General features: G+C 34.6%; 4 protein-coding genes and 1 non-coding gene across 6 annotated transcripts; 3 read left to right on the top strand and 2 right to left on the bottom strand.

Annotated features, from left to right (window-relative positions):
• Positions 1-8,183: 8,183 nt before the first annotated feature.
• On the top strand, positions 8,184-9,419 carry LOC112422660 (uncharacterized protein DDB_G0284459-like). Its single transcript, XM_024785984.1, has one exon. It carries the CDS (start codon positions 8,184-8,186, stop codon positions 9,417-9,419), a length of 1,236 nt encoding a protein of 411 aa, XP_024641752.1.
• An 18,411-nt stretch (positions 9,420-27,830) lies between these two features.
• Positions 27,831-28,614, top strand: LOC11420526 (uncharacterized). Its single transcript, XR_005645654.1, has 3 exons — positions 27,831-27,863; positions 28,059-28,211; positions 28,506-28,614. It is a non-coding gene; the product is annotated as an uncharacterized protein (transcript).
• Positions 28,615-31,572: 2,958 nt separating this feature from the next.
• Positions 31,573-33,315, bottom strand: LOC11430255 (ATP-dependent DNA helicase Q-like 3). Its single transcript, XM_024785806.2, has 4 exons — positions 33,157-33,315; positions 32,540-32,628; positions 32,194-32,346; positions 31,573-31,899 (listed from the first exon to the last, which is right to left on the bottom strand). The coding sequence occupies exons 1-4, from the start codon at positions 33,279-33,281 to the stop codon at positions 31,793-31,795; spliced, it is 474 nt and encodes a 157-aa protein (XP_024641574.1). The 5' UTR covers positions 33,282-33,315; the 3' UTR covers positions 31,573-31,792.
• Positions 33,316-38,256: 4,941 nt separating this feature from the next.
• LOC11430946 (lanC-like protein GCL2) lies at positions 38,257-46,492 on the top strand. 2 transcript variants are annotated; one of them, XR_005645843.1, is made up of 11 exons: positions 38,257-38,531; positions 38,618-38,796; positions 39,301-39,412; positions 40,678-40,794; positions 40,906-41,223; positions 41,721-42,121; positions 44,252-44,403; positions 44,672-44,761; positions 44,858-45,285; positions 45,379-45,537; positions 45,923-46,492. XR_005645843.1 is itself a non-coding variant. In XM_003618262.4 (6 exons), exons 1-6 carry the CDS (start codon positions 38,271-38,273, stop codon positions 42,057-42,059), a joined length of 1,326 nt encoding a protein of 441 aa, XP_003618310.2. In that variant the 5' UTR covers positions 38,257-38,270; the 3' UTR covers positions 42,060-42,245. The 2 variants fall into 2 exon arrangements, 1 of the variants encoding a protein (XP_003618310.2); XM_003618262.4 differs by lacking the exons at positions 44,252-44,403; positions 44,672-44,761; positions 44,858-45,285; positions 45,379-45,537; positions 45,923-46,492 and having other exon boundaries at positions 41,721-42,245.
• Positions 46,493-47,473: 981 nt separating this feature from the next.
• On the bottom strand, positions 47,474-49,213 carry LOC11421802 (two-component response regulator ORR10). The gene is made up of 5 exons (XM_039833441.1): positions 49,005-49,213; positions 48,741-48,817; positions 48,567-48,644; positions 47,777-47,846; positions 47,474-47,602 (listed from the first exon to the last, which is right to left on the bottom strand). Exons 1-4 carry the CDS (start codon positions 49,111-49,113, stop codon positions 47,814-47,816), a joined length of 297 nt encoding a protein of 98 aa, XP_039689375.1. The 5' UTR covers positions 49,114-49,213; the 3' UTR covers positions 47,474-47,602; positions 47,777-47,813.
• Between the last annotated feature and the right edge of the window lie 22,876 nt (positions 49,214-72,089).

Genomic DNA, 72,089 nt, shown 5'->3' on the forward strand with positions numbered 1-72,089 from the left:
CCACCACAAAACGGTCCAGATAAGGATGAAATATTCTATTCATGTATTCCATAAAGACACCTGGCGCATTAGATACTCCAAATGGCATCACAGAATACTCATAGTGTCCATACCTCGTTCGGAACGCGGTTTTGGATATATCTTCCGCCTTTACTCTAATCTGATGATATCCTGATCTCAAATCAATCTTACTAAACACCTCTGCACCAACTAGCTGATCCATCTAATCATCAATCCTTGGAAGTGGATACCGATTCTTAATCGTCAACTTGTTCAACTGCCGATAATCCACACACAACCTCATGCTTCCATCTTTCTTCTTAACTAACAACACTGGAGCACCCCGTGGCGAAACACTCGGTCTAATAAACTGCTTCTCAAGCAACTCTTCCAACTGTTTCTTCAATTCACCCAACTCTGATGCAGACATCCTATACGGCGCAATCGAAATAGGACTCGTGCCTGGTACCAAATCAATTGCAAACTCAACTTCCCTCTCCGACGGTAACTCGGTAATATCCTCTGGAAAAACTTCAGGAAACTCTTGCACTACCGGCAAAACACTAGCTCCTTTCTCACCACTAACCTTCAATGATGCAAACATCATAAACACACAAGCTTCACCATCTAATGATTTCTTCACTTGCTCTGCGGTTAAGAACTCCCTACCTAACTCTTCTACCGGCTTAGAAAAAGTCACACTCTTAGTCAAACAATTAATGCTAACCCCAAAAGCTAACAACCAATCCATACCAAAAATCACATCCATATTCTTCAACGGAAGACAAACAAGATCCAACTTAAAATCAACATCACCAAAATTAACAGGACACTTAGCACACATAAAAGAAGTAGTCCCCGAACCGCTAGCCGGGGTGTCAATAACCATTCCCCGCAACAAAGGAGTTACAACCAAACCCAAACGTTCAACACAACTAGCCGAGATAAAAGAATGAGTAGCACCAGTATCAATAATTGCAATCAAAGGAGTACTATTGATAAAACACATACCTCGGATAAGATTATCCGGCTGCTCCACCTCCTTCGCGTTCAAAGCAAACACCTTTCCCGCCGCCTTCTTCGGCTTGGTACTAATATGACCCTTCTCTCCACAATTGTAGCAAGTAATCTCTCTTGCAACAACTCTGCAATCGACCGCCTTGTGACCCGCTTTCCCACACTTGTGACAATTCAAATCATTCATGCACTCATTAGCATAGTGACCTAAGGTTCCACACCTATAGCACTTGACATCCGCCAAACTTGGCCTAGAACCCCCACCAGATTCTCTCTTCTTTCCTTTGTCCTTGCTGTAAGGTTTCCCAACTCCATGGCCTTTTCCTTTCTTTTCATTCTGAACCTTGTAGTAATTAGACTTAGCCTTTCCAGCATCATCAAACATACGACACTTATGCACCAAAGTATCAAAGTCTCGGATCTCCTGAACACACATGTACTGATAGATGACCGGCCTAAGCCCACTCTCAAACTTCACACACTTCGAAACCATAGCATCCTCAGCATTGATGTAGGGACAAAACCTCGAAAGTTCCTCAAACTTCGCCGCATACTCGGCTACCGACATGATCCCTTGTTTCAGATTCAGAAACTCAACCTCCTTCTTGGTCCTCAAGTCTTCCGGGAAATACTTCCTCAAGAATTCAACCTTGAACTTGGCCCAGGTCACCACATCACCGCCCAACTCAAGCCTGCCCTTGGCATTGATCCACCAGTACTCTGCTTCCTCAGCAAACATATGAGTCGCTAGTCTGACCTTCTGGTCATCTCCCGTAACCATAGCTCGGAAAATCCGCTCCATTCCCTGCACCCAAGTCTGTGCTCCCTCTGGATCGAACCTCCCTTTGAAAGTCGGTGGATTGTTCCTCAAGAACCTATCGAGCCTCCTCTCTTCGGCCTCACCTTCATTCCTACGGTTAGCCGCCGTATTCTCATTCCCTTGAGCCAAAACCTGCGCCATAGTCGCTAAAGCTTGCGCAATTGCCGCATCATCACGACCTCCTGCCATCTCAACACTACACAACCAACTCACTGATAAGGAAACAACACAACAAAGAAAATGTCGAAGGTACTAAGCTACCATTCGCACACAACAGGGAAAAACAACAAACATTAGTCTAGACACGACTGACCATGATTCTGATAACAACTTGTAACACTCCTATTTCTATTTAAGCAATTAAACATGCGAATAATACATTTATTCAAGAAATAGAGGTTATGCCACATTCAAAATTCAAAACGGATAGACATGTATATAAACCTCAACAGTTACAGCGGAATATAAATTAGAGTGATCAAAATATGTACATGCCATGAACAAATAAATCATATCCCAAAGATGAATCTCCAAAAACCCAAACGTACGGGCAGTCACCAAAAACAATAATCCAAAGGAAAAATAAAATAACCTAATCTAGACCGACACAACAAGCCTAGATCAGAGCCGACTCGACACCGATATCGGAGAAAGCTCCCGATATCCCAAGCAAAGACTCACCGAGCACTACTCCTGCACAACGTCTACTCACCCGTACAGGCAAGTAGGCGGTTAAAACCACTGGGGGTAAGTATTACATTATCATAATTCAGATAACAATTAAATCAGATAATATCATGTACTTGAATAATATTAGTCATACATAAATACTTACATCACAACTCATATCAACATACATCAATCATATGAACATTATCCGTTCATAAATATTCATTCACAATCATCAATCACAAACATCATCAATAAGCATTCATCTCAATTCATCACCAATCACATATTTCATATAAGACTCATGTCATGATATGCACTTATTGACACATAAATGCATGTGGTACCAAATCTCCAAAAGGTCGTCACCTCCGATGATAAAACACATCGTATGTAAGGGGTCACTCCTTACATAATCTCCGAAGTAAAAGAGCCGAACTCTTTTACAACAACATCGACTATGATGCATGGACATGTATAAGGACTCGATAATGTGACAACAATTCACAATCTCAACCTCAATATATAGGACAACACCCAATTATATTGATTATCTCCACAACATTGCATTATCAAGAAAACATGCCCATACACAATTAAATCATAGCATTCATCATCATCACATCAACATGGTCATCAATAATCAACAATGTTATTCAACATCAACTATCACATATAGTTTCACCATTCAAGCATTCCTTGCATTCTAAGTAAGATACCATACACATCTCATGATAAACATCATATTCAACACTCACCTAACAATCAAATACTTCCATATAGTCATACAAAACGAAATATGAAAGATTTATAAGGTGATTGGCTTAAAAGGATATTTTCGTCAATGTTCGTCTCTCTTTAACAATTTACAAGAATCTTCAATTCTCAAAACCAAAACCAAATAAAACTCAAGGAAACCAATCACTACCATTTTCAGTAATCATATAATCTCTATTCTATCTTAATCCCATTTCATTTCCTTGAAGATCCCATTTTCCGGAAAAATCAACGTTCTTGAACAATTTTCAAAGTTAAGTTTTGATTTCACAAACCAAGTCCAAATTTCATTCAAGGAGATGTTCCAGTAGGATTAAGTATGAGACTAATGATTATACAAGTTAAAAGAAGTGTTTTAAGAAGTTCAGATTGGTCCTAGGAAGCTTGAAATAAAAATCAGTAGGTGCTGAACTGGCACGTTCACTTCTTGAGAAGCTTCTGGCATGCTTCTTAAGTATGCTTCTGAAGTTTCTGATGGGTGCTTCTGAAGGATCCTTCTGAAGTATGCTTCTGAAGTCTGCTTCTGAAGTTTCAGAAGTATGCTTCTGAAGTTTCTGAAGGGTGCTTCTGAAGTATGTTTCTGAAGGATGCTTCTGAAGGACGCTTCTGAAGTATGCTTCTGGCCTGTTCGCTTACAGCTTCACTTAAGCGAACAATCAGAATTCTGCAGAAACATTACTGTTTTCAACTTTGTTTCACCTAAAATTCCCAATTTTTATCTCCCAATGCCCAAACATGTTTCCAAAGATTGTTTATAGGTCATATAACTCACAAGGATACTCAAAAACACATTGAACATGAAAATCAATCTCACTTTTAGCCAATTCACCAAATTATCCATTCACACCAAAACACCAACAACAATTCAAATTTTCATCACCTATTCATGAATATGCATACCCAAGCAGTGATTCATCAACAACAACATCAATTAACAACAATAACATCAACTGAACAAGAATCATAACTCAATTCACAATAACTTAGCAAAATCCATCAATTGAGCACAATTTTCATAACTTCACATTTTTACATAATTGAACATGTGATTTCACCAACAATCATACAATTATCATCAATTCATGCATCCAAACATAACATCACAGTTAGAGCACGAATTTAGCAACAATTATCCATTTATTCAATTCAACCCATATTCATACAACAAATGAGAAATTGCAATAAATGAACATGATTATGATGAAGACTAACCCCCTTACCTTAGAAGAAGATTAACCCAAACTCTTGTTTCAATTCAGCTCCTAAGCTTACCCCAATTGATTCCTCAAGCTATTCTCTTCAAAACCCTTGTTCTTCTCTTCACCTCTTTCTCTCTCTACCTCTCTCTCTAGGAAAATTTTATGAAGTGAATGAAAGATATTTTTCTATGACAACCCTAATGTTATCTCCCTTAATGGGCTCAATCTTAGACCCTAATGGGCTTAACCCATTCTAACACAATTCTAAAAAGTTTCTATACACTCAACGGTAATTACTAACAACGGTAAAATATAACCAACGATTACTAAAGGGTAAAAACTAATCACTATACTAGTAACTTAGTAAAATAAGGGTTCTCACTAAATATTAAAATAATTCTCACCAAAATTACCATTTTACCCTTACCCGCCAAATGACCAAAATGCCCTTCTAATACGGTAATCTATGTAAATGCACCCAATGACAATTAAATACACACAAGCTCAAATAATCACACACAAACACATAATAAAAGTAATTAAAATAAATCTAGCGAAAAATCGGGCTGTTACACACATGATTCTGAAGATGCATCAGAATCTGATCAACCTTCTGATAATGAAAAGAGTCCAGAAGCTAAATCAAGTCCAGAAGCTGAATCATGTTCAGAAGTTGAACCAACCCTAGAAGCACAAGATGAAAATGCTTCTGAAGATATTCAAGATAACTTTCAGCAAGTAGTTCAATCCAAATTCAAGCACAAATCTTCACATCCTGAGGAGCTAATCATTGGAAACAAAGACAGTCCTAGAAGAACAAGATCTTATTTCAGACAAGAAGAATCTATGATAGGATTGCTGTCAATAATTGAACCTAAGACAGTTGATGAAGCTCTCTCAGATGATGGATGGATACTAGCTATGCAAGAAGAGCTAAATCAGTTTCAAAGAAGGCATTGATTACACTGAAACATTTGCTCCAGTTGCAAGATTGGAAGCAATCAGGTTACTTCTATCCTATGCAGTTAATCATGGCATAATATTATATCAAATGGATGTCAAGAGTGCATTTCTTAATGGTGTCATTGAAGAAGAAGTGTATGTCAAGCAACCTTCTGGTTTTGAGGATCTTAAGCATCCTGACCATGTTTACAAACTTAAGAAATCACTATATGGCTGGAAGCAAGCTCCTAGAGCTTGGTATGATCGGCTAAGTAATTTCTTAATCAAAAATGATTTTAAGAGAGACCAAGTTGATACAACACTCTTCAGAAGAACCCTTAAGAAAGACATTCTTGTGGTGCAAATTTATTTTGATGATATCATATTTGGTTCTACTAATGCATCTCTTTGCAAAGAATTTTCTAAGCTAATGCAGGATGAGTTTGAAATGAGTACGATGGGTGAATTGAAGTTCTTTCTTGGAATTCAAATCAACCAAAATAAAGATGGTGTATGTTCATCAGACAAAGTATGCCAAGGAGCTTCTGAAGAAGTTCAAGCTTGAAGAATTTAAAGAGATGAACACACCAATGCATCCAACCTGCACCTTAAGCAAAGAAGATACTGGAACAAAAGTAGACCAGAAGTTGTACAGAGGTATGATTGGTTCTTTGTTATACCTCACTGCATCTAGACCAGATATTTTATTCAGTGTATGCTTGTGTGCAAGATTTCAGTCAGATCCTAGAGAATCTCATTTAACTGCTGTTAAGAGAATCTTCAGGTATCTAAAGGGGACAACTAATCTTGGACTCCTTTATAGAAAATCCTTAAATTATCAGTTGGTTGGATTTTGTGATGCTGACTATGCTGGTGACAGGATTGAAAGAAAATCAACCAGTGGAAACTGTCAGTTCCTAGGAGAGAATCTGATATCCTGGGCAAGTAAAAGACAAGCAACAATTGCTATGTCTATAGCAGAAGCAGAATACATTTCAGTTGCAAGTTGTTGTACACAACTACTTTGGATGAAACATCAGTTGGAGGACTATCAGATAAATGCTAACAGTATTCCCATTTATTGTGATAATACTGCTGCTATTTGTTTATCAAAGAATCCAATTTACATTCAATTGCCAAGCATATTGAAATTAAACACCATTTTATCAGAGATTATGTTCAAAAAGGAGTTTTAGATATACAATTCATTGATATAGAGCATCAATGGGCTGATATATTTACAAAGCCTTTAACTGTTGAAAGATTTGATTTTATTAAGAAAAATTTGAACATGCACTTTGTATCTGATTAAAATTTGCTTGCCTCTGAATAGGAAGTTTGGGACTGAAGTCTGTTCAGAAGCTATGGTCCATCTGAAGCTCTTAACTGAAATTCTGAGGAAAATATGCTTCTGAAGATGACATCAGCACTAAAACTTCAGAAGCTGTATTCTTTGATTCTTAAACAGTAGTGTTAGTGGAAACGTTGGTAGTTACTATTCAGTAACACCTGTCCCACTAACCAAGCAGTTTTGTCTGAAAAGCCTCTGACGTGGTCTGTTTGTATTGGTGTATAACTTAAAAGGGCAATGATGACTTTATAAGCTTTTAAACGTACTATCACGCGCCCCCAACTGTCATTAATGCCGTGTTTGTTTGTCTCCTCTGAATCGCAAACGTTTTTCATCAAAACACTATAAATAGCAAACACACACAACTCACTCACTTTTCCTACACTTTCAAGTTTTTAAGACCCTTCGCTGAAAAATTTATTTTATCAAAACCTAGAATCCCAATATTCCATCAAATCTAATGGCATCTTCAAGTTCTGTTCCAACCATCAAGATCAACACCAACAAATCATACGTTCTTAAAGAAAGAACTGTGTTCATACCTTTGAACAGATTGGATGTTCAAATAGAGTCTCCAATAGACTTTGATTCCTTGGAAAGGAATGTAATTGATATTAAGGGTTACTTTGCTGCTCAACAAATGGTTGATTACTTTGAAATGTTGAACAAACCATCTTATATGAATCTGGTAAAGGACTTCTGGATTAGGGCAGAAGTGTTCGACAGAAAAGATGCTGAAGAGGAAGAAGCTAAGCTGGTAAAGGAAAATCCAAGACTGAAAGGAAAATCAAGGATAGAAATGGGTCTCAAACCGTTCATAGGAACAAAAATTAGGTCTGCTGTGATGGGTATGGAGATTACCATCACTGTAGAAACAATTGCTAAAGCATGCAGATGCTCCAATTCTGGCTTGTTTCAGGTGGATGCTGTTAAAAGCCAGTGGGAGGACAAGATTACTGGAGTCTTGTTCAATGGAAATGCTAAAATAAAAACATCAAAAATGTCTTCGATTCACAGGATGCTTCTGAAGGTTTTATCAGAATGCATTTTTCAGAAGGGAGGAGGTACTGATCATCCTTCTCTGGATCACAAGGTAATATTGTACTGCCTTGCTTCCTTTGAGAGGATAAATCTACCAAAGTACATATTGCATCATATGTGCTAGGCTATAAGGGAAAGCCAAAGGAGTGGGAGAAGGCAGATTCCTTTTGGAAGATTCCTTTCTAAAAATTTTGTTCATGGAAGGTTGCTGAAGCATCTGAAGAACTGTGGAGTCTCCTCAGATGAAGAGCTTGGAACTGTCACTGGCAAAATTATCAATGGCAAAACTCTTCAATCTATGAACATAATTGAGAAATTCAATCCTCACAAAAAGGATATGAAGGAAGAAACAATTCAATGAGACCTGATGACGGATTTTCCCCCTATCTCAAAGGAGGATAATCATGAGGTTCTATATCATTTTATTTCAGCTCACTTCAAGAATACTAGTGAGATAATCATCTATGCATCAATTCCTGACAAAATGGGAGGAGCACCTCTCAAGGTCAAGGGAAAAAGGACCAAGATAAGTGAAAAGGAAGATGCTCCAGCCCCCAAACCCAAAAGAACAAAAGTTTCCAAGACTGAAGCTTCCACAGCTTCTGACACTGGTTCTGCTCTTCGTGAAGAAGTCATTCAGAAGAAAAGAACAAAAGGGGATAGAGATCTTCAGAAAACTGTCAAAGAAGGTGCTGAAGAATGGATGAATGAAGAAGAAGAAGAAGAGCCTAAGAAGAAAAAGACTAAACAGCCTCTGGAAATAGTGTCACCAATGATGGTAGCCACTCGTGCTTTAGCGCGAATGGCCAAGGATTATGCTGATAATGCCATAGCTGAGAAGAAACAGCTAGCTGAGCAGTACAAGCTGGAAAGAGATGAAAGGCTCAAAGCTGCAGGGATTGTTGAGACTAATCCTCTAAGTGATGAGAAAGCTGCTGAGATCCTGGCTCTCTCTACTGAGGTTAAAGAACAGACAGTTAAGGAAGCAACTGGTCTGCTACAAGAGGCTTTGACAAGAGGAAAGGGAACATCAGAAGCGGCTGCTTCAGAGTCTGCATCAGAAGCTGTGAGATCAGAAGCTCTCCTCTCAGGTAATTCATCTGATCCAAAAGCTCATATCAATATTCAGATTCCATGTTCTTCCCCATCATCTTCATCATCATCTTCCACTGACTCAGATGATATTACTCTGAGTCAGCGCTATAAAAAGCCTCTCCCCAAATCCAAAACAACTAAAACTTCCAACCAACCACAAAAATCTTCTTTTGGACCTTCTAACATTGATGAAAGGACAATCAGCCTCTCTGAAAGGAGAATTGAAGTTTGTAAGAAACTGCCAGCTGATCATCCCCTTCAACCACCTGTTATTCAAGCTCTCAATGTTATATATCCAGAACAATCATCATCTCAAACCCCTTCTTCTGACATACCAGAACCATCTTCTCCATCAACCCTGTTTTCCTTAGAAAAACACTTAGGTGGTGAGATGAGTGTAACCCCACAGAAAGCCTCTAAGACAGTCCCTGAAAAGACTGTTGTAGAAAATCAACAACCACCAAGCCCTGTTATAGAAGAAGAACCTGAAGTTCATATTGAACTTTAGAACCAACCCCCAACTAATCCTGAAACCCAACAAACTGCTTCTGACCAACCCCAAAATTCAGAACATTCAACTATCCAAAACCAACAAATAGCTTCTGACCAACCATCTTCTTCTCAAACCATAACCATCCAATAACCATTACAAAATATTCTAGAATCTGAATTTATCGATAATGAGCTGCTAAGGATCAGGGTTGAAGTAAAAGAACTAATTATGCTTAGAAAAGTTCCTATACTTTCCATCCACTATGAGGATCAATGGATGAGCCTGAAGAAGAATGCTGTTGAGTTGCTGGACAAGATAATTCAAAAATGCCTAAGAACACAAGCTATAGTTCTTAAGAGGCATCTGGCAGCAATTCACAAAGCTGAGAAAGCTAAAGGTCCGAATGTTTGCCGTTGATTGAGTTTACTTACAACAACAGTTTTCATTCTAGTATCGGAATGGCTCCGTTTGAGGCTTTGTATGGTCGGAGGTGTAGGATGTAACACTCCTATTTCTATTAAAGCAATTAAACATGCGAATAATACATTTATTCAAGAAATAGAGATTACGTCTTATTCAAAATTCAAAAACCGATAGACATGTATGTAAACCTCAACAGTTACAGTGGAATATAAATCAGAGTGATCAATTATATACATGCCATGAGCAAATAAATCATATCCCAAAGATAAATCTCAAAACCCAAACATACGGGTAGTCAACAACAAAATAATAATCCAAATGAAAATATAAACAACCTAATCTAGACCGACACGACACCGATATCGGAGGAAGCTCCCGATATCCCAAGCAAAGACTCACCGAGACTACTCCTGCACAACGTCTACTCACCCATACAGGCAAGTAGGCGGTTAAAACCACTGGGGGTAAGCATTACATTATCATAATCCAGATAATAATCAAATTCAATAATATCATGTATTTGAATAATATTATTCATGCATAGATACTTACATTGCAACTTGATAACTCATATCAACATATATCAATCACATGAAAAATTATCCAATCATAAATATTCATTCACAAACATCAATTATTGAACAATTATCCACTCATAGTCATTCATTCACAAGCATCGATCACAACATCATCAATAATCATTCATCTCATTCCATCACCAATCACGAATTTCACATAAGACTCATGTTATGATATGCACTTATTGACACATAAATGCATGTGGTACCAAATCTCCAAAAGGTCGTCACCTCCGATGGACAAGTCAACATCGCATGTAAGGGGTCACTCCTTACATAATCTCCGAAGTAAAAGAGCCGGACTCTTTTACAACAACTCGACTATGATGCATGGACATGTGTAAGGACTCGATAATGCGACAACAAATCACAATCTCAACTCAATATATAGGACGACACCCAATTATATTGATCATCTCCACAACATTGCATTACCAAGGAAACATGTCCACACACAATTATATCATAGTATTCATCATCACATATCAACATGATTATCAATAATCATCAATGTCATTCAACATCAACTACCACATTTAGTTTCACCACTTCAAACATTCCTTACATTCTAGTAAGATAGCATACACATCTCATGATGAACATCATATTCAATACTCAACTAACAATCAAATACTTCCATATAGTCATACAACACTAAATATGAAAGATTTATAAGGTGATTGACTTAAAAGGATATTTTCATCAATGTTCGTCTCTCTTTAACATTTTACAAGAATCTTCCATTTTCAAAACCAAAACAAATAAAACTCAAGGAAACCAATCACTACCATTTTCAGTAATCATATAATCTCTATTCTATCTTAATCCCATTTCATTTCCTTGAAGATTCCATTTTCCAGAAAAATCAACGTTCTTGAACAATTTTCAAAGTTAAGTTTTGATTTTACAAACCAAGTCCAAATTTCATTCAAGGAGATGTTCCAGTAGGATTAAGTATGAGACTAATGATTATACAAGTTAAAAGAAGTGTTTTAAGAAGTTTGGATTGGCCCTAGGAAGCTCAGAACAAAATTTCAAAAGTGCTGGAAAAAGAACTGCACGCTTAAGCGTCCAAGTTCCAGTAGCTACTGTGACTGCACACTTACCAGCTCGCTTACAGCACGCTTAAGCGTGCATTCATCAGACAGCAACTAGCGTCGCTTGCAGCGTCGCTTAAGCGACCATTCAAAATTATGCAGAACAAAAGTTACGGGTTTCACCCATTTTTCACCCAAAACTCCCAATTTTGATCTCCCAATACCCAAACATGTTTCCAAAGAATGTTTATAGGTCATATAACTCACAAGGATACTCGAAAACACATTGAACATGAAAATCAATCTCACTTTTAGCCAATTCACCAAATCAACCCATTTACATAAAACACCAACAACAATTCAAATTCTCATAATCAATTCATGAATATGCATACCCAAGCAGTGATTCATCAACAACAACATCAAATAACAACAATAACATCAATTGAGCAAGAATCAAATCTCAAATTAACCATAACTTAGCAAAATTCACCAATTGAGCACAATTTTCACAACTTATCATTCTTACATATTTGAACATGTAATTTCACCAACAATCATACAATTATCATCAATTCATGCATACAAACGTAACATCACAGTAAGAGCACGAATCTAGCATGAATTGTTCATCAACCCATTTTCATACAACATGAGAAAATGCAAAATTACATGATTATGATAAAGACTAACCCCCTTACCTTAAATGAAGATTAGACCAAACCTAGGCTTCAATTTAGCTCCTAAGCTTTCCCAATTGGATTCTTCAAGTTCTTCTCTCCAAACCCTTATCTTCTCTTCCCACTTTCTCTCTCTAGAAATGTTTAGTGAAATGAAAATGATTTGGTTCTTCTAACACTACCCTAGTGTTATCTCTACTAATGGGCTTAACTTAGTTTCTAGTGGGCTTAACCCATTTCTATTCAAACCAAAAATATTACTACACTCCAAACGATATTTTAATTAATAACGGTAAAATGTCACTAACGGTAAAATCTCGACTTTATCTAATACTTAATGAAATAACCATTCTCACTAATTACTAAAAGTAATTCCCACTAAAAATTATAATTTTACCCATCCTCACAAAATTACCAAAATACCCTTCTAATACGGTAATCCACGTAAATGCATCCGATGACAATTAAATACACACAAGCACAAATAATCACACACAAACACATAATAAAAGTAATTAAAATAAATCTAGCTAAAAATCGGGCTGTTACAACTCTCCCCCCCTAAAAGAATTTTCGCCCTCGAAAATTTACCTGAAGGAAACAATTCCGGATACGAAACCCTCATCCTACTCTCCGACTCCCAAGTGGCACTCTCACCAATTGGTCCAACCCAAATCACTTTGACCAAAACAATCTCTTTGCCACGCAAACGCTTCAACTCACGATCCTCAATCCTAACCGGCAAAGTCTCAACCGTCAAATTATCCCTTACTTCCAATTCATCCACTTGAACCACATGAGACGCATCATGCACATACTTCCTCAACTGAGACACATGAAACACATTATGAAGATTCGACAAAGACGGTGGCAACGCAATCCGGTACGCTACAACCCCAACCTTCTCAATCACATCAAACGGCCCAACAAAACGAGGAGTCAACTTCCCACACTTCAAAGCACGACCAACTCCGGTCACAGGATTCACCCTCAAAAACACATGATCACCAACTTGAAACTCAATATCCTTTCTCCTCTTATCATGATAGCTCTTCTGTCTACTCTGAGACGCCTTCATCTTTTCCTGAATCATCTTAACCTTTTCCGTAGTTTCTTGCACAACTTCCGGTCCTAATAAAGCATTCTCTCCGGACTCAAACCAACACAACGGTGTCCTACACCTCCGACCATACAAAGCCTCAAACGGTGCCATTCCGATACTAGCATGAAAACTGTTGTTGTAAGTAAACTCAATCAACGATAAACATTCGTCCCAACTGACAACTTGCTCCAAAACTCAAGCTCTCAACAAATCCTCCAAACTCTGAGGATGGTAAGCAGAACTCAATCTCAACTTAGTTCCCAAAGCAGCTTGCAAACTCTCCCAAAACTTAGAAGTAAACCTCGGATCCCGATCCGACACAATACTAGAAGGAATACCATGCAATCTAACAATCCGCTCAATGTAGATCTCAGCCAACTTCGCTACCGACATACCAGTCTTGATAGGAACAAAATGCGCTGACTTCGTCAACCGATCAACAATCACCCAAATCGAATCGAAACCCTTATTAGTCTTAGGCAACGCTCCAACAAAATCCATAGAAATGCTATCCCATTTCCACTCTGGCACAAACAACGGTTGCATCAAACCCAACGGTCTCTGATGTTCAATCTTCGATTTCTGACAAACCAAACAAGCATAAACAAACTCAGCAATCTCCTTCTTCATTCCAGGCCACCAAAACAACCTTTTCAAATCCTGATACATCTTAGTTGCTCTTGGATGAATACTCAAACTACTTCTATGACCTTCATCCAAAATTTGCCTCTTAAGCTCAAACACATCCGGCACACAAACTCGATCACGAAACATCAAAACACCATTCTTACCCAATCTAAAGTCTCCACCTTTACCTTGATTAACCAACGTCACTCGGTCCACGAGTTCCAAATCTTCCTTCTGACCCTTCTTGATCTCTTCCAAAATATTGCTTGTCAACTTCAACATACCCAACCTCACACCATCAGGTGTCAACCCGCTAACCAAACTCAAGTCTCGAAACTGCTCAATCAATTCCAACTCTTTAACCATCAAAGCAGACACATGCAAAGTCTTTCTACTCAAAGCATCCGCAACAACATTAGCCTTTCCTGGATGATAACTCAATTGAAAATCAAAGTCCTTAAGATATTTCAACCACCTCCTCTGCCTCATATTCAACTCTTTCTGATCAAACAGATACTTCAAACTCTTGTGGTCACTGAACACCTCAAACTTAGAACCATACAGATAATGCCTCCAAATCTTCAATGTATACACAACGGCTGCCAATTCCAAATCATGAGTCGGATAATTCTTCTCATGCACTTTCAACTGCCTCGAAGCATAAGCTACAACCTGACGATTCTGCATAAGCACACCACCAAGACCCATCTTAGAAGCATCACAATACACAACAAATGATTCCTTCGGATTCGGCAAAATCAACACTGGAGCTAAAGTCAACCTCTTCTTCAACTCTTGGAAACTCTTCTCACACTTGGCATCCCAAACATAAGCTTGTCCTTTCCGAGTCAACTGCGTCAATGGCAACGCCAACTTAGAGAATCCCTCAATGAACCTCCGATAATAACTGGCCAAACCAAGAAAGCTTCTAATCTCAAAAACAGACTTAGGAGACTCCCACTGCAACACTGCATCAACCTTGGAAGGATCCACAGAAATACCACCCTTAGAAATCACATGACCAAGGAAACTCACTTCCTTCAACCAAAACTCACACTTAGACAACTTGGCACACAACCGGTTATCTTTCAAGACTTGCAACACAATCCTCAAATGCTCAGCATGCTCTTCCTCAAACTTCGAATACACCAAAATGTCATCTATGAACACCACCACAAAACGGTCCAGATAAGGATGAAATATTCTATTCATATATTCCATAAAGACACCTGGCGCATTAGATACTCCAAATGGCATCACAGAATACTCATAGTGTCCATACCTCGTTCGGAACGCAGTTTTGGATATATCTTCCGCCTTCACTCTAATCTGATGATATCCTGATCTCAAATCAATCTTACTAAACACCTCAGCACCAACTAGCTGATCCATCAAATCATCAATCCTTGGAAGTGGATACCGATTCTTAATCGTCACCTTGTTCAACTGCCGATAATCCACACACAACCTCATGCTTCCATCCTTCTTCTTAACCAACAACACTGGAGCACCCCACGGTGAAACACTTGGTCTAATAAACTGCTTCTCAAGCAACTCTTCCAACTGATTCTTCAATTCACCCAACTCTGATGCAGACATCTGATACGGCGCAATCGAAATAGGACTCGTGCCTGGTACCAAATCAATTGCAAACTCAACTTCCCTCTCCAGCGGTAACTCGGTAATATCCTCTGGAAAAACCTCAGGAAACTCTTGCACTACCGGCAAATCACTTACTCCTTTCTCACCACTAACCTTCAAGGATGCAAACATCATAAACACACAAGCCTCACCATCTAAAGACTTCTTCACTTGCTCCGCGGTCAAAAACTTCCTATCTAATTCTTCTACCGGCTTAGAAAAAGTCACACTCCTAGTCAAACAATTAATGCTAACCCCAAAAGCTAACAACCAATCCATACCAAAAATCACATCCATATGCTTCAACGGAAGAAAAACAAGATCCAACTCAAAATCAACATCACCAAAATTAACAGGACACTTAGCACACATAAAAGAAGTAGTCACCGAACCGCTAGCCGGGGTGTCAATAACCATTCCCCGCAACAAAGGAGTTATGTAACGCCCTTTCTAATTATTTGATTATTTTAAATGAGTTTAGAATATACTTATATGATTTGTGTGGTTTATATGATTTATTTTGATAAGTGATATTTTGTTATGATATATGTTATATATTTATTAATATAATATATATGTGATTTGATTTAGAAAATACATATGTTATTTGATTTAGAAATATGTATATGTTTTAGAAAATATATGTTAATTGGTTTAGAAAATATATGTTATTGGGCTTAGAAATATATATGATTCGTTATAGAAATATACATGATTTGTTGTAGAAATATATGTCATTTGTTATAGAAATATATGTCATATGCTATAGAAATATAAATGATTTGTTATGAAAATATATATATATATATATATATATATATATATATATATGTTTTAGCGATATGTTTGTTATTTATTATTGTTATAGAATTATTTTATATATATATATATATGTATATATTAGAATAGAATATTAATATTTGGATTTAAGAGAAAAATAAGTAGGTTAAAGATTTATATAAATAGGAGAGACCTAGTTTAGAAAAACATAACGTACGTACGACTGCTTTTGGAGAAAAGGGAGAAAAAGTCAAGAGAAGAGGGAGAGACCTAGAGGGGCTGCGATTTCTGCAAATTAAGGTAAGGGTGAGACTAACTTTGCAATTCTATTAAGTATGTGAATCAACAGTTACATTTAACATGACGTAGGATGAGTTTAAGAGGAATCGGGAATTAGGTCAAATTGATAGAATTGATGATTAAACGGTGGAAACTTGTTAAAAAGATGTAGAAACTGTCCTTAGACCTTAGATAATGATTATGATGAATTCTTGAATTGAAATTAGGCATAGAACCTTGTTAGTTGATGAAAATTGTGAAAAACTGCACTTCTGCCCGTAGCGACATTCATCGCTCGCCTCCCGAGCTATGATCCTCGCCACGGCGAGTGATGAACTTCATCGTTCGCCACGCGAGCAACCTTTCCTCGCCTCGCGAGTTGCACGTTACAGCTCGCCATAGCGAGCAGTTGAACTCGCCTCGCGAGCTTGACCAGAGAGCATGTCGAATTCTGAGTTTTTGACTTTTGAGTTGAACCTTATATGCCTTTGAGTACCTTTAGGTGCCTACTATTGATTAGAGAATGATTTAGAATGAGATTGAACCTGGAACAACCTTAGTTGGGAATCTGGCTTGTACTCGCCATGGCGAGCAAATGCTCTCGCCTCGCGAGCACATCCAGAATTGAGTGCTTTTGAGGAGTTTGAGACGTGAGTTGCTTGGATTGGTTAGAAATGAACTTTAGGTACACAGTGTGACCTATTAAAGATAATGATTGTGAATTGTGAAGCTATATTGAAATGCTAAGTGTTTATAATGTGATTTATTGATTGATTGCATTACTTGAATTATTATTGAATGATCAGGAAGTTGTTGAAAATGAATTGATATTAAGCTGTTGATATGATCTGATTATGCTGCCATTGTTATTAAACTAAGTTGCATGAGTTGTTGATTATCATTTGATATTGTTATATTCTGAGATGTTTATGTGTCGCCTATGTTGCTGTTGTTGGTTATGTGAAATACTTATATGCCTTATGTGGAAGATGTTTGATGTTTAAGTTGTTGATACTTCATAATAATATTGTTATGTTGTGAATTGCTTGTGCTGTTTCTGTTGCTGTTATGAACTGCTAAGTTGTTTGTAATGTGATTTAATGATTAAATGCATTACTCGAAATATTTTTGAATGATCAAGATGTTGTTGAAATGAATTGTTAAATGATTAAGAAATGAATTATGGATTGAATTATACCTACTTGAATTGTTGTTGAATGATCAAGAAACTTTCGAGAATGATTTGTTATTTAACTTGATGTGATTTGATTATGCTGCAATTGTTATTTAACTAAGTTGCAAGAGTATGAATAAGTTGATGACGTTTAGCTCCAAATTATTGGATGCATGATAATATGTTGATTACGATGATTACGGTGTTTTGTTGTTAAGAGTCCATGCATAGCATTTCATTGAGCTTTGTCCTCACCACGTTTAGGAGCTTTGTCCTCCGCACGATTAGGAGCTTTGTCCTCCGCACGTTTTAGGAGCTTTGTCCTCCGCACGATAAAAGTATATTAATACTTATGATGACGATTGGTACCACATGCATATAAGTGTCTAAGTTGCATTGTCGCATTTGTCGAGTCAAGGTCGTTGTTGATGAATTATCATCCATGAGTTGTTAAGTTGTCGATGAATTATCATCTATGAGTTGTCGAGTTGTCTTCCACCTATGTGTTGTTAAAGAAGTACCTACGAAGATTATACGATGTTTATGATGTGAATTATATGATGATGACTAAGATGTTGCTATGTTGTTTAACATATTGATTATGATATTGTTATGTTGCTATGTTGTTTAAGATGTTGATTATGATATTGTTATGTTGCTATGTTGTTTAACATATTGATTATGATATTGTTATGTTGCTATGTTGTGTAAGATATTGATTATGATATTGTTAAGTTGTTATGATGTTGTATATAATTGTTACTATTAAGTGATGAATATGTTTTACTATATATGATTAATTATTATTAAGTGAATGTTATGAATATGTTATTGTTATATTTTCATAAGATGATGAATACGTTGTTGTTATATTAATATAAGGAGATGAATATATTGTTGTTATATTATTATATTATGACGAGATGATGTATATATAATTATTATTATTAAGTGAATATTATGTTATGTTGTTGTATTATTATTATAAAATGATGACTATGTTGTTATTGTTATATTATTATAAGAAGATGTTTATGTTATGATGTATATAATTATTATTACTATTAAGTGATGATTATATTGTGTAGTTTAAGTTATTAGTGATGATGATTACATGATGTTAGTGAAGTGATATATGATATATTATTATCTATGATGAAATTATGATGTTTTCATGTTGTTAAATATAATTGTTGAATTATATATTTAATATTATTATTTTGTGAAATCTCACCCCTTTTGCTTGGAAATGTTGCTCTTCGTATGAGTAACTTGCAGGTGATCGAGAGTAGGTAGCTGTTGGTTTGCTGTCGTGAGTGGCTATCCCTCACTGAGTCTTTAGGTGCTCTGATACGTAACGGGATGAGAACTTTTGTGGCTATTTTCTATTCCTTACGTATTTGATTTATGAATTTAAATGATTAAGTTGTTGGTTGAATATTTATGATATGTATCGATGAGGCCTTCGTGCCAAGACTATTTATGATGTTAAATTAATTCCGCTGGGAAGTTTTGGATAATTATGTTGAAGGATAAATTGTTATTTATCTCATTTATGATTTTAAGAAGTGTAGCATTCCGTTTATGTGTTGAGTACTCTGATAAATGTTATGAAATTTTTATGTTGGGAAAACGGGGTGTTACGTTTATGATATTGATTATGATGTTGTTATGTAGTTTATGATATTGATTATGATGTTATGATATTGTTTATGATGTGTTGTTTATGTTGTTATAAGATGATGTGTTGTTTATGTTGTTATAAGATGATGTTTATGATGTGTTGTTTATGTTGTTATAAGATGATGTTTATGATGTGTTGTCTATGTTGTTATAAGATGATGTTTATGATGTGAAGATTATGTCGTTATATGATGATGTTTATGATCTGATTATTATGTGTTATATGATGTTGTATATAATGTGATGAATATGAAGTTAATGCTGATTAGAAGTTGGTTGAGTTATTAATGAAGTATTATAAGAAGAGTTAATGTTATTAATTGATGAATTTTAAGGTGTTAAATGCTTTTGATGAATTATATGCTTGTTATTATTGAATGTGAAATCTCGCCCCTTCTGCTTGGAAATGTTGCTCTTCGTATGGATAACTTGCAGGTAATCAAGATTAGTTGTGTAGTGAATCGACTCTCTCACGTGTCGTCGTCTTAGGGTCGCTCTGATACGTAACGGGACGGGAGAATTGGTGTTGCTTTCTGTTACTTACGTATTATTTTATGAAGTTTTATGAACATGTTGTTGGAATAATTTTATAAGATTTTACATTGAGGCCTTTGTGCCAAGGTTGTTTTAAGAAGTTGAAATAATTTCCGCTGCAATAAGATTTAATTTGATGATTGAGATAATTAGTAATTTCACTATATTCAGATTTGAAAGAAGTGTAGCATCCTGTTTAGTTGTTTTACTCTGATTTATGCAAAAAAAAATTAAGTTGGGAAAACGGGGTGTTACAGTTGGTCGAATTTGTAAGTGTTGTTAATGTTGATGAAATATGAAACATGACTATTGAAATATTTGTTGTCTACTAGATTGTTAAATTCAGTTGATGAATTATATATCTATTATTATTGTTTGTGAATCTCACCCTTCTGCTTGGAAATGTTGCCCTTCGTATGGGTAACTTGCAGGTAATCCAGAATAGTAGCTGTTAGTTGCTGTTGTGAGTGGACTTTCCTCACATGTGTTTTAGGTGCTCTAATACGTAACAGGATGGGAAATATTGTCGTTGTATTTATCATTCCTTATGTATCATTATGAACCTGTTGGTGTTAGATTTAATCTTTAGAGATATTTATGTTGAGGCCTTGTGCCAAATTTATTGGAAGTTGTTTAATGTTGAAAATATTTCCGCTGCGATGAATTGATATGTCTTATCAAAGATATTATGTAATAAATAGTATTTTATTCTATTTATGGATTTTTGAAAAGAAGTGTGACATTCTGTTTGTTGATTAACTCTGATTTTATTTAATATTTACGTTGTTGGGTTAACGGGGTGTTACAGATGTCACCGAATTTGGCTCTATTATGGATAGTAGTATACACTTATGTAACAATTATTAACAAACGCTCATGTCGAATTTATTAGGAGGCAAGCAAATGAGGTTGCACATACTTTAGCTAAGACAGCCACATCTAGTACTAGCTTCCAAATCTATGATGATATTCCAGCATGTATTACTGATTGATTTTTAATGAAATGATATAATTTTGGAAAAGTTTGCAAGAGGCGTTGGGTTCAAAGTTGAGGTTGAGTTCGGCTTATCATCCGCAGACAGATGGTCAGTCGGAGAGAACGATTCAGTCGTTAGAGGATTTGCTGAGAGTGTGTGTACTTGAGCAAGGTGGAGCTTGGGATAGTCACCTACCATTGATAGAGTTCACATACAACAACAGTTACCATTCGAGTATTGGTATGGCACCGTTCGAAGCTTTGCATGGACGGAGGTGCAGAACTCCGTTATGTTGGTTTAAGTCGGGTGAAAGTGTAATGTTGGGACCAGATATAGTTCATCAGACTACAGAAAAGGTCAAATTGATAAGAGAGAAGATGAAAGCGTCACAGAGTCGACAGAAGAGTTATCATGACAAGCGTAGAAAGGACCTTGAATTTTAGGAAGGAGATCATGTGTTTCTAAGAGTCACCCCTGTGACAGGTGTTGGTCGTGCCTTGAAATCGAAGAAGTTGACCCCGAGGTTTATTGGGACAGTGGCATATAGAGTGGATTTGCCACCACATCTTTCGAATTTGCATGATGTGTTTCATGTGTCGCAACTTCGGAAGTACGTAGCGGATCCTTCACATGTTATTCCAAGAGATGATGTGCAAGTTAGAGACAATCTTACGATCGAGACCTTACCGTTGAGAATTGAAGGTCGTGATGAGGTGAAGAAGTTAAGAGGCAAGGAGATACCTCTAGTAAAATTCGTTTGGGGAGGAGCGACTGGTGAAAGTTTGACATGGGAACTGGAGAGTAAGATGCTGGAGTCTTATCCAGAGTTGTTTGCATAAGGTAATATTTTCGAGGACGAAAATTCTTTGAGTTGGGGAGAGTTGTAACGCCCTAGTTGTTATTTAATTATTTTTGGTTGATTTAAAGTCTTTTATATGATTTTAAATGATTTATGTTGATTTTATGGTGTGTTGTATTTTATTAAATGACTATTTTTATTATTTAATAGATTAAGTGAGAAGTAGAATTTATTTGGAGTTTTGGGGTTAAATAATAATTAAGTGAATTAAGTGGGAGTTAAATAAAATAAAGGGGAGTTAAGTTTAGGAGTTAGGAAAATTGAGAAGTCATAAGCAGTTTCACGTACAAATAGAGTTTGGGAGAAAAATCAAGAGAAAGCTAGGAGAAGAGCCAAGTGAGGAGAATCAGATTTTGGTAGAGTTTGATTCATCAATCTAAGGTAAGGGTGAGGCTAACTCTCAATGATTATAGTTTATATAAATTCTGATATTGATTTAGCAAGAGGGTTGTGGTTAAATTTGGGAATTGGGATTAGGTTTTCATTGTTGGTTTTTGATTAGATGAGTGTAGAAACCATGGAAATTGCGAGAGATTGCGTACAGATCATAGGCATAGTCATATAGCATTGTTGTAATCAGTTTTGGGATTGAATTGGGGAAAATTGGGACTTTTGGTGAAAAACTGCAGAATTCACGTAGTCTGATCTGTCACGACTCGCCATGGCGAAGAGCTTTTTCGCCTGGCGAAACAACCCAGTAGTCGCTCGCCTTTCGCTCGCCACTTGCTCGCCAGGGCGAGCTGTTCAGTAGGAATTCCCGAGAGCACCCAGATTTTGCTCGCCACGGTGAGAGACCTTCTCGCCATGGCGAATTGTCATTTTTCTTGAGCTCGCCAGGGCGAGCAGTGCATTCGCCTGGCGAAATTTCCCAGTAGCTGATGCCACATTTTGAGTTTTGTGTACCTAGTCGTACGTACTGTTTGATTGATTCTTTTGGTTGTAATAATGATTATATGTGATTACATCATTTTACCAGGAACATGATTGATTGTTGATTGTTGATTTATGTATGATTGTATTTAAATAAAATGTACAAAAGTTGTTGTGTCACAAGTTGACCATGTTGAGGTGTAAGTCATATTTAAATATGCACTGTTATGTAGTAGATGTTGTTGTCCATGTTGTCGTTGTTGTAGTTGAGTTGTATGTTGATATACACAAAGTTGAGTCAATTGCATACTCATAAATTGTTGAGGGTTTATGCCCTGTGAATGCCTTGTCATTCAAACTATTGAGGGCTCATGCCCTGTGAATGCTTAATCATTCAAACTATTGAGGGCTCATGCCCTGTGAATGCTAGTTCATTCAAATTGTTGAGGGCTTATGCCCTGTTAATGCTCGTTCATTCAAACGCGTTAAAATGGTACCACATGCATGTGCATTGTCGTTGTTTTGTCGTTGAGTCGTTACATAGTCGTTGTTGTTGGTTGAGTTGTTGTCATTGTTGTTGGTCGAATTTGTAAGTGTTGTTAATGTTGATGAAATATGAAACATGACTATTGAAATATTTGCTGTCTATTAGATTGTTAAATTCAGTTGACGAATTATATATCTATTATTATTGTTTGTGAATCTCACCCCTTCTGCTTGGAAATGTTGCCCTTCGTATGGGTAACTTGCAGGTGATCCAGAATAGTAGTTGTTAGTTGCTGTTGTGAGTGAACTTTCCTCACATGTGTCTTAGGTGCTCTAATACGTAACGGGATGGGAAATATTGTCGTTGTATTTATCATTCCTTATGTATCATTATGAACCTGTTGGTGTTAGATTTAATCTTTAGAGATATTTATGTTGAGGCCTTGTGCCAGATTTATTGGAAGTTGTTTAATGTTGAAAATATTTCCGCTGCGATGAATTGATATGTCTTATCAAAGATATTATGTAATAAATAGTATTTTATTCTATTTATGGATTTTTGAAAAGAAGTGTGACATTCCGTTTGTTGATTAACTCTGATTTTATTTAATATTTACGTTGTTGGGTTAACGGGGTGTTACAGATGTCACCGAATTTGGCTCTATTATGGATAGTAGTATACACTTATGTAACAATTATTTAACAAACTCTCATGTCGAATTTATTAGGAGGCAAGCAAATGAGGTTGCACATACTTTAGCTAAGACAGCCACATCTAGTACTAGCTTCCAAATCTATGATGATATTCCAGCATGTATTACTGATTGATTTTTAATGAAATGATATAATTTACTTTTCCTCAAATAAAAATAAAAATAAAAAAAATAAAAAAAAGACTTGTTGGCCATTAAATATTGATATTTTATAAACTGAAATATCAAACCTTTGGTTCGTTGTAGTGGAGAAGTCTAACTCATTTCACAAAACTAAAACCAACTCTCGTTTGTTATGAGAACACATTTCTATATGGACAAATCAAAATTTGGATTTTATGGATAAAATTTTATTTTTGAAAAAAAATATAGTTATTCAAACAAACTCAAATTCAACTTTATTAAAATCTATTTCTATTACCACCACCCAAAAAAAAAAAATCTATTTTGACAATTTTTAATTTTTCCAGAATATTTAGTGTTACCAAAAATTCAAAGTTAGAGTTTTGACGACACAATTTCTGTTAGATTATTTTTAAGAGTGACTTTATTTACGTCAACATAAATTAAAAGTTGTTGATTAAGATCCGTAATATAGATGTGTTTTGAAAATTTTAAAAATTAACATTATCATAACAATTTTTATTTTATTTTTTTTGTAAAGAATTGTTATATCGGCAAGCTCAGTTTCAACTTTACTGAAATCTATTTCTATTTCGACAAACATGATTTTTGAGTTAATTGAAGGTGAAAAAAGAATTGTGTGCAATGACTTGTTAAAATGAAGAATAATTTCGTCATTTACATGATTTGTAGGGTTGGGGGTACAAGTTAGGCCTAGGGGTAGGAAGGGCAAATTTTTCAACATGTATCCTTAATTGTGCGAAAACAGCTCTTCTCCTAAACAAATTTTCTCATTCCTTCTCCAATCATCCAAAAATATCCCTCGTGTGTGTTAACTCACGCTTGGAACCAACATGACTTAACTCGTGTTGCGTTATGTCATAGAGCAGAACAACAACCACTTCTGCCATTATGTTTCTAAATCAAAGAAATCGAATTTGAGAGCTCCAAGTGCAAATTTCATCAAAGTTAAGAAAATCAACTTCTACTTCAATTACAAGTAACTTCTTATGATCCTTTTGCATTGGATTTTTTTATAAAATTGTAAAATTTAAGGTTTTTGAGGTTGAAAAAAGAACGGTTCATAGAAGTTCTCTTGGGTTTAGATGGTAACAAAGTATTGAAGAACAATTTGTATACTAACATATGTTCAAGTGTGCAGGTTATATCTGCCATGAAGAAGGAACATATGAAGAGCATCATAAAGGAATTTAGAAGCTTAGAAGACTATGGTGGAGGAGTCAACCAGAAGTCAACAACCTTTAGTAGATGGGAGTCTCACAGAAGTTGGGGAGTGACATCCACAGATTTTGTGAAGGACATCAAAACACAGAAGTTGACTAGGCTACGTAATCTGAAGGACCCAAAATCCACGTAAACTTTTGTCTTATTGTGTTAGTTATCCTTATCACTGCATCTGGCAGAGAAACTATTTTGTCTTCTTCCATCTATGTGTAAAGGATAGTGATGACAGATCATCTTACGTTATTCTTAGCATGTTTTTCAGTTATTTTTAGTAGGTTTTAGCGGCAAAAAGGAGAGTATTAGAACAATTGCCTATAATTTTGGGATATTTGTAATGTTTTCCATATTTGAGTCTATAACTCTAGTTTTCCCGAAACATAGCAATTTTAGGGGGTTTTTGAAGTAATTCACGAAGAAATCATGCAAATCGAAAAATCAAGAAGATCCGAATATTTGTGAAGATTTAGGAAGACTAGGAATGAAGATTCAAGAGGCCTTAGGAGACTTACAAGAGGGAGGAATTATGTTCCCATGTTATGAGGCAAGTTATTTGAAGACGAAGACCAAAAACGACAAAAAATTGGAGAAAATGGGCCCGGGAGGAAGTGCCATGCGCCTAGGGCATGGTATTTGCCACACACTCATGATAGGCATGCTCCCCGTGCACCTAAAAAGTGCGGGGCGCAAACGTCTTTTCCTGCTTTTTTTGTGTGGGTAAAACCCGCACTATTAGCCCAAACCCCAGTAGAAACTCTCATTATAAATACCAACCTTCCTCATTCAGAACTTCTTGTTCAGAACTGGAGCAGTTTAAGAGAAAGGCATTTCTAGAGCTTCATAGGAGTTTCTATCTTCTTGATTTTCTAGGGTATGTTTTTATCTTTAGTAATTTGTTTTTAGTTACCGTGTGTAACTAAATCCTTTTTGGTTAGAGTTCTACGATGAACCTCTATTTATTTTTGTTGGATATTTATTTAATTTAATGTCGTTTTTATTTTTATCTATCCTTTGTTCGCTATTTAGTTTTATTAGGAATTTAGTTTATTTCTTTAGCAGCGCAACCCTATATTAGATACTTAGGTTGTGACATGGCCTAATATCAATGCTTATATCTTGCTATTAATATACATCTATCTTCGAAGTAATTAGTTATAAACAGCCGAAAGATACAGAAAGCAAGTTGACCCTAGTAGTAACTACTTAGGAGGTGACATTACTAATATTGAGTAAAATCTGCTGAACCTATGAGGTAACTAGTTATAATTAAGGAAACAAGTCTCTCCTTGAAGAAAATAAGTTGTAGCCTAGTATAATCATTCTCTTAAACCCTTGGTAAGGTAGACGCTGATATGGTTGTCCGTTTGTAGAACTACTAAGAGAGAGAGAGAGAGACAGAGTGAGTGTGTGTGATACGAGTGTCCTAAGATTCATAGATGGGTAGACCTACAGGAACCTTGGCCTTCATTGCCTTGGGAAATCTTGGAAAGCCAATTTAAGTATTTGCTTTCAATTACCTTTGAGACGGTAATACCCTACATGTAAGGATCACCGTGTGATCAGCAGGTGCAATCAGACTTAGGAGGGATAGACCTAGTCAACTGAGATAGTATAGACCTCACACGTAAAGATCACCATGTGATCAGCAAGTGCAACTTGACGACCGGCTAGGTTAGAAACGTCTCAACGACCTCATCACTTTTATAGTCTACCTAAAATAGATAAACACGACATGACTGCTATTTAATATCCAACATAATCATTAGCGGAGATTCGAAGAATCCTAACCGCTGTTTACTTTTCTACAACCAAAACATGTAACTTGCTTTGTTGCAAACAGATAACGGAATGTCGAAAGTGTCGTTCCCCGAGAATGTATGAACAATGAGTTTTTGAGACCTAGAGAGAATAGTTGCAAATGATTCAATAATTTTAGAGTTATGAGGAGAAGATAATGAAGATTGCTTTTCTGACATTCAAAACGTTATATTGACACATGGAAATGACGTTTTTACCCCAGCGGTAGCGGTAGTTAACTACCGTTCCAAGTACACAGCACACAAAAAAAAAAAAAAATATTGCTCCATTGGTAGTTAACTACCGTGGAGCATGTATATGATTTTTTAGAATTTGGAAAAGCAGAATTTGGATCTGAAATAGACTTCAAAATGGTCATAACTTCTTCTTCAGACACGCTATCTTTGTTCTTCTTCTTGCCATTATTTACAACAACCAAATCGTTGTCATGTTCTTCCATGATTCTTCAAATTTAAGAATGACCCATTTGATAAAGTTTTGATTTTGACAAAATTGGTTGGTCCTCCATGATTGGTGAGAACATAGAAATGAGTATGACAAAAGCATTTCAAGTGTGACCATGTATAAGAATCATGAAGCGCTACACATGGCTGTTCTACTGATTTCCTTCACAGTTGGGGATTTTTTTAAACATGGTTCTAGTAATTGGGTACTTTGTCTAGTTAATTGTGTTAGTTCTCTTTTTTGCCTTGAAGTTGAACCCCTTGATTGGAAGCTATGGTGTGGTAACATTGTGCTAATTTTCTATGAGAAATTTGTGAATTTAGGACTTGATTTAATGGCTGTCATGAGTAGAAATGCTTCTGTTAATCGTCCTAATATATACTATGAAGGTCAGTCCGGCTTGCAGTTTGATTCAAAGCTATAAATTAATTCAGATGTCAGTTTCACCCTGCTTGTAGGTCATAATTTCCATGTCAGTAATTGGAAGCCATCACCGCCCTCTGTCAAATATAATGTGGCTGACACATAAATAAAAAACCAATCCAGTTATCTAACAAATTTGAATTGATGTTTCTATGACGCAGTTAGATACAAAGATCGATTGGAAGATAGGTTTACTGATGTATATGATACACTCTTTTCTATGGGAGAAGTGTGCGCAATAATTTATTGCCCCACACAGTCAATGTGTGATAACTTGACAGCTTATCTATCACACAGAGGCATTTCTTGTGCTGGTAATATTTTTTATATTTTTGTGCCTTTATGAAATGTTTCATGTCAACTATCGGGGCCTAGAATATATGCATATAAGTAAATCTATTGCAATACAATATTTAAAATTGTGGGATAAGAAATTGAGGGGCATTAAAAATAATATTATCAAATATTGTGAGCAGCTAACACACCTACTACATGTAATATTAATAAAAAGGCTAAATTATGTCAGTAGTCCTTCATTTACGTTTGATCCTTATTTTAGATTAGTTATTCCTTTAAGTTTTTTATTCATAATATTCTTGTCTTTCCAGCTTATCATGCAGGAATGAACAGTGAAGATCGGACTTCTGTGCTACATAAATGGATTTCTTCCATACCAAAAGTTGCTGTTGGCACTGTTGACAACAAGCAGCCCAAAGTCAAATAGGCTCACATGTTTAGAAAATTCATAGGTCATAAAAATAATAAAAGCATTGAAACCAGCAGAGAAGGGAAGGGCCCTTCGTCAAAACATTTCAAGCAAACCTTCGATTTTGACAGAGTGTATTCTTGTCTGCAGTCACGTTGTGGTTGGTGATGAATCAAAAAAGAGGAGAAGAGAATCATTTGATTCTAGCACAATGGTATATTTCCCCCTCCTTCATTCTCATGAGTTATATTTCATTAAGTACTTTTGTTTATCTCTATGTTCTCTTTACTTAGAAGATTGACTAGGATGTGTCTCCATGGTAACCAAAGATGGTATTCGTTCCATATTGCTCCACGGCAAGGAGCCACTTGGATTTTACGTAAATATGGAGATACAGCTGCAAGTATTGAATATTGCAATACTTCGGTTGGTGAAAGGAATGAATGATTCCGTATACTTCTTATTATCTGATGGGGAAAGTGTTCGCTATGCCTTTTTATGCCCCACACTCTCAATAGAGTACGTCAAATTGGGTATAAAAATCGGATCTTTGATCAGATTAAAACGGTATTGTTTCAGGACAGAAAATGGGAATGAGTGAGTATGCCTATCTCTCTGCATAGTTATAGTGATTGTGTGCATTGTTATATATATGAACATAAAATTTGGAATCCAAACTATTGATAACAAGCAAAACTAATTGAAGTGTAAATTGACTACTGATTTTAATGTTTGATTATGTCTGTTAGCCCTGGTTGTTCTTTGTTGTGTTTATCAATAGTCAATTTGTTTTTACAGGATGATTTATCTCATGGAAGTAGTAGTTGTTGGACATTTTAAGGATGTTTTAAAAATAGGCAATGCACCTCTTCCAAGTGTTAAGGATGTTCCGCTGCCAACTTATCCAACAAATCCTACCATAAGGATATAAATGATTTTGAGATGAGGTGTATTAGCTATGATGATGATGCTAAACGCTTTTCTTAAATGATTCAAATTGGAACGAAGTGTAAAGTCCCAGGTGGGAGATTGATCCCTAGGGATGCCCGATATAACACGTCGAGTGGCAGTGTAGAAATTTTGTTGAGTGAAACATCTAAAGTAAGTATCCAAGTATGGAGAGATGTTTCAGAAGTTTGTTTGCAGACTTGTTACGGTATTAGGATCCATTGTAATATATTAAATTTGACCCCAGACTTTTTTGCAATAGGTGATACAAGTGACTGTCTAGCTACTCTCTACAATTGTGTTTCCTTAACTGTAGGTAACCCAAATCTCATAGAGTGAGACATAATGCTTTGGAAATTTGTGTTTTGTTGACTTGTAGACTCCTGGCTTGTTAGTATATGTTTGGATAAACACAACAAAACGTGGCTTGTTAGTATATGTTTGTGCCAAATCTCATAGAGTCACGCAATTAGTATATTGTTTTTGTGCGAAAAAAGCTTTTTTGACATTCAAAACGTTATATTGGCACATGGAAATGACAATAAAGAGGTGATTGATACTTACTAGTTGTGTCAAAAAAGCTTTTTTCGCACAAAAATAATTGTGTGAATCGATTCACTTACTAGTTGAATCGTAAGTGAATCGATTCAAACCATATAAGACAATAGAAAAGGGGAAAAATATGATGAAGAATAATATGATGAAGAATGGTCCGTGTCAAGTGATAATTGAAATGACTCAAATAGCCCAGGAGGTGATTGATACGATTCAAAACTAGTTTGAATTGATTCAGACAGAGTTTGATGAATCGTTTCAAACAAAAAATGATTCATGTTTGAATCGATTAACTATATAAGTGATACAATTCATATGAAGTCAGAGGGTACCATGTTTGTTTCAAAAGCTTGGTGAATCGATTCAAGCTTGTTTGATACGATTCATCTGAAGTCAGAGAGCAATTGCATGTTTAGTGAGAATTACTAAACCAAGAGAGACACCTTTATTTTCTAAGACACGTGAAATGCAATTTGAAAAGGAATAAGATGAATCACTTTGTTTATGAATTCCTGATTTGCTAGGGTGCTTTTACACAAACTAGGAACCTAAATCAACAAATATATTCAAATTAAAAGGGAACATTATAAAAAACTATTAGCTAAGCTAGAGGCTTCATTTTCTTCCTCCCTTTCTTAGAAGGTATGGAGATGGTGCAACCACATTCAATTCCATTCACATACAAACCGAGTCTACAAGTCAACAAAACACAAATTTCCAAAGCATTATGTCTCACTCTATGAGATTTGGGTTACCTACAGTTAAGGAAACACAATTGTAGAGAGTAGCTAGACAGTCACTTGTATCACCTATTGCAAAAAAGTCTGGGGTCAAATTTAATATATTACAATGGATCCTAATACCGTAACAAGTCTGCAAACAAACTTCTGAAACATCTCTCCATATTACTTTAGATGTTTCACTCAACGAAATTTCTACACTGCCACTCAACGTGTTATATCGGGCATCCCTAGGGATCAATCTCCCACCTGCGACTTTACACTTCGTTCCAATTTGAATCATTAAAGAAAAGCGTTTAGCATCATCATCATAGCTAATACATCTCATCTCAAAATCATTTATATCCTTATGGTAGGATTTGTTGGATAAGTTGGCAGCGGAACATCCTTAACACTTGGAAGAGGTGCATTGGCTATTTTTATAACATCCTTAAAATGTCCAACAACTACTACTTCCATAAGATAAATCATCCTGTAAAAACACATTGACTACTGATAAACACAACAAAGAACAACCATGGCTAACAGACATAATCAAACATTAATAGTTACGATAAAATTAATTAAGAAAAGATGACATGGCTTAGTTTTCCGCATTAAAATCATGATCTAATCAATTTACAATTCAATTAGTTTTGCTTGTTATCAATAGTTTGGATTCCAAAATTTCTGTTCATATATATAACAATGCACACAATCACTATAACTATGCAGAGAGATAGGCATACTCACTCATTCCCATTTTCTGTCCTGAAACAATACCGTTTTAATCTGATCAAAGATCCGAGTTTTATACCCAATTTGACGTACTCTATTGAGAGTGTGGGGCATAAAAAGGCATAGCGAACACTTTCCCCATCAGATAATAAGAAGTATACGGAATCATTCATTCCTTTCACCAACCGAAGTATTGCAATATTCAATACTTGCAGCTGTATCTCCATATTTACGTAAAATCCAAGTGGCTCCTTGCCGTGGAGCAATATGGTATGGAAGAAATCCAATTATGTAGCACAGAAGTCCGATCTTCACTGTTCATTCCTGCATGATAAGCTGGAAAGACAAGAATATTATGAATAAAAAACTTAAAGGAGTAACTAATCTAAAATAAGGATCAAACGTAAAGGAAGGACTACTGACATAATTTAGCCTTTTTATTAATATTACATGTAGTAGGTGTGTTAGCTGCTCACAATATTTGATAATATTATTTTTAATGCCCATCAATTTCTTATCCCACAATTTTAAATATTGTATTGCAATAGATTTACTTATATGCATATATTCTAGGCCCCGATAGTTGACATGAAACATTTTATAAAGGCACAAAAATATAAAAAATATTACCAGCACAAGAAATGCCTCTGTGTGATAGATAAGCTGTCAAGTTGTCACACATTGACTGTGTGGGGCAATAAATTATTGCGCACACTTCTCCCATAGAAAAGAGTGTATCATATACATCAGTAAACCTATCTTCCAATCGATCTTTGTATCTAACTGCGTCATAGAAACATCAATTCAAATTTGTTAGATAACTGGATTGGTTTTTTATTTGTGTCAGCCACATTATATTTGACAGAGGGCAGTGATGGCTTCCAATTACTAACATGGAAATTATGACCTACAAGCAGGGTGAAACTGACATCTGAATTAATTTATATCTTTGAATCAAACTGCAAGCCGGACTGACCTTCATAGTATATATGAGGACGATTAACAGAAGTTCTCAGTATCAAAGGATTTCGCATTTGCAAAGACTCCACTATATCCGTCTCAACCCTGAAGAAAACAAATAAGCAAGGAATTTATATGACGATGTGATTCACATCACACCTCAATACCAGGAGAAAAAATGAAGATAAAAGAGAACGCCTACCTCAAAAATACTACTCATAATTTGCAACGATGATTGCAATAAACATATAAAATGAAGATAAAAGAGATCGCCTACCTCAAAAATACTACTCATAATTAGCAATGATGATTGCAATAAACATATCATACTCTTTGTATATGAATAGGTCTACTCCCACATTATCATAAAATAATTTGAATGGTCCATAATACAAATGAAAACCTATCATGATATTATATACAAAGAGACATAACTACATGCATACCACCAATAGGAGAATAAACAATTCAAATATCCACAAAAATTGGAAGATTATTTTCAAGATTAAATAGAAATGCATAAATTTAGGATTGGATATGAAATTTGTTCATGTACGAAAAAGGAAAGAAAAAGAAAGAAAAAAAAAAAAAAAAAAAAAAAAAACACTTTTTCTAGAAATTAAGAAAACTCACTTAGGAACTGCAGTAGCACTTAGAGCTAATATTGGCACATCTGCTAAGTTGCTTCTCAATGTCGACAACTTTGAGTAGCTTTGTCTGTTCCCAAATACAAAAGGCAAAAGGGAATAACATGTCATCAGAATATTTTCTTTTAATGCACAATACCTTATAAAATATAAGTGAATATCCAACTATTAGAATAGAGAAGAGTCAAATTCATTGAAAGTTTGATATGTATCATCACAAAGATATTATAATATAACACAATGACTGGATTGACTAATTGAATCATAGAATTTCTATATGGGACAAATCAAAATTTGGATTTTTTGGATAAAATTTTATTTTTGAAAAAAATATAGTTATTAGACAAACTCAAATTCAACTTTATTAAAATCTATTTCTATTACCACCACCAAAAAAATATATTTCTCCCAAGAGTATAATTTTATTTTTTTGGACTCACGAGATATAAAACGGTCTATTACCAACTACCGTGGTAAAGACGGACATACCAAAGATAAAATTGTCTATTACCAACTACCGTGGTAAAGATGGACATACGAAAGATAAAATTGTCTATTACCAACTACCGTGGTAAAGACGGATGTCGCGTCATTTTTCGGAGGTCAAGGTTATTTGATTAGCGTTTGACTCACTTTCTATTTCACGACTGAACTTTTAATTTTTTCAAAAGAAAGTGGAAAAAGGTTCAAATACCACATTTTTAAAGATTAAGGGTTCGGGGTTGGTTATATTTAAGGAAGGTATTAGCACCCTAAATATTTGTAGTACTCTACGAGAACCTCTTGATTTTATTTAACTTTTTGTGCTTAAATTTGCTTGCTTTTAAAGAGATGAAAATGGAATTGAATGATGAGTTAAAAAGAAAAAGAAAATTGATTTTAGTTGATTTGGAAGGACAAGTCATTTGCTTACGTACCCGTGAGGATCAAAACCACGTAGTTCATGGTAGAAATTGATGTTTGATTGGTTTTGTGTTTTTTATTAGTTTTGAAAAATGTTTTAAAAGAAAAGGCAAGTGGCAAATAAGATTTGGTTTGTATTTTTTCAATTTAAAAGAAAACGGACTCAAGGTATGATTAAATTGATTGAAAGTTTGATTAAGAAAAATAAAAATAACGATCACTTGATTGAAAATTAAGGTTTATTATGAAAATATTTTTGTGATTTTTGTTATTTGAATGTTTTTGTTGTTTTTGAATAATGAATGAAAATTAAACTAACGGAACAATAAAAATAAAAGCGTGTGGATTTCTGTAGTGACGTTGAATCACCACATAATCCCTAACATAATTTTTTTTGCATTTTTTGATATATAAAGTAGTAATAAAAAAAAACACACACGCATTTTTTCTCATTTATATTGTACAATTGACCTAATTACATTCTAAATCTTGCAATAAAAATAAATGACGAAAATTAAAAATGTATGATGATATAATAAACAAAGTAAAAGAGTAAGATAAAAAAGGAAAACAATAAAAATGCAAGAGAAGTTAAAAATGCATGAAAGAAAAAATAAAATGTAGAGGGGGGTAAGCAAGAAATAAGGGGTGTGCAGAAAATAAAATGAAAAGAAAAGGGCTTAAGGGGACAGACTGGGGCCGGTTTGGTTCAGGCCTGGGTTGGGTCCAGGAGAACCGGATCGGTTAGGGAAGTATATATGGGTTGTAAACCCATTTTCACTCATTTCCCTAATTTCTTTCTCTCTCTATTTTTTCTTTTGGCAGCAATGCTCTCCCCTCTCTCTTCATGAGTTTTCCGGTGGGTTCCAAGAACACCACCGTGATTTCTAGATTCCGATGGGTGGTGGCCGGCCAAAGGCGGCGGCGCCACCGCGTCGGAATAAAACTTACTTCTTTTTTTTATTTTTTTATTCTTTCTACTTCTTTTCACTCACTCTTTCTGATTTTAAACTCAAAATTTCTTTAAACCAAACGGTTTGACCTAGATCTAAGGAAAGAGATACTACCTTTTGTGGATCCAGTTCGATTTTGATGATTTGTTATGCTAAGGGTTATGATTTATGATGGCCAGTTCAGTTTGAATGGCTATTGATGGGATAAAACCGCAAGTGCACGGTCTTACCAAAGTAGTAATGAAAAGAGTATCGTTCCGACAGGGAGTTGTTCAATTCAATTAACTTTAGTTGATGATTAGAAGAGAATCAAGTTGCAAGGTTGTTGTTTTCAAACGGTTAAAAGAGAATATAATAATAAAAAGAGAGCCTTTGGATCGTTGGTCCGTCATTGGTGACAAATCATTCACAAGCCAAACCATTAAACCTAAAACCTTATTTTAGACCTAGTTTCTAAAGACGAGTTTCTCTTAAGCCTATCGGTCTCAGTGAGTGTGTTCCTCTAGCAACCACGCCTATTTTCATGGTTGATCACTATTAGAATCCTTGACGTTCGAAACTCTATATGTCTCAAGGTTCACTAGACTATTTTCATGTTTCGCAATCCTTGTCTAAATTCACTTGATCGAATATCAAAACTACACTTTCGTTTTATGAATTGATATTTGGGATAATGGATTAACGATTATCAAACCCTCCGCTTTCGCTTCCACAGTTTGATAATATTTAATCCATGTTAAAACGGTGAATTTAGAATAGAAACTAGGGTTACATAAAATTAGGGTTTAAGGCTTGGCTTGATTAGGATTATGTCATTAGACTTATCCAACAATCCCAAGAAAAAAAGAAGTCTACTCACTCATGTTCATCGTAGACATGGAGAAGAAGAAAGAAAGTATAAAAGTAAATAACAAGAAAGTAAAAGAAAAGAACTTTTATTAGAAAGACAATTGTCACTTATTGAATTCTAAAGAAAAGATGAATATTTGTGATGGCTAGCTACTCTATTTATAGGTTACATTCGACTTAAAATCTAAACAATTACATCACTAGAATGTTCCACAAGCAAATGGCTTTATGGTAAAACTAAATAGAGTAGCTTAAAATCTAAGCAAAAGCGGCTCTGGGAGGTGGCACGACCGTGCCAAGCCTAGCACGGGCCATGGCAAGCTTCTGACTTGAGGGAGATGTATTTTTGTCTCCGAATCTTCGTATTTTTGCATCAAATCAGCTCCAAAACCCCTTTCTTTTGCTCCAAGACTCAATCCATCAAATATTCATTCATGAAATATAATAATATGCAATTGAAGTAAAATAGCTCAAAAAAGAAATAATATTAAAATAAAATAAACTTAAATCTAATTAAAACGAAACTAAATATTAAACTAAAACATATAATTATTGACTCACCAACTATTGGGTTTTGGATGGGTTTTAGTTGTTGTGCGTTTGATTCTTGATGTATTGTTGGGTTTTGATGATTTTTGCAGGTTATGGTTGAATTGGTTTCGAGTTTTATTGTGTTGTACATGTTATTATTTTTTTTCTTCAGATTTGAATGGTGAATTTCGGCTATTTTGAGTGTTGGGAAATTGCAGGTTTTGTGTTGGAACTTCGGTTTTAGATGAGGTTTTGATTGCTGGAAATTTTTGTGTTGAAAATTGTTGAAAATTGGGGGATTTTGATGAATTTCGGCCCCTTTGTGCGTTTAGAAAATTGAAGTTTTCTTGTGAATTTTCGGCTGTGTTTTTGTAGGTTTATGCGTCTGTGAATTTTTTTGTTCCCCCTTTGTGTGCTGCAGGTAGGTTATATTTATAGAGCCAGGATTGAGACATAAGGTTTGTTAAAGCAGCAACAAAATTGCCTTGGCTTGGGATCAAGGGAACATGTGAGCTGTGAGTGAGTTGTGTGGATGGATCAGGACAAAAAAATTTGATATTTTTTTTGGACATTAAAATAAATAATAATAAAAGGAAATAGAATGAAAAAAAAAACAAAATGAGATAAAAATGAAGATTAAAAAACGAATTTAAAGTTAATTAACTAAAAGAAATTTAAATAAAAGATGGAAACCAAAATTAAATAAATAAAAATGAAAATTGAGAGAAGAGGGCCCGACTCGGAATCAAATATGAGGTATTTTAAAATACCTCCATGTCGAATTTTTTACTAAAAAGGCTGAGGCTGGTCGGGGTTAAAGGACACGTGTTAGTGGTATCTTGGGTCAAAAATTGGGGTATGACAACGGACATACGAAATATAAAACTCTCTATTACCTTTACTAGTGTAATGACCAACATACGAAAGGAAATACCGTCAATTACCTTTATTGGGGTAAAGACCAACATACGAAAGGAAATACCGTCAATTACCTTTACAGGGGTAACGACCAACATAAGCCTTTCGATATCCATTCCCTCCACTTCTCATGGAACCCCATCTTAAACATTACAAAATCATGAAAATTCTAATCGACTGAGTCATACATCTTCTCGAAATCAACTTTCAACGTCACAACTTTTTTGTTCTTTCTCTTTGCCCCATCCATAATTTCATTCACAATCAGGATCCCATCTAAAATTTGTGTGCTTAATATGAACGTTTGTGTCTGATATGATAGATCTAATTACTCTTTTCAATCTATTTGTCAAAACCTTTGACATGACTTTGTAAATACAACCTATCAATGATATAAGCTTGAAATCTGACATTTTCGCTTAATTTTTCTTAAACATAATAAATAAGTGATGCTTATGGAGTATGGGAGCTTTACTAAGCCCCCTCTCATCTATAATTTATTTTTTGACAAGGATATATAGTTATTGATATATGTTACAAATTTATTAGTATATCTCATTTAAGATTTTTTTTATGAAATGCTAGGTTTAAGAGATTAAATATTTATTAACTATTATTATTAAAAAATTATAATTAAATTATGTGTACATTTGTACATATTATACACATATGAGACCAATTTAAAAATTTTAAAAATGAATTCTACAAAAAAAATTCAAAAATGAATTTCTATTGTACATGTACATATTAGATTTTTTTATATTCTATTGTGAAAGCTTTTAAAAGTTGAAAATTTGTTTTATAAAAAATAAAAAGTTCAACAATTGTTATCTCAATGGAAAGGAAAACTTCAATTTTTGATTTTCTCAATTTTTTTGTATGATTATAAAAAAGAAGTAAAGAACACTTGGTCATTGAGTGCCACGTAAACATACAGTTGAAGAAAATGGTTACACATGTCATGAGACTCAAAATCAAAACAGCAACAGTACTACGATCCTCACTCACACCCGAAGCCATGTCAAATCGATTCTTTCCCAATCCCATGCCAGAATTCATACCCGAATCAACACCTTCAACCCAACAGGAACTCCAAGAAGCAGTCACCGTCACAACGGGCGGTGACTCACTCCTCAACCTCCTCGCCATGCCTCATGCTCCACTCTCCCAGCGTCTCAAACGCGCTGCATTAGACCTCAAAGAAACTGTATTGTACCCTATTCATCATCTTCTCTGTTTTTCAATCATTCCACACACGTCTAACAAGTCTTTGTGTTTGTTTGTTTGTTTCAGATAGTGATGGAAACATGGGGTTTAACTGGACAACGTGTTGGTGACTTCACTCTATATTGTGGTCTTCTTGGCACTGCTTTTCTACTTTTGAAGTCTTACCATGTCACTTGCAATACCAATGATCTAGCACTTTGCTCTCAGATTGTCAAGTCTTGTGATGCTGCTTCTCTTTCTTCTAGGTTCATTCACCGTGTTTTGTATTGTACTGTGTCGTGTCTCTGTTTGGTCGTTATATTTTAGGAAAATTCTATAGTGAAGTCATGAAAATGACCGATAAAATTAGCCTCTATTTGGTAAAAAAAAAAAATAGTGAATCACCGATTATCAGTTTATATCGGATATGTGATAAGTTAGTTTATAGTTGATAAGCTAGCTTATAACGGATAAACTAGCTCTGAGCTGATTACATTTGTAGTATTCGATAAAATTAGCGGTTGAATTAGTTTTTAAATAATATTTAATCTTTTTTCAATTAAGATCACGGTGCTAAAATAGAAGCTACTTGTTCAAAACCGTTCTAACCTAATCAAAATAAGTTATATGGGTGCGTCAGAAAGTGACGATTACCAAACAAGACTTTTCTAGTCAAATTCGCTTATAAGACATAAGCAGTAAACTCAACAATGGCTCTTGCTAAACAAGACCCGTAAAGTAGTTTTGAACTTTGAATTATTGGTTTGCAGGGATGTCACTTTTATTTGCGGACGTGCTGGTGTTTGTGCTCTTGGTGCTGTGGCTGCAAAACATGCTGGTGATGATGAATCCTTGAGATACTACCTGGCTCAGTTCCAACAGGTATTGCAATTTGACTATATTACTTTTAGAATAAATATCAAATCCTTTGCAATTTCCTTGCAGATCAATACAGTCTTTGATGAAAAATAATACACAAATTAGTCTTTGAAATTTTTACAAGGGGCTCAATTCAATCGACTAATTTGTCCCTATATGAAAATATAAGGGACTAATTTGTTATTACTTGTACTTGAATATTGTACAATAGTTCCAACCCTAGCAGCAGTGTGCTTTTCTAGAGTCAGAGCGATAGGTTGTGTGTTTAGGTCATGAGGTTATCAGAAGCATGTGAATGGTATATATAAGATGGAAACACTAGGAGAAGTCGGAGTGACTCGTCCCACACTCCCCTTTTCCGGCCCACTTATCCGCCCTTTTCTCCTTGACTCTTGGCATTCGTCGCCATAGGCACTGGCCATGCCTGAGGGAATTTTGGGCCTCCAAGATTCCGGGTTGACGGGTTAGGGAGCCGCCTACCAAGCCCTCTATCCCCCTATCGGGTCCATTTGAGTTTGGCGGGAACAGGTCACCCTGCCACGCGGCGGGCACTTGGCTGGCCATGGTGCCAATAGTTGGGTGGTATAATTTTAATGATGATACACAGCCCCCCAAGTACGAGTCCTTGGAGAGGGCGAAGTGCTTGATATGATATGCAAGGAAAGTAAATTGTGGTGGTTCATTACTTATTGTCCCGGATTGAGTTGGGCTGCAAGGAAATTGCGAAGGATCAAAATGGGTTTTTACTTTTTAGTCTTATTTGTTTGGAGTTTGTCTTGCTAGCTATGTAGATTGAAAGTCACATGGTGTTTTCTATCTGACATGTGTTGGTTTCCAACACGATTACATTCAATTACTTGATACTTTAATTATCTTAAATTATTGTCAGTTTCTATTTTCAATATCTTGTCCGGGCATTAGTGTTTGTGCTTCTTATACTATTAGGATTGGGCTTTCATGCAGACTACATGCAGCAACAGACTGAATGCAGCCATGCAGTCAGTGATTTACGTCCGATTCCGATCAGACGTGAGTCGGTAAATTGAAATATGTTTTTGTAGTGGACCGTCTGATCTTGATCGCACGGTTATGGATAACTCTAGTGGTTTATGGGTAGAAATTTAACTATGGGAATTGGAAAATATGAAATTGAAATCACCCCAGGAACCAGATCATAACAGTAGTTTACCAACTAATCATTTCTATTTATTGACTTAACAAACCACAGCTCTCATAGCTTGACTAAGCCTTATTGTTGTGGGATGTAGATTAAGCTACCGAAGGATCTTCCTGATGAGTTGTTATACGGGAAAGGTGGTTTTCTATGGGCATGTTTGTTCTTAAACAAGCACCTTGGTCAGGGAACAGTTCCTTCCAGTTATACTGTGAGTCTGTTCTCCAACTCTTTATTTTTCCCTTTGTCAAATTGTATGTTTTGCATTGAAGACAAAAAGTCTATAAATATGATGAGATTGTGTTTCTGAATTTGTTTTCAGGCCACGGTAGTGGATGAGATTATAAAGAATGGTAGGGCATTGGGTCAAAAGAGAAAATGTCCTTTGATGTTTGAGTGGTACGGAGAGAAGTATTGGGGTGCTGCACATGGTTTGGCTGGAATTATGAATGTTCTTATGGATATGGAATTGAAGCCTGATGAGCTTGAGGATGTTAGGGGTACTCTTAAATACATGATACATAACCGCTTTCCTAGTGGAAACTATCCTGCGAGTGATAAAGATAAGAAGAGCGATGTTCTTGTGCACTGGTGCCATGGAGCTCCTGGAATGGCTCTTACACTTGTCAAAGCAGCTAAGGTTATAACTTGTTCAATAAATTCCATTGATACCATGTTTTTCTAAGATAAAATCTCCACATAATCTGGCGAGTTGCGACATGATTTGTGAAAGAATCACTTCATTGCATTTGTTGTTTAGGTGGATTGAACACTCAATACCGTTTCATTATTGATGATTTATCAGGCTACAAGTATTCTTCTAAACATTTTTTTTCTCATGCATATGCTAGTATAAGTACTGCGTTTTCCATCTCATGCATTTGAGAATCGTCATACAAATAGCATCAAGGAACAAGGTTTTTAAATCATGGTTGTGTCTCAATTCTTGATATTGCGAATAACCACGGTCAAATGCGGTTTATTTGGTCTAAATTGTGCTCTCAATCATGGCAGTGTAGTGAAATAATCTCGAGGCCAAGGCCCAAATCCTTTTTTAAAAAACCTATATAGGAATCGTCTTTGTTTCTTCCCTTTCATTTACCACTTGTTTATAACTTTAGGAAAAACAATCCTCAGGTTTTTGGAGATAAAGAATTCTTGGATGCAGCTATGGAAGCAGGAGAGGTGGTTTGGAGTCGCGGATTGCTCAAGCGAGTGGGGATTTGCCATGGTATTAGTGGGAATGCATACGTCTTCCTGTCACTTTACCAACTTACCGGGAACACGAAGTATTTATACAGAGCCAAAGCTTTTGCATGCTTCTTACTTGATGGAGCTCATAATCTGATATCTGGAGGTGAAATGCATGGAGGTGATAGTCCCCATTCACTGTTTGAAGGAGTAGGAGGCATGGCTTATCTCTTTTTGGACATGGTTAATCCTTCACAGTCTAAATTCCCTGCTTATGAACTATGAGAATATACAAGTTTTGGAAGTTATGTCTGTTACATAACCAATGTAATTTGACTACAATGTAAGTATGTAACAACAAAAAAGAGGAGAACCTAAGTATACTTAATTCTGTAAATTTGATTGTGTCAGAATTGAGTACTTTAATCACAGTACATGCTTGTTTATACATCATGTTTTTTCTTCCTCCAATACATTTTTTGAATTCTCCAAAATTAAGAAGATTTTGTATCTACTAAACTATATAGGACAATTCTTGTCCATTTTTTTTACCATTTTGCCCTTATAGGGGTATTTTGGTAAATTAGTAATTGTTGCCTTTCTCTCTATATATATATGGGATGAATTGAGGTTATTTCCCACGATTTCCTAATCGTGTGTGCGTACGGTTCCATTCAGTTCGCCGTTTTCAGCATTCTGTCTGGTTTGGTTAGCTTGATTGCTGGTGTTCAAGGTTGGTGTTGATTTTTGTTTGCATGTCCCTTTTTTGTATTGCTTTTGGGTTATTTGTTCTTCCCCTCTTTGTTTTTGCGATCTGTTCCTCTTTGTTTTATTGATTTGTTTTGTTGTAATGGCTTAATTGATTCAGATATTCTGATTGTTGTTTGTGTTGTGTTTGTTTTGGTTGATTGAGAGATGTGTGTTTCATTTTGGCCGATTGTGTTTCAGATTTTTTAGATTTTGTTTGTTGTTGGAAAGCTTTGTTGTGAGTATGTGTTTTTTTGAGGTTGTTTTGTGTTTGTAAGATGTTGGATGATTTTGTTTGTGTTTTGCATGTGTTGTGACATGTTTCTGGGTATGTTTGGTGGTTTTTTTTATGCATGTATGTTGGATTTTTTTATTTGGTGTCTGCTTTATTGGAAATTATATGTTTAGTTTGATTATGGTGTGGTTTGTTCAGTTTGAGTATCATGATTTATAGTTTTCTGGTATGCATGTTTTGGAAATTTTGTTTGGTGGTGAAGGGATTGCAAAAAAATAAAAATTGCTGATGCTATGTGTTTGGATTTTCAATATGTGAAAATGAAAGTAATAATTTTCATTGTGTCATTGAATATCTATATCATTGATTGGTTTTACTTATTTGAAAATAACAAATAAGAGACTATTTTTTGATGAGCTTTTTAAAACTGTTTTGGTTGATATGATAGAAGTGTTCATATTTGGTGAATAATTTACCTATTAACATCTAATTAGAATATAGTCTGTCTGGTCTCATCAATTTTCTTGGGGATTTGCAGATTAAGTCTTATTTTCATGTTTAACTTTGAGAAGATTTTGATATAATTTGGTTTAAGACATTTAGCTTGGTGTTCTGGATGGTTACAGTTGGTAGCACAAGATTCTGCACAAAATAAGTTTGATCTCTCACTTGATGTATCCGAGAATCTTGATATTTGACAATGATATTTGATAGTTTGAGATTTAGTTGCCTTATTTTCTTATGATGTTGTTGAAAGATTATAGATAATTTGCTACATTGATCAGATTAGTGAGGATAAATGTTGAAAAGATAGCAACTGAGGCATCTGCATTTAACTTATTTTGGAGTTACTCATACTCTCACAAGTTTGTAAAATCTTAGCAAGGAAATAACACCTAATAATCAGTGATTTTTCATCTACTATACAATAAGTGTTATTCCAATTCTCTTTCTAATGCTTTCATTCTCATTCCTATTTTGTCTTGTGGATTAGACCCATCATAAAGTTTGCATCTCTGTAACATGGATCTTGAGGGTTGTTTTTTTTCATATATTGCACATGAATCCTATGATTTACATCTTCTATATTTCATTTCATTATTTCTTATAATGCATCTAAAATACATTACCATGGGATTTTAGATATTAAACTACTATAAATACACGAGAAGAAAAAATTATGATTAGATTCAATTTTTTTTTTACATTTCCCTTCATTGTTCCATAAGGTTTCCTCTATGGAATCCTCAACAGATACGAAATATCTTCAAGAGTCTCCTGAATTAGTATCAGTTGTAACAAAGCTTATTAGCCTCTCACATTCTTAAAGGAATGTACTTTTTCCTATATGTCATTGGAGCTTAGAAATTTGTTGTAATGAACTAGAGTAAATTAAACCTTTTTTGGTAACAAGAATAGTTAACAATTATTCAATACAGATCTTAGTGAGGTATTACAAAGCTATTTTATGATCAATTGGTATGTTTTTATACAGGGCTGTCAATAATGTCTAGGGATTTTGATTGCTTCAAAGACTTGAAAAAGGAAGTAGATGTTTGGAAAATTGGGTTTAGAGTTCTTGACTCATGGATTGTCACTGCCAGTAATGGTAACCAACATATGGAGCTCATCATTGGAGATGCCAAGGTTAGGAAAATTATCTCGGATTTGTTGAGTGGATAGTTTTTTTTAATTTATTTTTTTTATTAGTGTTAACTAGTGCCAGTCCCTTTTGTTTTTCTGTTTGGTTGAAGTACATTCCTGGTATATCAGTTTTGGAACTGACAATGGTCCATTTAAGGTCATATTTTCAGTTATTATTATACCTTAAGAATTGTTAAAGGTTCTCATTATTTCCCTTTTCATTGATTAGTACCTTCTAATTAGTTTTTGTTTTTATATTGCCATAATGAAGTTTCAAATGCAAAAAATTATTAAGATTGTTGATATGATGAAAGCAGAAAGGCTATTTGAGTCTCAGGGTGGTCCAATAATTATGTCTCAGGTAGACTAAACATGTTGCTAGCTTTCTACTTAATCTATCTTAGCTTTAAATTATCTTATGTTTTATTTATTGACTAGAACTTTTAATTTTGTGTAGATTGAAAATGAATGTGGACCAACGGAGTATGAAATTGGTGTAAGCAGGTATGGCTATAGGACTCGGTACCGGAGTTCCGTGGATCATGTGCAAGCAAGATGATGCTCCTGATTGTAAGCTAGATATAATATAAGCCAGACTATACATTACTTTTTTTCCTCTTTTATGTTTGCAGGTTTACGGAGTTTGGAGGTCCAGTTCCTCACCGACCTGCTGAAGACATGGCATTTTCAGTTGCAAGATTTATACAGAAAGGAGGGTCATTGCACTATAATAACCAAACAAATTTAAAATTATAAATCAGTTTTTTTACAGTCTAATCTAAATGTACCTGAAAACACTACTGGTTCTGGTGAAAAGGATTGGGTTAAAGGTTCCATTTTTCTCATAATTGCTACTTTTGCTTGGGCTTCTTCTTCATCCTTCAGGTATGTAACTGTTTATAAAATTAAGAAAGTGAAGAATAAAATTGAAATTATACATTATTTGAATATTGATTTTTGTGTGTGTGATTAATGAAGGTTGTGACATTGAGGAAATACTCAGCTCAACTCTCACTCACAGCCATAATATTTTCCTTGGGCACACTTCAATCAATTGATGTGACTTTTGTTATGGAGCATAACCCAAATGCTTGGTGCATTGGTTGGGACATGAACTTATTAGCTGCAGCCTATGTTGTAAGTCTCTACCCTGTTATCAAAGTTTTAACTTGCGGCCGGCGGCCACGTTTGCATCACAATTCTTTATAATATGAAGAATCATAGTCAAATGCGACCGAAGGCCACTTCAATAATCACTGCCAAAATAATAAACCAGCCAACAAAATTAGTGACGGAAACAATGAAATTCCTTGCTATTTTTTTTATCACAAGATTTAGTAACGAATTTTGAGAGAGATGTCATGTTTTGTTCGTCCTGAATGGGCGTGTTTTGGTGGCAACAGACATTAAAAAAACTTGAAGTCCCGGCCAAATTGCAGTTGATATTTTTTCCCGAAACCCTATTTTTTGTCTGTTGATGAATTTATTGAGTGTTTTAATGGATGTAAACTATTGTGCACAGGGTATAATATCATCAGGTCTTACCTACTATGTTCAAGGGATAGTCATGGAAAAGAAAGGACCAGTTTTTGTCAGAATGACTATGATTTTTTCAAATTATTACCAATGTCTATGAAACAAGACATGTTAAGTAGTTGGAAATGGCAATGATGTAAAACTTAGCCATCTGTACATGTTTGTCAAGACAAGGGGTGAAAGAGTTCTTGACAGAGATTAATGTGATCTCTTAAGTAGAGCATGAAAATTTGGTTAAGTTGTATGGTTGTTGTGTTGAAAGAAATAGCAGGATATTAGTCTACAATTACCTTGAGAATAATAGCCTTTAACAAACTCTTCTAGGTAAATGAATTTTTTCAAATTCATGGATGCTACCGGATTGTCATCCGAGCCATTCCTTTCAAGACAAGGACCTGAGGCTCTTATCTGTGTTTGTTGGTAATCATCTTGTGTTTTGTTTCATCTTTCATTAAGGAACGTTCTTCTGAATCTTTTTATGTTAATCCATGATTTGGGTGTAAATTGTTTCCTTCATTTGGTCACTTAGAAGAATGTGGATTATTCTTTTCTACTATTAATTAATTTTGTTACTTCATTTCAACCTTTCAAAATTCCAAGTGTGCAGATATAACGTTTTGCATAATCAAATGTATTATAGTCAACTACACGCAGTTCTCTTTTATAAAACTTTTCCCAAAAAAGTTTGAAAAATGTATCATGCAGTAGCTTTTGAGCTTTACTCTTAATATATTTGAATAAACTCTAATTTTATAGTGCATTTGGATGAATGAATTTGCTTATGTAATGATCTTGGAAGAATGAATTTGCTGATGTAATTTATCATGCAGTAGCTTTCGAGGTTTCTGCTAATAGGAGCCACAGATTTAACATGTTGTTTTCATAAATTTATTTTTATAAAGGTGCAAATTTCTAATGTTCTATCATAGTGTATGATAGAACACTATGACGTCATTTGATCCATGTAGCCGACCTCATTTAGTGGGATAAGACTTGGTTGTTGTTGTATAATCAACAACAATCTCTTAGAAAAATGCAACTATCTCTCTTGATTTGCTCATTTTTCCTTTAGAACAATCATTTTAGAAAATACGTAATTCAACCCGTGTGAAGCATGGGTTTGTAACAGTTTTAGCCCCCTAAGTATTAGAAAGTTGCGATTTTGGCCCCCCTAACAAAATAAAATACAATCCAGCACCTAAGTATTGCCCCTTTTGTAGTCTTGCCTCCCAGGCCAATTTTGACCAAGTCAATGCACACGTGGACGCCACATCAGCATTGACTTGGTCAAAATGGGCCTGGGGGATCAAAACTGCAAAATGGGCAATATTTAGGGGGCTGGATTGTATTTTATTTTGTTAGGAGGCCACAATCGCAACTTCCTAATACTTAGGGACAAAAAAATGAGGGTCCACTCCTTCATAATTCAAAATCTATCAAATATTTTTTTTATTAAGAGAGCCATTCAACAAAATCTATAAAATTTATACTTTAATCTTAGGAATTGACTAAATTTTGGTGAATGGCTCTCTTCCATGCCTTTCCTTTTATTGTTGATGGGTTGTTTGTTCTTGCTCTTCCTTAACTCTTGATTTCAACAAATGAGGCTTCAGCTTGTTTACATCTGATTGTTGAACTGGTTTCAGGAAGAATTCTTCAGCTCCTTCTTCAAAACATTTGATACAATTACAAACAATTAGTCCATAATATGTGAGACTTCACATTTTTTAATAATTAATTTGATATTAGATTTAATAGTTTGTTTTATAAGATATCATGTGCTCACAACTGCATTTGATACTTTGATATTAGATTATCATAATGTATACAATTTTCTCACCTGCTTATCCGTGATGAAACATTCTCTGAAGACATAATCACAACCGGTATGTCTTTAAAAGTTTGGATTCCTGAAAATCAAAGAATTGTTTAGTTTTAACATTAAGTTGGATAATATACAAGTATATAGATATATGAAGATTATTCCTCAGAAAAAGAAAAAAAAGTTTAATTACATTTTTGGCCCTCTAAGTTTCCCAAAGTTGTGATTTTGGCCCCTAAAAAAACAACTCTTCCAAGCCTCCTAAGTTTACTTTTTGTTGCAATTTTCAATTTTAGCCTCCCTAAGTTTACTTTCCTGGCCCCCTAATTTCGAGTCAAAAAGTAAACTTAGGGAGTTAAAAATGGCATGAGGGACTAAAATTGCAACAGAAAGTAAACTTAGGGTGCTTGTTAGGGGGCAAAAAGTGTAATTAAGCCAAAAAAAAATAAAAATAAAAAGATATATGAAGATTAGGCTGTCCATGAACAGTTTTGGTTTGAGCTTTGTTTTTTTTAAAATTTTGGAAATATCCCAAATCAGTAATCAGAGATTCAGAAATGATTCTTATTATTTTGATAACGTTCTGTTCGAAAATCCAAATTACTTCCATTTAAGAAATATGATACTATTTTTCAAATTCTTACCTAAATAGAAAAGCAAAATAATTTCACAAACATTTTGATACATTCAAATTTTGAAAATAAGCACAAAATTATGGAAAAAGTTAATGAAATTCAAAATAGACAAATCAAATAAAAAGTGACAAAATCAATTTAAAAAAGTATTGCAAAATATCTCAAGAGCATACCTTGATTTTTCTGAGCAGATCATAGCCAGTCATCCCTGGCATACAATAATCTGCTATGATCAGATTTACATCTACATCCTGCATGAATAATATGAATCAAATATTAATACAAACTTATACATCAAAATAGTCTAAGCCATCATAATATTAAGAAAAATTGTTTGAGAATTTTACCCCATGAACTTCTGAAGCCACATCCTCAACCAAACCAAGAAATTTTAAAGCCTTACTAGCAGAGTCCATTGTAGTAACTATCATTTCAATACAAAACCACAAAGAATAAAAAATAGTAAGTATCATTCGTCAATCTTAGAATCCAAAAAAGCACACATTCAACCATACAAACTTTGCTCATATGTTTTTTTTCCCATCACATTACATCATTAAAATATAATAAAATATAAATCAAAATTAAAAAAAAATTGCATAGAAAAGTACCATGAAAAGAAGAAGTTTTGAGGAGCCTCTCAATCAACATTCTATCAATAATACTATCATCAACAGCCAAAACATGGAACTGAGTCTCTGCAGCCATACTGATACCCATTACTTGAAAGAGAATATTTTTCAAGCCAACAAAATGAGAGAAATGTGAATTAAATAAGAGAAGAAAGTAGAAGGATTAAATTGTAATGAATCAAAATCAAAATGTGCCATTTTAAATAAGAGGCTATCATGGTCAAAAAGATACATAATCCTGATAGGATATTTGGAGTTTTGCTGTTCCCACATATAGTATGGCTGTGCCACACCAGTAATTTACGCAAATACCCTCTCGGCAGTTAACTGCTGAGGTTTTTAGGAAACCAGCGGTAGTTAACTACCGAGGAATTCCTCGGTAGTTAACTGCCGAGGGAAATGTTTCATACGATGAAACAGCTACCTGCTCCCCCTACACACTATTTTTCATCACCTTCATTTCCAACCTCATTTCAATCCCAAAATCCATTTTTTCTATAATCAATTTTTGATTCAAAATCATTCAAGCATCAAGCATAGGAGGTATCAACACACTATTGACGTAAAAAAAAAGGTATTGTGCGTTTTATTTGAGTCATTTTTTGGGTGTTTTAGGGGTATCTACGTTAGTTACGTAGAACCCTGTCATGGGAATCCTCGGCAGTACTTCGGTTGTTTAGTGCCGAGGAAAACCTCGGTAGCTAGGTACCGAGGAACTCTTGGTGAAAATTTTCACCACGAAAAAATGGCAGCCACTGCCAAATTTTCAAAAAAAATTTTCTTTTGTTTTTTCTTTTGTTTTTTTTGTTTTGATTCATTATGGCATTGATGTTTATGCATTACTTAGTTGTTAATTCATATTTATGTGTTGTTTAATTATAGTAATGGTAAAGAATGCGAAAGATGTTCCGGGAGAGACAAAAGAAAATTTTGTCGAAAATTCCGGAGATGTCAAACCGCCTAATTTTGAAGCGAAAACAAACATAGATGAAGCTTCCGTCCATGTTGAAGCTTCAAAGTATGTTGGCGGCTCCGGTGTACTCCCACTTCAACCCCACGAGGTCGACACGGCTAAGTTTTTTTCAGACGACGTTAAGTCGAAAAATAGAGATGAATTGCTTGAGTGGGTGCGTCGACAAGCAAATAAGGCGGGATTTACCATTGTCACACAAAGATCAAGCTTGATCAATCCAATGTTCCGGCTAGTGTGTGAAAGGAGTGGAAGTCACATAGTTCCGAAAAAAAACCGAAGCATGCGAACACGGGCTCAAGAAAATGCGGTTGCTTATTCATGATTAGTGGATATCAAAGTAAGCAAACAAAGGAATGGGGATTGAACATTCTTAATGGAGTTCACAACCATCCCATGGAGCCGGCTTTAGAAGGACACATTCTTGCCGGTAGATTAAAGGAGGACGACAAGAAGATCGTACGTGACTTGACCAAGAGCAAGATGCTTCCAAGAAATATTTTGATACACTTGAAGAACCAGAGACCACATTGCATGACAAATGTGAAGCAAGTGTACAATGAACGTCAACAAATATGGAAGGCAAATAGGGGTGACAAGAAGCCGTTGCAATTTCTAATCTCGAAGTTGGAGGAGCACAACTATACTTATTACTCAAGAACACAACTTGAAAGTAATACTATTGAAGATATTTTTTGGGCTCATCCAACATCCATTAAATTGTTTAACAATTTTCCAACGGTTTTGGTTATGGACTCCACGTACAAGACCAACATTTATAGGATGCCAATGTTTGAGGTAGTTGGGGTGACTTCAACCGATTTGACATATTCGGTTGGGTTTGGATTTATGACACATGAGAAAGAAGAAAACTTTGTTTGGGTTTTAGCAATGTTGCGTAAACTTCTTTCGTCAAAGATGAATATGCCTAAGGTGATTGTTACCGATAGGGATATGTCTTTGATGAAAGCGGTTGCACATGTTTTTCCGGAAAGTTATGCATTGAATTGTTTTTTTCATGTGCAAGCTAATGTTAAACAAAGGTGTGTCTTGAATTGTAAATATCCTTTGGGCTTTAAAAAGGATGGGAAAGAGGTGAGCAATCGGGATGTGGTGAAGAAGATAATGAACGCATGGAAAGCTATGGTTGAATCTCCCAATCAACAATTATATGCAAATGCATTAGTGGAGTTCAAAGATTCATGTAGTGATTTCCCAATTTTTGTAGATTATGTCATGACCACCTTGGATGAAGTGAAGGACAAAATTGTGAGGGCATGGACAGACCATGTGTTGCATCTTGGTTGCAGGACCACAAACAGGGTCGAATCGGCCCATGCTTTGTTGAAGAAATACTTGGACAATAGTGTGGGTGATTTGGGTACTTGTTGGGAGAAAATACATCACATGTTGTTGCTCCAGTTGACCGCTATACAAACATCCTTTGGTCAAAATGTTTGCGTGTTGGAACATAGATTCAAAGATGTCACTTTGTACTCGGGGTTAGGTGGTCATGTGTCTAGAAATGCTTTGGACAACATTGCTTTGGAAGAAAAACGTTGTAGGGAAACATTGTGCATGGACAATGACATTTGTGGTTGTGCTCAAAGGACATCTTATGGACTACCATGTGCATGTGAAATTGCTACAAAACTCCTTCAAGAGAAGCCAATTTTATTGGATGAGATATACCACCATTGGCTTCGGTTATCTATGGGTGAACAAAGTAATGAAGATGCTTTTTGTGTCGAGGTTGAGTTGAAGGCTATTGTAGAGCGTCTAAAGAAACTCCCTTTCCAAATGAAGCTTGAGGTCAAAGAGGGTTTGCGGCAATTGGCATTTCCTGAAACCACCTTGATGTCTCCACCACCACGAAAAGTACCAACCAAGGGAGCAAAGAAAAAAGTCGACATTGCGAGGTCTAAAGGAAAAATTACATCGACTAGTCGGATCCCTTCTTCTTGGGAGGTTGTTGATTCCCAAAATCCGGATAGCCAACCGTCACCATCACCAACTACATCATCATATAAAAGGAGAAAAGGTGCTCGTCTTGGTAAAACATCACTTTCCCCACTTCCACCACCTACTCGGTATCCAAAGCCTAAAGCTATCCCGGTTATGCGTCCTATTGATTATATGCCACGCTTCATGGTTCCATTTATTGAAAAAGTGGTGGATGTTATCGGCGATGGACATTGCGGATTCCGGGCTATAGCGGAGTTCATGGGCTTGACCGAAAAAAATCATCTCATGAACCGTACACATCTTATCCAAGAGTTGATGGATCATAGAGATGATTATGTTGAAGTATTTGCGGGTGAGGATCGTTATAACTACATTTTAAACGGATTACATCCTCCCGCAAATACAAAAACTTGTGCACATCTTGTTGATAAGTGGTTGACATTTCCGGACATGAGACACATTGTTGCTAATTATTACAAAATGTGTGTGGTTGTGTTGAAAAATCTTGAAGTTGGAAAATCGGAATCGTTTTTCCCACTAAGAGGGCCACCACCGCCGGGTAATCAAAAAACTCCCATCTTGTGCCTTGGGGCAATTCCAAATCATTTTGTGCTTATTTCCTTGAAGAATGGTTGTCCACTACCTCCATCATCTACGGAGTGGCACAATCACAAGAAAGAAGATGCGGTGACTTGGGAAGATGAGTATTTGGATCGACATAACTTGTTCCGAAAGCTCATGGCTATTGAAAGTGGAAACAAACCGTGCAAACCACAAAAGGAGTCAAACAAAGCGGCGCCTATTTTGTTGGACACTCCCGAAAAACCAAAGCAACAATTTGAAGTTATTGCAGAAGATGAGGAAGATTCTATGTCACTTGATCTTCTCCAATCACTTGGTCTTTAATGAGTGATTTTTTTGTCGGTGTTAGTTCTTTTTTTTTGGTAGAAATTACACCGATGTATTTTTTTGGGTCGGAATTGTAACGCCAATTTTTTGGTGGCCAATATATAACTAACATTATGTAATTTATATTGATATATATATATATATATATATGATAATATGATTTTTATGTGGAGAAAATAATGCAATACTAATTTATAGCTTTTTAATGTTTTCCGCATTTCATTTATTCGTTATTACATTCCATTTAATTTTGTTCTAATATATGATTCTTTTGTTACAAAATTTTTCAAGTGAGACATGTCTGAGGTTGCACAAATTGAAGGGCGGGTTAGGTACTCCGCGTTTAAAAAGACGGTTAAGGTTATGATAACGCCGACGGACTCTCTTGACAATTTGAAAGCACAACTTAACACTTATTTTGAGCATCTTGGTGAAAATCAATATACACGTCACTTGTTTGGTCAAATGCCATGCATAGACCTAGGAGAAGATAGAGATGAATACGCATGGAAAACGGCAAGCTATATGCCTTTGCTTATTCGCGACGACGGCGACGTCGGATTTATGTTTCGGAATATGGTGGAAGACAATATATTATATATGTATGTTCGTTCCATATGTAATTGCATTGAATGTAAGTAGGGATTTAATTTAATGATGTGTAATGAGTAGTTTAATTATGGACACTTTGTAATGTTTTGATGAATTTCAAACGTCTGTTTAATTTTAACCAAATGTCGGTTTAATTTAATTATGAACAATTGTAAAAGATATTGTATTTATCTTCATTATGTCCGAGTTTCAATCATACATATGAATTATATTACTTTTGGAAATGCTCTGGTTTAATTACAGGTAAAAACTGGCCGAAAAAATGGCTTGGAAATACTTAGAATTATGCAGAACCTGCTGTCTGCATAATCAAATTTCCTCGGCAGTTAACTGCCGCCGGTTTCCTAAAAACCTCGGTAGCAAACTGCCGAAGGGTATTTTGGTATTTTACACGTGTGGCACAGCCAAACAACATGTGGGAACAGCAATACTCGGATATTTGACAGTTTGAAAGCGGTATCCTGCAGATTTCATCCAGAATCTGAAGGATCTTCAATGCTTATTTTGAAATCTTTATCTTTATTATAAAGATTTCCCCTATTTTATTTTGATAGTACACGTGGCAACCTTATATTAAAAGGTGCATTTAATGTTTTCTTATCATCCAATCAATCCAATCAAATTGAATTATAACTCATTTATTTTTTATTAGCCAATCAAAATGATTCATGACACATTTATAGTTTTCATCAGCCAATCAAAATTGATCATGTCATGATTTTTTTCCCTATATATTGACAATTTGTTTTTCATTGTTTTCATATGTCTCTTCCCCATCTCTTCCTCCATAAACAAATTCATAAAAAAAAGTATTTTCTGTGTTTTAAAAGCATGGAAGTTTTTTGTAAACAAAAAAACATAGAAGTTTAATCACTTGGTTGTAGATTATGGGGTTGATTTTATTTTTTGTGTATCTTATTGTTAATCGTTAATTCTACTTTCTCAGGATCCCATTGAAGAGCATGTGTCTATATTATTCGACTTCAAGGCGCTCAAAATCAGCAATACAATTTTTAGTCTAGACAATGTTTTGTATTTGATATAAAATCAAGATGTTAGAGTTTATATACCTTATGTTGATTGAATATTACTTAATGAATTGATATGTCGAAAAACTAATATCAATAAATTTATTTAGCTTTTATCTATAAATGTTCTCATTTCTTCCAATTTATTCCAATTGATATGTCGACTTAATGAATATTACTATAGATGTTAGAGTTTATCCTTCCTTTATCCCAATTTTTTTCTCATTAACTTATTATCAATCATGTGTGTTCTCTTTCTGATATTGCTCTCTCGCAAGTCAGAAGTTCTAATTTTGTTCCAGTTTGAACCAAAATTACAGCCACTCACAACGAGCAATGGTTTTTAGCTTCAAATTGCATTTTCTGTGAATTCTCTATTACTAATTTTCAAGACATGAATGAATCAGAATTCAATTTAATTATAACCAATTAGAGAATTACACAAAGCCAACAACGAGATAACCAAAGTCATATATAACATAAAAATTTTGCCCAAAAAAAATATATTTAAATTCAACCTGATTATTTGTTACATGAAATTCACATCTAGAATCATGGAATCATCATAGAAAATAGAAGAAATATAAGGGGAGTATTAATTTCCATGCATTGTTTGCATTCATATAAGGTAATATGAAAACAAATTCTTTCAATAAAAACGATGTAAACAAAAAAAAAATAATAACAAAAATATTTAGAGTATAAAATTTATTACATATTCACATTTTGCTTCATGGATATTAATTGTCATTTACTTGAGTCAAGAATGGGTGAACGTGGGTTCATTGAGAATGTAGCTATAAAATTTTGATTTTTCTTTTAAAAAGATCATGAAACTTTACTTCAAAAAAACTTGCATTTCATTGGTCCATGAAATTAAAAGTTCTTGATATTTATCCACTACTTTACTTTAAGTTGTTGTGGGCGAGTTTCTACCTTTTTTTTTTTTTGTGGTGGCCGGAGTTTGAATCTCGGATCTTGCATATTTTATACATTGTTCATATTAGCTGAATTTCTACCCTTTAAACACAATTAATTAATTCCCTAAAAAAAACACAATTAATTAGTAAAATAGCTCATTTAAATTTGCTTCAAGACAGCAAACCATACACGAAAATATTGTGCATTAAACGTGTGCATTAAAACATGTTTAACCACATTAATTTATATGCATTAAATGTGTTTTTTTATTATCAAGAAAAAGATTGAAAATGTGGCTTTTAAATAAGACTTATAAGTGTCCATGAACTTAGCTCAATTGGAAGGGACATTGCATAATAAGTTAAAAAGGAGAATTTTTAGCCACTAAAATAATTGACAAAAAAATAAATAAGACTTATAAGTAGGGGTGGACATCGGGCGGGTTCGGGCCCAAACCTTCAACCCATCCCAACCCGCGGTTTGTGTGTAGCAACCCATTTCTACCCATTTTTCTTCTTCGGTTTGTACGGGTTTGGGTCACGGGTTTATCGGGTGGGTATGTGCGGTTTTGAAGATTCAGAAAAAAAAAATGAAAAAACAGTATAGTATCCTCAGATCTGTGTATGCATCAACACACCAACCAAGATGAAGAAGACCAAGAAAAATGAGATTAAGAAGAGCTAAAGAAGAGGACAGAGGAGGAAGATAGTCTATAGAAAAACAAGAGAGTGATAGAGCATGTTGTTAGCTTAGAGAAGATAGTCTAGAGAATCAATGAGATGATGAAGCATGCGTTTGCGTTTGAAGAAGTAGTGAGAGAGATTCAGGTTTGCAGGTAGCTTTCAATGAAAATTAAAGAAAAATAAATACTGATGGTAAATACTCCCTCCGTTTCATAATACTTGTCCATTTTAGAGAATAATTTTGTTTCACAATACTTGTCACTTTCAAATTTCAATACAACATTAATTATTGTCTTGTCAATAATACCCTTGCATATTTATTGTAGAGAGAGAAAAAATAAAATGAAATAATAAATGATTAAGGGTATTATAGAAAACACACACATATTTTCATCAAAAATAACAAAATTTATTTGGTTTCTTGGTTAGTGCAATTTCTCCAAAATGGACATGTATTTTGAAACGGAGGGAGTATAAATAAATATGATATAAAGTAGTACATCAGTCAAAAAAGGTTATTATTATAATGCTAAATTGTTTCAAAACAATTAATTGTATATAATAAAAATAAATGCAATACAACTGAGAGAGAGAGAAAGCCAACACTTTTCAAGAAAGAGTAGTGGTTTTGCAGTTTATGTGTGGTTTTGCAGGTTGTGTCTCTCAAAAGAGGAAATACTACAGTCTGTGTGTGGTTTTCAAACGTGAATAAATAAAAATATTGTAGTGTAACTCGGGCGGGTTCGGGTACCCACGGGTGAAGATCCTTTACCCGCCTCCACCCATGTAAACCCTTATATACCCGTATCTGTAACCCGTTGACCCGAGGACCCGTTTTAACCCGCTCAGTTTCAGGTTTTCCCCTCGGTTTTTTTTGGTTTGGGCCGGGCCACGGGTCCTTGTCCAGCCCTACTTATAAGTAAAGATATTTACTCCCTCAAAAAAAAAGTGAAGATATTTACACCAAAAAAATACGTCTATAAGAAGTTTGAGGTTTATGGTTCAAACTTGAAAGAATTAGTAAAAATTAATCTAACAACAACTATAACCACTTTCTGCTCCCTTCTATTTTATATTACTCGGTTCAAATATAACCACTTTCTGCTCCCTTCTAATTTATTTTAATACCTTAATACTCGCTGCTTTTTCTATTTGTAATGTTGCTATTTTACTTTTTAATATTTTACTCTTGAGAAGGAAACAAATCGGTAGGCAAGAAGAAATGCATCATATTTTAACAAAACGTTTGAATCGAGATCAAACTCAAAGTTGTGTTTTACTTTGGAGTGGTAATAATGAAAAGAATAATGATATTTGTACAACCATTTTTGTGATAATTTTAAGACAATCTTCTTCTTCACTCTTCATATTGGTCAAATAAAATCATTTAATGCTCTTTAGATTGGAGACTTTTTTTTCCTTTCTCATATCCAATTTCAAATGCTATTATAAGATAGCATCTTATATAGGGGATGTAGTAGCTCAGATGGTAGATAAAAAAAAAATAGCATTTTATATAAGCATATTTTCTCTAGCAAGCTCCACGGATATTTGAATCAATCTCATTTGTTTTACCTCTATTAAAGTGACAATTAAATCAACTAATTAAAATAAGGAAAATTTGCATTCAATATGTTGTCAAATTTCCTATTTTGTGATACAAGCATTGAATCATTTTTTAAAAATAAAAAAAAACGATTCATAAAAAATTTACGGAAAAAAGAAAATTCATTTGAGTAAAATCCATGTGAAAAAAAAAATTAATTGTTAAGAAATGAAAATAATACAGCTCTCTTTTATTTTAATTAGTTGACTTATTTAAAGGAAAGGAAATCATATTTTTAATAGGATAAGGAAGTAAAATCCACATGAAAAATTACCAAAACTGAAATCACAAGAAAAATAAAGGAAAGGAAATTTGATATAGTATTAAATACAACTCTCTTTTATTTTAATTAATTGACTTATTTATCACTTTAATTAATGTAAAATAAACGTAATCTATTCATTTATTGCTTCTTAACCAGTGCCCCGGGGGCACCGGTTAGCAACACCCTTTTTTTAATAGTTTGTTATCAAAAAAAAAAAAAGAATTGTTTTTCTAGCAAATAAAGAAATTAATATATAGTTTAAACATAGGCACTGCTATATATTCCGAGTGGTTGGGAAATTATTGTTGCGATATTAAACATTATCCTTTAAAACATAAAAAATAAAGTACATTTAATAAGAAGCATTGGTAAACATAACTAATTTGTTAATACACCTCAATATGACCAATACATGAACCAAATAATTGAATTTAAATGGTTAATAAGCTCTCTACAGGCCCGTTCCTAGAGTTTTACGGGCCTTAGGCATAATATAAAAAAAGGGCCCTTACATAATGCATCATAATTTTTTTATCTCATTGTTGTGTTTTTTTGCTTTTCATTTTATTTTTTTTATTTCGCTTTTCACTACAAAATAAATGTTTTTTTTTAGACAACATCTGAAAATAAATTAAATATTTTATACACACCAAACCAAAATAAAAATACCGTAGAAGTAGAGAAAAATAGCACATGTGAAGTAGACTGAAATTTTAGCACCATATTTTCAACTAAATAGAATTTGCTTTGTTATGAAAATTATCCTCATTTCTTGGATAATAAATATCGTCGATATTTTTAATATTAATGAAGCACATTATTAGGAACAAAGGGCCCAAAAAAATATCACCAATTTCTTCGATAATAAATTTTTAAGCATATTATCAAGAACAACCAAATTTTTTTATAGGAGGGTGTATATAGAAATATTTGTGTTACATGGGATATATATAGAAAATCTCACTAAAAGGGCCAAAAATACTAACAGATGTCAGCCCATTCCTTTATCATGTCAAAGTTTGGGCCTTTATAGAGAATTTTTCTATATATATCCCCCGAAATCCAAATATTTCTATATACACCCCCTTACCTTAAAGATTTTTTGGACCCCCTACCGGCATGGGCCCTAGGCCGTCGCACTCGCGGCCTATGCCCTAGGGCCGGCCCTGGCTCTCTAAGGACATATTGTATGAAAACACACACACTCCTCATCATCTAAATAAAGCTTGCTTATTGGGTGTATTGCTTTGTCACTCATTCATGTTAGCATTTTTTTTTTTTCAATAAGTTTCGAACACATTGAATTACATGTGTTGAAACTTATTGAAAAAAGTGTGAAACTTATTGAAAAAATAAATGATTGATTTATGGTGAAAAATAGCCAAACATAATTTATCATGATTGATTTATGGTGAAAAATAGCCAAACATAATTGATAAATGACAAATTTGTTTGGCTATTTTTCAACAAATTTGTCATTTATTTTGATTGATTTATGGTGAAAAATAGCCAAACAAATTTATCGTTCAAGGTGCAAATTAGCCAAATTTTCTTCTTATTTTTAAATGCTAATAATTGCAATAATTTTCCTAATAAATGCATTACAAACTATTTAACCATTAATTAATCATTAAGTTTGGCATATTTCCTCACTTTTTATATTTTACGATCCATAAATCATGCAATTGCTTATGTGATTTTTATTAAGTGATGTGTTTTTTTTTTTTCTCTCAAAAAAAAAGTCATGTGGTTTTTTTAATAAGACCATAATCATTTAAATTTACTGAATTCCTTTGATTACGTCTTTTCCACCGTGTCTTTATTAACATTACTTTACTACTCCATCTGCTCCCTTCTATTTTATTTTAATCCCGTTTTTTTTGTCAGCATTTACTATGTTAGTGCAAATTTTACAATATCATATTTCTAATCAAACATTTTTTAGAGATATATAATACCAATTAACGGATAATTATTGTATTTATAGCAATATCGTTGACAATCAAACAATTTCAATGTATTTCAAAGTAAATAAGAATGCGGATTTTTTCTTGCCTTTTAAATTTGAAACATTGACGATTATTTCCTTTATTTGCACTCTCACATATTACATTTATTGAAGATCAAGATTTGTACATTTTTTTGTACATTACTTTACTACTCCATCACACATGACACATTAACATCTCTCTTTTAACTGTGAGACTCTTTGTATTTGTGACTTGGTGAGATACCTAATAAGGTCAGAGGCACATCATGGTATAAAAAGTGGTATGAGAAGAGATAAAGTAAATTAGAAAAAGAAAGAAGATGAAAAAGGAATTTGAACATAGAGAACTAAATAAGGGAAAATAATAAGTTGTTGTTAATTTTATGGGTTTGTTGAAGGAGTTTGAGATTATGGCTAACTATACTACAAAAATAATATACTAATAAAAAAGATCGATATCAATTTTAAATGTATAATAAATATGTATTTTGTTAATTAGTATAACACATATACATTTTCCTTTTGTGAGATCTTACAAAAGACCAAAGGTGAAGAATTTCTTTATTTTTTTAATAAAGGAATATAATGCAAAAACTTCAAGAGAAAGTTATGACGTCTTAATTAGGTTGGCACCTCATAACTACTTCTCTCCTTTTCCTATACTCTAATAATGGGGAAGAACTTTGAAATAATAGAGGTTGACAAAAAAAATACCGTCTTGCCAAAAAAATTTGCATGAATGTGAATGACATAAAAAATATGGAATTTAAGATGAAAAGAAGTTAAACAAATGACACACAAAAACCAACAAAACAAATCATAAAAAATATTGATACATCTCATGGAGCTTACATTGGATTGTATCAACATATTAGACTATATAACAAACCAAACAAGTGAGATTAATATTACATCTTTATTCAAAATATCTAGGCATACATATATAAGTCATCTCACGTATATGTTATTCAACATCTATTATTACATAAAGTGTGAGACTCTCTGTGTCCGTAATTATATGACATAGTCAAATATGATGAAATAGATGCACAACAAGATCAAAAAGGTTGGTTGGTGGTGATTTAATGGAGGGAGAAGTCGGTTCCTTTATTTCATTAGAAGAGAGAAAGAAAATTAGAAAAAGAAATAAGATGAAAAATAAAATTGAGATTGTGATAAATGATACCGGTAAAAAAAATTGTTCTTTGTCCATGAAGTTATAAAGAATAAAGTGAGTCGAATGAGTCGGAGATTTTTGAGTAATTAATTTTCTAAAAATTAGACTTAATTAAAAAAACACAAGAACATTTAAGAAATTCTAATAAACACGTATTTTGTTAATTCAACATAACACATTAGAACTTTTCTATGGTTAAATCTAACCAAAGACACAACATGAAAAAATTTAAAATAATAGGGATTGATTAAAAAAATTGCAGGAAAACGAACAAAAGCCAAAAATTTAAATTTAATATAAAAATTAAATATCTACTCTTACATTGATCATCACATTTACATGTGTCTCGACATATACAATTGTATATAATATGGAACTTTAAATCACAATTGACACATTAACATATATTTTTTAAGTGTGAGACTTTTTGCGTCTGTGATTTGGTGACATAATCAAATAAGGTAAAATAGAGGCATAACATGGTTAAATAGGTGGATTGATGGTGATTTTATGGAGAAGGGTTTATGATTCTAACTTTCACCGAAAAGAGAGAGATGAAATTAGAAAATGAAAGAATATGAAAAAGTAATTTGAAAATGAGAGAAATCATAGGAAAAAAGTAGTGATTGTTTTGTCCGTGGAAACATTGAAAATAGAGCGAGTTATTGGTAATTTTATGGTTTAGTTGAAGGAGTATTCATTCTACCCAAAAAATAAATAAACTCAATAAAAAATGACACATGATTTTAAAGTGTCGCTTTGTCAACTCAGCAAAAACATGCATTTTTTAATTGTGAGATCCCACCAAAAAGCAAAAGTGAAGGTATTTTACATAATAGAGGTTGGATAAAAACATTTGCGTGAAAGTAAATGACATCAAAAAAACGTATATTTAATATAAAAAAATTAAGCAAACGAATTTCAAAACATAACAAAACAATTTCAAAACTTAACAAAATTATTAATCATGATGTTAAGAGTTCTTAGAGTGCCTACAATAGGTTTGATCATCGCATTTAACCAAGAAAAACCTCACACGTGAAATTCACACCACATCTAAATTCAAAACCTTAAGACATTGGATATATTAGTCATCTCATTTATATGTTGCTCAATATCTACTCTTACATATAATGTATAAGTTTAAATGACACATGACACATTAACGTCTTTCCCTCAAGTGTTATCTACTCTTATTTGATTCAAAACTTCACCCAAAATCTTAAGACATTAGATACATGAGTCATCTCACTTATATGTTTCTCAACATCTACTATTGCATTCAATGTGTTATTTTAACTCACACTTGACACATTAACATCTCTCTATTAAGCATGAGACTCTCTGTATCTGCTATCCACCACCACATACCACTTCCGCTCCCAAAAAATGTTGAAGCATATATGATATCACCTTTGGGACTTATGGGGGAGCCAATACTTGTGTGAATCGACACATTGCAGAAAGAGCAATTGTAACACCCTCTTTAATTATTTGATTATTTTAATGAGTTTAGAATATACTTATATGATTTGTGTGATTTATATGATTTATTTTGATGAGTGATATTTTGTTATGTTATATGTTGGTATTTATTAGTATAATATTTATGCTATTTGGTTTAGAATTATATATGTTATAGAAATATATTTGTTATAGAGATATATTTGTTATTTGTTATAGAAATATTTTATATTATATATATATATATATATATATATATATTAGAATAGAATATTGAGTTTAGGGGTTGTTATGAGATTTTAGAGAGTTTTGGGGGAGAAAGAGAAATAGGATAAAATAGAAAAGAAAAGTTATAAATAGGAGAGACCTAGTTTAGAAAAACATAACGTACGATCAATTTTGGAGAAAAGGGGAAAAAAGCCAAGAGAAGGGAGAGAGACCTAGGAAGCTGCGATTTTTATATTCCAAGGTAAGGGTGGGACTAACATTCAATAATCTTGAGTCTATGATTCTGAAAATTGTATTTAACATGTTGTAGATTTAGTTTTTGAGAATTATGGTTAAGAGTGATGATTGTGATGATTTTGAATGAAAGTGAAGTTGAATAATATAGGTTGCTTTTTCTGATTTTTCTTTTCATCTCTACCCCGAATTTGAAATGAAAACTGGTATTGATAGGTCCAGAATTGGTCATAAGTGTAAACATTAAAGTTGTAGGTATGGATGTTAGCTTTCTAATTCCGTTGGTCTGACGTTAAAACGATTTATAGAACTTGAGTTATGGTCAAATTACTGCACGTAGGTCACAGTGAATTTTTATGAATTTCAGCACAACTTTGTCCGAATTTGAAATGAAAACTGGTATTGATTGGTACATAAATGGTCTTAGGTATAAACACGAAAGTTGTAGGTATGGATGTTAGCTTTCTAATGCCGTTGGTATGACATCAAAACAATTTATAGAACTTGAGTTATGGTCAAATTACTGCACGTAGGTCACAGTGAATTTTTATGAATTTCAGCACAACTTTGTCCGAATTTGAAATGAAAACTGGTATTGATTGGTACAGAATTGGTCTTAGGTGTAAACACGAAAGTTGTAGGTATGGATGTTAGCTTTCTAATGCCGTTGGTTTGACTTCAAAAGGATTTATAGAACTTGAGTCATAGTCAAATTACTGCACGTAGGTCACAGTGAATAATTGAATATGATTGATGAATTAGTATATGTATGTATATGTTGTGAATACGATATTGTCCATGATTGATGAAGTGTTATATGTGAAGTAGATAAAATAGTCAGAAGGAAGGGGGGGTTTGAATTGTGACCCTTTAAAAATTAAACCTGTAACTTAAAATTGATTCTCAAGTTGAAACTTGGAATGGTTAAGTTAAAACAGACTTCAGAACGTTCTGATGTCTGATTGCAAAAACAGTTTAATAAAGTAAATGTTTTGTGTGTGTTGTGTATGCAGTAAGTAAAGAGTATAGGGAAGAGAGAATCAACACACCGAGAATTTATAGTGGTTCACCCAATGTGGGTTAGTCCACTCCTCACAATCTTGTGAGAGTTTCCACTATGATGCTTGAGATAACCTCTCAAACCCTGCACCTTACAATCCTTGTTCACATGAACAATTACAACATCTGTATTCTCTAAGCCTCAGCAGGCTTGCACCTTGTTGCTAAGTTAACCACTTAGACTTTTACAAACTCAGCTCAAACTAACACTTTAGTACCCCTAAAGCTAGATGAGATTTGTTTTTCTTCTTGCTAAGTTACCCACTTAGACTTTTGCTCCTTCTGCTCAAACTAACACTTTAGTACCCCTAAAGCTAGATGAGACTTTCTTTTCTTCTTGCTAAGTTACCCTCTTAGACTTTTGCACCTTTATCTCAAACTAACACTTTAGTACCCCTAAAGCTAGATGAGACTTTACAAGATGTTTGAAGCTTGAATGATTGAAATCAGACAAGAGAAGAAAGGAAGAAAGTGTTATCTTTAAAGAGATAACAAAGAGTATTGATGTGCACTAAGGAAACAAGAACCTTAGAGATTGATCAATTTCAATTTGCAAGAGCTTCAAACAATCAAGTTGTTTTCTTGTATGCTTTGCAATTTATTGTGGAGTTTGAATGTTTGAGAATCAAACAGAGGAGGAGGAAGAAAGTTATCTTTGCACGAGATAACAAAGAGTATTGATTTGCACTAAGGAAACAAAAGCCTTAGAGATTGATCAATTTCAATTTGCAAGAGCTTCAAACAATCTTTGTTGTTTTCTTGTATGCTTTGCAATGGTGCAAGTTTTGCTAAGGCCTTGATCTCTATTTATAGAGTCTTTGGGCTCATATAGCCGTTGTAGGGTGTCCAATGGTGTTATGCCATGTGTCCTGGGTCCCACAAGCTTTAACTTGAAATTCTGGGCAAACATTCTGAACTCTGATGAACATCAGAATGTTGTTGCGTTCATGATGATCTTCATCTGGGTTCATCATGATCTTCATCTGGGTTCATCATATATGAATGAACACATGAATTTCTGGGCGTGTCATATGCTTTTCATATGAATTTCTGGGCAACAAACAAAGTATGGACTTTTCCTCATACATCAGAATGTTCCTTCCCCAGATTTGCCTTGGGACCGATGCAGGAAGATATAGTGGGATTCTGCATCTTCATTGCCCATGCTTTGAGGGATTGTGTTGTCCTTGTACAGTACCAACTCCCATACGTGTCTATCTCTTGTTGAAGATGACAGATCTGCTTTGCTTTTGCTTTTTGCTTTTCACCTACTGTACTGTTCATAAAGTAAGCATGTGCAGAGCTTGAACATTCTGATCATCAGAATGTTTAATATTCATGATGTTCTTCATCTGGGTTCATCAAGGATGAATGTCTGATGAGTTTCTTGGTCCATCCAATACGTGACATGAGATTTGTTCAAGTTTTATCCTTCAAAAGTTACTTCTCCATATGCATCAAAAGTTGCTTGAAAAAGTAGGATAAAGTTAATTCAAATCTGTCTTGGATTTGGTGCAGGAGAGAGAGGATAATGGATCTGCATCTTCAGGCCCATGCTTCAAGGAGATTTGCTTGATTTTGTTCAGAGTACATGTTATCTCCAATGCAAGATCTCCTTTTGCTAGCTTTTCCATCTTTCCACCAACTACACTGTTCATGGCTGGAAGCATGTGCAGAAGTGAACATTCTGATCTCAGAATGTTCCATTTGTTCTTACTTTAGGTTGATTTGTAAGACTTAACTTTTAATGTAATCAAACCTAATAGTAAGACACAACTGAAGTGCAGTGAATGCATCATCTAGGATAATATTCTCATTGAAATATTCCTAGTACTTTAATGTTCATAGTCTTGTATGAACATTAAAGATCCTTTTGACATAGTTCCTTGTTCATGCCTTTATTTGTTGATAGATCCATGCAGATGTACTTTTCTGGACCTTTTATTCATGTCAAGTGTACTTGCATGTTCTTCACGTTCTTGATGAATCTGGGTTGCTTATGAACAACCTTCTGAACTATCATCAGAACGTTCTGATCAACTCTCTGATCAACATTCTGAACTAACTTTCTGAACTTCAGAATTAGTTCATGGATTCAATGTCCTTTGATTTTATGCATCTTGGTATGATTCAAACCTTGTTCCTGTCTTAGTAAAAACACTCAAGAGCACAAGTTAAATACCAAGGAATTAATCAAAGTCCATTTAATCCTTAATCATTAAAGTTTATTATCTTTAAAATTAATTAGGGATTTTGCCTCAACAATATGTATATATGATGTTTTAAGATGTTGATTATTATTTGATGTTGTTATATTGTGATATAATTGTATATCCATTACTTGAATTATATGTGAATAATTGAGACGTTGTTGAATTGCATTTGATATTATTATGTCATGTTGTTTTTGTATACTGTTATGTTGCTGTTGTTATTTAACTAAGCTGCATGAGTCAGTCTAAGTTGATTAAGATGATGAAGTTCCAAATTATTGGATTATATAAGAGGTTGTCGATTTAAGATGTTAAGAGGTCGAGTCCATGCATTAGCATTTCATTGTTGGGGGCTTGATGCCCTGGAGCCTTTGCTCAATTAAGTTGAGGGCTTGATGCCCTGGGAGCCTTTTTACGCTCAAATAAGTTGAGGGCTTGATGCCCTGAGAGCCTATTTACGCTCAAATACGTTGGGGGCTTGATGCCCTGGATTGGTACCACATGCATATAAGAGGTCTAAGTTGCATAGTCAAGTTGGAGTCGCATTTGTCGAGTCAAAGATGTTTAAGTTGTCAAGTTGTTGAAGCTGTGATTCTTTATATGAACTATTAAAGATGTGATATATGATATATTATTGTCTATGATGAATATTATGATGATTTTAGGTTGTTAAATATAATTATTGAATTATATGCTTAATATTATTGTTTTGTGAAATCTCACCCCTTCTGCTTGGAAATGTTGTTCTTCGTATGAGTAACTTGCAGGTAACCAAGAATAGTTGATGTCGTGTGAGCTTTCTCTCTCGTGTGTCTTAGGTGCTCTGATACGTAACGGGATGGAAACTTTGTTATTGCTTTTCTATTCCTTACGTATTGTTTTTGAAGATTTATGACTATGTTTTTAGATTGGATTTTTATGAGACATTTATGAAGAGGCCTTCATGCCAAAGACTGTTTAGTTATTGAATAAATTCCGCTGCGAAGTATTAAAGATTTTGTTATTGAATTTTAAAGGATAAATAGTTATTTATTCAGTTTATGATTTTAAGAAAAGAATGTGATATTCCATTTATGTGAATACTCTGATTATTTTTATGAAATTTTTATGTTGGGAAAACGGGGTGTTACAGCAATCACACGAGTGATAATGATGTTACATCTTCATCCAAAATTTAAAGTCTTAAGTATATGAGTTTATTTTCACTTATTTACTATTCAACCTCCAATATTTTATCCAATATTGAGATTTAACATACATTTAATACTTTACAATATTCTCTCCCTTAAGGATGACGAAATTCTAGCCTGTGCTTGGCACGAGTGTCCATGCTAGTGAAGAAACAAAGACGCTGGTGTTGTTTCACCAAATTTTTATTTAAAAAATATCAAATATTTTTTTTACATAATTAGACATGATCATGATTTTTTTTTTTTTAAGAAGACAAAATGAAATATATATTAAATCAATATAGCTCCACACCCGCAGGTGCTAAGTTAGGACTCAAAAGAAGTTACAGCAAAGTGCATAGGACCAAAACCAACACTAGCTAAAATAATCGGACATAACAAGCTAGGAATCAAAGTAAAACACCGAATGAGATTTTTTTTCTTCTGAAGAAGGTAAATTAGTCAACCCAAATTAGCACTGAAGAGTATCGAACATGAGACCTTGAGGAGGAGGAGCACACTCTCAAGTCCCAAGCCAATACTGTAACGCTCTAATCGTTATTTAGTTATTTTTGATTATGTGGAGTCTTATATATGATTTTTGGTGATTTATGTGGTGTGTTTATTTTATTATATAGTTTATTTTAATAATAATTAGAATAAGTGTGAATTAGTATTATTTTGGAATGTGGGGAGTTAAGTAATATTTAATAGAATTAAGGGGGAGTAATTAAAATTAAGGGAGTTACATTTTGGGAGTTAAAGAAAAGAAAAACCAGAGAAATAGTTTTACGTGAAAACAAGACTTTTGGGAGAAAAGGGAGAGAAGAGCAAGTAGAACCAAGGATCATTTTTGCTGTGCATTTCCTTCTGCAAAACTAAGGTAAGGGTGAGGTTTACCGCAATTGTATAGATTCTGAATTCTAATTTTGTTTTTAACAGGTTTATGTGAAAATTGGGAGAAGTTAGGTTTTGTTAAATTAATGGGTCTTGAGAGTAGGGATTGTGCCTTTGATGTTAGAAATGGGTTCTGAGTGCATATAACCTTTCATTGCATATCTGTAAACTGATTTGGGGAGTGAATTGGAGGAAAATGGGATTTTTGGGAAAAACCTGCATTCTACCCGTACAGGAGTTCATCGCTCGCCAAGGCGAGTGAGCAACTTCATGGCTCGCCTCGCGAGTGAGACAACTCGCCATGGCGAGTACCTGTGAGGAAAACTGGATTTTTGAAGTGTTGTTATAAGCCGTATTTTGGGTAGTTTAATGTACCTAGATGATTTTAGAGAGGACTGGTGCAATTTTTAGATCAAAAAGTTGAATAGTGAACTTGGAAATGAGGATTTAGTGAGAAAAATGTCAAAACTCCCGAGAGCAGCCTTTTTCTGTTCGCCTCGAACTCGCCATGGCGAGTGCCCTTTTTCCTGAGCTCGCCATAGCGAGCAGATGTGCTCGCGAGGCGAGTTTCCCAGTATTTGTTGGATTGATTTCTGTTGTTGATGGTTGATTTATCTTGTCGATTAAGCATGACTTTTATGTTGGTGTATTATTTCTGGATGTTTTAAATTGGTTGAAAAATGAATGGATGCTGGCTGGATGTATACTTTTATTTAATTAAGTTATACTTGAAAGTTGTAAATTGGAGTGGTGAGTCATATACACATATATGCATAGGTTGGGTTGTATGTAGGTATACACAAGTGGGTCAGTTGCAAAAGCATAACAGTGGGAGAGCTTCGGCTCTGGAACGCCTTCTCGTTCAAAGTGGTGGAGTACTAGTTGCTCAAAGTGGTGTTAGTGGTGAGGACTTATGTCCTGAAAATGAATGCTTTAACCATTCGACAGCGGTGAGGGCTACGGTCCTGATTTTGGTACCACATGCATAGGTGTTGTTAGAGGAGTCTTAGTGGAGTGGTGATGAGTTGCATGAGTCGTTGAATGAGTTATTAATTACCATTTGTTGATGATATTTATATGTTGTTGATGAATTATGTGATAGGGTGTTAGATTCAGATGATGCATTCTTTATCTATATTATTGTTGTGAATCTCACCCCTTCTGCTTGAAAATGTTGCCCTTCCTATGAGTAACTTGCAGGTGATCCTGAGTAGTTGGTGGTGGCTCAAAGTGTCTAGGGCTCTGATACGTAGGATGGGATTTTATGTGTTTAATTTCTTTCCTATGTATCAAATTTTGAATATTGCTGTTGTAGCCCTATTGATGATTGGTTTTGCTTGTTGAGGCTTCTATGCCATGAATATTTATTGGAGACGATTGTTAATTAAAGTTGAATTATTCCGCTGCAAGTTTAATGATGAATTTTGAAGGATGTTTAATTAAATAGATTTTTATATGTTCTATTTAAGAAATTTGAAAATTGTAGTGTGACATGCCCGTTGGGGTTTTACTCTGATGTTGAAAAATTATTATTTAATTGATTTTGGGAAACGTGGTGTTACAAATACCACCAGACCAACCCAAATCAGATTTTTCTAGAGTCAGTTGCTAAATTTGTAAAATGATGAAAATGGTCCGAAATTAGCAACATGTCCACCATAAGTATGCCAAGCCACGGTCACACATTCGTCCAAATGCTACCGTAAATTGCACAACCTACAAACAAGTTATTTGCACTTACAACCTGACCACAACCACTCAAACAAAGACCTGAAGTTTGCGGAATAATTTCACGATGAATCAGGTTATCCATTGTTGGTAGCCGATTTAGTAACAACCATCTGGTGAACTACTCGAACAAAGACTTAAAGTTTGCGGAATAATTTCACGATGAATCATGTTATCCATCGTTGGTAGCCGATTTAGTAACAACCACCATGTGAGCAATGAGACCTTCAGAGGTGCCGCTTTATGCCTCACCGTGTCACAATATTCCAACCTACCAGTTTGCATCGCAGAAGAAAGCAAATGATAGGCTCCTCGGACGAAGTACCCTTTGCTTTGATCAAGACTCCAGTCCCACTTGTCTTCCACACCATCCTGCAAGAAAATGTGAGACAACAAAAGACTGCACTCCACCATCTGCTCCTCCTCCCATGCCAAGAGCCTTCCCCGCCACTACAAACCATCCTCCCTATCACCCCCACCCTAATGTACACATCTCAGCCATCGTCACTGGTCTGACGAAAATAAAGTCTTGGCCTCATCACCAATAACACACATCAACTCTTCTTCAAACCAACTCCCAACACCTAATCCTATATGTAACACCCCGTTAACCCAACAACGTAAATATTAAATAAAATCAGAGTTAATCAACTAACGGAATGTCACACTACTTTTCAAAAATTCATAAATAGAATGAAATGCTATTTATTCAACTTCAACAATATAACAACTATTACATTGCAGCGGAAAATTATTTTTAACATTAAACAACCTCCAATAAATCTGGCACATGGCCTCAACATAAATATCTTTAAAGATTAAATCTAACATCAACAGGTTCATAAAGATACATAAGGGCAAATAACGACATATTAAATCTAACGGAATGATGAAATACTACGACATATTATCCCCATCCTGTTACGTATCAGAGCCCTAAGACACATGTGAGGAAAGTCCACTCATAACAGCAAATAACCGCAACTACTCTGGATCACCTGCAAGTTACCCATACGAAGGGCAACATTTCCAAGCAGAAGGGGTGAGATTCACAAACAACGATAATAGATATATAATTCATCAACTGAATCTAACAATCTAAATAACAACAAATATTTCAATATACATGTTTCATAAGTCATCAATATTATCATCATTTTGTAATTTCACCAACAACAACAACCTCAACTCAAACAACAACAACGGCTTATGCAATGACACAACAACAATGCAACGACTCAACGACAATTGCGACGAAGCACATGCATGTGGTACCATTTAACGCGTTTGAATGAACGAGCATTCACAGGGCATAAGCCCTCAACAATTTGAATGAACTAGCATTCACAGGGCATGAGCCCTCAAAAGTTGAATGATTTAAGCATTCACAGGACATAAACCCTCAACAATTAATGAGTATGCAATGAACTCAACTTTGTGTATATCAACATACAACTCAACTACGACAACGACAACATGGAAAACAACATATACTACACAACACTGCATATTTAAATATGACTTACACTTCAACATTGTCATCTTGTGACACAACAACTTTTGTTACAATGACATTCAACAACTTTTATAATTTATTTAAATATAATCATACATAGAACAACAATCAATAATCAACCATAATCAAATCAACAACTCTGGTAGAAACAACATAATTAATCAATATTGCAATCAAAAGGATCAACTAGACTGTACATACGACTGGTTACACAAAAATAAAAAATTGCTTAGCTACTGGACACTTTCGCCAGGCGAAATACACTGCTCGCCCTGACGAGCTCTAGAAAAATGGGAATTCGCCATGGAAAATAAGCCTCTCGCCGTGGCGAGTGAAATCTGGGTGCTCTCGGGAAAAACTACTGAACAGCTCGCCCTGGCGAGCAAATGGCGAGTAGCCACTAGGATGATCCGCCAGGCGAAATATCTTT

The sequence above is a fragment of the Medicago truncatula genome, chromosome 4 (assembly GCF_003473485.1).
Source record: "Medicago truncatula cultivar Jemalong A17 chromosome 4, MtrunA17r5.0-ANR, whole genome shotgun sequence".
Classification (NCBI taxonomy): Eukaryota; Viridiplantae; Streptophyta; class Magnoliopsida; order Fabales; family Fabaceae; genus Medicago; species Medicago truncatula.

Coding starts and splice junctions, on each gene's coding strand:
- LOC112422660 (XM_024785984.1), top strand. CDS start 8,184: ATGACGGATTTTCCCCCTATCTCAAAGGAGGATAATCATGAGGTTCTA.
- LOC11430255 (XM_024785806.2), bottom strand. CDS start 33,281: ATGACATGTTATTCCCTTTTGCCTTTTGTATTTGGGAACAGACAAAGC. Junction 32,629..33,156: donor AGTGCTACTGCAGTTCCTAA/GTGAGTTTTCTT, acceptor TGTTTTCTTCAG/GGTTGAGACGGATATAGTGG. Junction 31,900..32,193: donor CAGAGGCATTTCTTGTGCTG/GTAATATTTTTT, acceptor TTGTCTTTCCAG/CTTATCATGCAGGAATGAAC.
- LOC11430946 (XM_003618262.4), top strand. CDS start 38,271: ATGGTTACACATGTCATGAGACTCAAAATCAAAACAGCAACAGTACTA. Junction 38,532..38,617: donor CATTAGACCTCAAAGAAACT/GTATTGTACCCT, acceptor TGTTTGTTTCAG/ATAGTGATGGAAACATGGGG. Junction 38,797..39,300: donor GCTGCTTCTCTTTCTTCTAG/GTTCATTCACCG, acceptor ATTGGTTTGCAG/GGATGTCACTTTTATTTGCG.
- LOC11421802 (XM_039833441.1), bottom strand. CDS start 49,113: ATGGGTATCAGTATGGCTGCAGAGACTCAGTTCCATGTTTTGGCTGTT. Junction 48,645..48,740: donor TGGCTTCAGAAGTTCATGGG/GTAAAATTCTCA, acceptor TTATTCATGCAG/GATGTAGATGTAAATCTGAT. Junction 47,847..48,566: donor ATCTGCTCAGAAAAATCAAG/GTATGCTCTTGA, acceptor TTTGATTTTCAG/GAATCCAAACTTTTAAAGAC.